Source organism: Ixodes scapularis, unplaced genomic scaffold (assembly GCF_016920785.2).
Source record: "Ixodes scapularis isolate PalLabHiFi unplaced genomic scaffold, ASM1692078v2 PGA_scaffold13__105_contigs__length_92229423, whole genome shotgun sequence".
NCBI classification, from domain to species: Eukaryota; Metazoa; Arthropoda; class Arachnida; order Ixodida; family Ixodidae; genus Ixodes; species Ixodes scapularis.
This window is the reverse complement of record NW_024609839.1, coordinates 29876358-29948446: the sequence shown is the minus strand read 5'-3', so window position 1 is coordinate 29948446 and position 72089 is coordinate 29876358. Positions and strand designations below refer to the sequence as shown.

General features: G+C 47.7%; 2 protein-coding genes across 2 annotated transcripts; one reads left to right on the top strand and one right to left on the bottom strand.

Moving 5' to 3' along the window:
* Positions 1-9197: 9197 nt before the first annotated feature.
* On the bottom strand, positions 9198-10150 carry LOC120837731 (uncharacterized protein K02A2.6-like). The gene has a single exon (XM_040207295.3). The coding sequence runs from the start codon at positions 10053-10055 to the stop codon at positions 9198-9200; it is 858 nt and encodes a 285-aa protein (XP_040063229.1). The 5' UTR covers positions 10056-10150.
* Positions 10151-24323: 14173 nt separating this feature from the next.
* Positions 24324-41041, top strand: LOC115314014. The gene is made up of 5 exons (XM_040207300.1): positions 24324-24398; positions 25228-25243; positions 36048-36189; positions 37742-38123; positions 40757-41041. The coding sequence occupies exons 1-5, from the start codon at positions 24324-24326 to the stop codon at positions 41039-41041; spliced, it is 900 nt and encodes a 299-aa protein (XP_040063234.1).
* The last annotated feature ends 31048 nt before the right edge of the window (positions 41042-72089 follow it).

Genomic DNA, 72089 nt, shown 5'->3' with positions numbered 1-72089 from the left:
GTCTATAGGTATGTAGTTTATAGGGAACGATTTATTTCCAGCTTTAAAAACAGGCGCGACCTTAGCGCAGCGCCAATTGAAAGGAACCTCGCTTTGTGATAAGGAGGCCCGAAATATTAACGTTAAACATTTCGTGACCCCCTCGGCGTACCGTTTTAGAAATGAGTTGGGTATTTTATCGGGCCCTCCAGACCTCTTAACTTTGACATCTAATAAAGGAGAAAAAAGCACTTGCTTCAGAAATTGAAATGTCTGCCGTGATACATTCGTGTTGTCTAGCACCAATGCTTGCCTTGTCATCAACAAAATCACTGATCGCACTATCAGAAAACACAGACTGGAAAAATTGTTAAACACGTTAGCTACACTCTCTGGGTTATCAACAGCTTGACCATCAACCTCAAGTCTAGGAAAGGTTGTTATCACAGGGGACCGATAGTGTCAAAACCGTTTCTAGTCTGATTTCATAAAATGTTCGTAGTTACAGAAAATAAATGGCTTTTCGAAGCGCCTAAGCGGTCCTTCAACAGTCCAGAAAGACCAGAAACTTCTTTATATACTGGTTTCTTCTTGTGCTTCCGCTTAACCTGCCGTTCTAAATGCAGGATGTCCTTTGTAATTTATGGGTTGCGTTTCCTTCTCACTCGTTTCAGGGGAACGTATTGCTGAATACAATGGTTTACTATTCGTTTAATATCCTCCCACATTTCCTTCACCGGCCTAGGACTCGGACAAAGCTACCTCAAAGCGGGCTAAAATATCAACGTCAGTTGGACGCTTAAGGCCACGGTCCCACTGATTGTGGCAGTTTAGGTACTTTTCGGCAGGCCATTACTCATCTCCTCTTAAATACTGTTTTTTGGGATTAATGTCATTTGAAAGGCAATGCAATCCTCTTTCATTTGATATTATGTATGTGTTGGTTTTTACTGTTCATGCGCATTTGTAGCGTTGCGAATATGATGGCGCGGACCCTCACTTGCTCCGCTAGTTCATGTTTTATGAACGATCCATTAAAGATAGCACGGTTCCAATATAGCAGGTTTGTTAAGATGATGTCGGAGCAGAATCTAACGATCCACTTTTTTTATATTTGCACTACTTTGTTTTTTTCATCCCTCCAAATATTGCCCTAAAATTGACATTTTTCCGCACAAATATGTTTTTAATGACAAGAGCTAGGGCAATGAAATTAGCTACAGATGTAGTGCTTATAATTGGTAATATGCACAAAAAAATTTAATGTTGTGTAAATTTTTTTTGTTTAGGTATTTTTTATCAAACGTAGCACTTTTTTGTGCTTCGTGTCATGGTAGTTCAAATGCCGCTGAAGAAATAATTAAACTATGATAAAATCTTTTATAACATTTAGAGCTACAATGGTTGCCCAAGAGGTGGACGATGGCTTTTTTTCATTTTCAAAGTCATAACGCTCCAGGAGCCCTTCAAACTTACCTGTTTTTGACGCATATCTGTTTTGGACATCAAACAGATTTATTGGCATTTAATAACATTTATAGTTTGGAATAGATATACATTGCGATGTATTAAATTTTCACAATGATATTGCTTTGGTTTCTTAATAGGTGTAGAGCTTAGCTAATTTTAAAAACAATTAAAAACTGTTTGGGTGTTTTGTTGCGCTACCTGGCGGATGGCAGACAAACTGCTGATTTCTAATGTTCAAAAAATTTCCGAGGGCGGCGTTGGCGTCTGTATCATCATCAATCTCCGTGTCTTTTTACCCTCACATTTAAAAAATATATTGGAAGATTTACTATCGATAACTGAATGGTTTAAGTACTGGGTTAGGCTAATAAATCTAAGACCTATATATACACAAGCGTAGCGTGATGTAATGTGTTCATTATTCGATATGATTGAAATCAATAAACAATGAAGACGAAGAGGAAAAGAATACACCCGAGTTCACTTTATGCCTAGAGTCACTAAATGAGCTTTAAAGTATCGGCACTCCTAGAGTCACTAAATGAGCTACGCTTGCTCGGCATTCGGTTCGGTGTTAGAAAGGTTACGTAACATTGCTTTGCTCTGCCGCGAACTGTTTGAACATTTGTGGAGGGCGGAAAAGCGCTTCCTGCGATTTCAGATAAAGCTTCAGATAACTGGCAACCATGATTTTAAGACACAATATGGCCAAGTGACGTTACTCTGAAGCGTAGCTTATTTAGTGGCACTAGGCACTCCGTTCCCCAAAATTGTGTTGGGCGCCGCCATTTTGGGTCTTGCTCAGAGCAAACGCAACTGCCGATCATCGTGATCTAAAAGTACGACTTCCTCAGCATTAGATGCGGTGCTAGGAAGCTGATGCAATATCGCAATGCTCTGTCGCGGGTTGTTTAAACATTTGTGAGGGAGGGAAAAGCGTTTCCTGTGATTTTAGATAAAGCTTCATATAACTGGCAACCATGATTTTAAGCCACAATATGACCAAGTGTCGTTACTCTGAACCGTAGCTAATTTACTGGCACAAGCGGGAACAATGAAGAAGAGGCAGGTGTCAAAAGGTAGTGGCTTGTGGAATCCACGGGGCTTACGATATGGCCCCTCCAGGTATTACTGGGTGGAGCACTTCATGTGCCCTTTGCTTAGGGTGGAGCACGACATCTGGCCATTTTGTCCCCCTCTTTTATTTTTATTTTTTGTTCAGATGCGCGTGAAAGAGCGTGTCCCTGCACGCGCTCGTGGCGCTGATTGTGCTATGGCGACATTTTGTTTTCGTCGATTTCTTTGTATTTTCCCCGTGAGCGCGTGCTGTCGGCATCGGGTACTACAGAGGGTGGCATCACCCTAAACAGAAGGACATTGAGGCACCCTAGGTATTACAAGCCTCTTGAACAAGAGCATGAATAGTGTTATTAAATAAGCTACGCCTCAGAGTAGCCACGCTTGGCCTTAGTATGGCTTAAAATTATGGTTGCCAGTTATTTGAAGCTTTATCTGAAATCACAAGAAACGCTTTTCCGTCCCCCACTTTAAACAGTTTGCGACAAAGCAAAGCAACATTACATGAGCTTCCTAACACCAAATCTAATGCTGACGATGTCGCACTTTTGAATCATGACGATCGGCAGTTGCGCCTGCTCTGCACAAGCACCAAAATGGCGGCGTTCACAATACTGTCGGGGAAGAGAGTGCCGATACTCTAAGCGCAGCTCATTTATTGGCTCTAGTTGTCGCGAAACTCCTTTTCCCTAACTGAAACTGAAAGTAAATATAAATAATACACCATTATTATAGCTTATTTAGTTATAACCAAATACACATAATGAGAGGAGGAAGCGGGCGGGTAGGAGAAACGCGGGTTTTATACGCGACCGTTCTAACCGTCTCAAAAGAGAGAACGCACGAGCTTGCGCTGGTTTAGAAAAAAAGGCATCCAAAGAAAAGAGGCGGCATACTGTGTTCTTTGTTATTATGCGTCTAATTGCAAATTGTTGTGCGTATGTTTATTCAGCCGGAAGTTAGTCTGCCTTAGTGGGCGTCTGGTGTCTCAGCTGTAGATGAGCAATTTAGCCAGTGTGGTAAAACCGAAAACCTGGGGTCTTCAACGTGCGCCACGCAGTAGTGATGCACGACCGCACGCCGGTACGATGCTCTTCCAGATCGAAACGGGCAGGGGCGGGGTGGGTTCTGCAGCGCGAGCTTTCGCTCCCAGTGCTCCGAGCTAAAGCCCCTCGATGTGTTTGCGCTTGTCTTGCAAGTAGCGTCAAATGCGCGAGTGCACGAGGCCCATGTCTCGAGCGACCCTTGGAAGCAAATGGCGGCGCAGCACTGAAATGAGCGGGCCTTGGAAGCGAATGGCGGCGGAGCACCCGCTCATGGCACGTGTCTCGAGCGCTTCCACAACAATGGTTGGCGGTACTTGTGAAAAACGCTTTTATCAAGGGACTTTACTCCGAGCTGGTGTGCGCTAGACCGTGCACTCGGCAACCAACCCCCCCTTGTGCGTCTAATTTATATACAGGTATAAGTATTTGAAGATCCACAATGGACGTCGATCGTCTCGAGGTAATGTAACGTAGTAACATTATATAAATTATAAACTGGTTGAAGGACTGAACGACTTAATTTTTCAATTCTTGGATTGTAATGTGGCGGTAACCTATTGTACTTACTGTTGATGAAGAGCAATATGAGGTGACGAGGTAATGATTAGATGATGAGGCTCTATAAGGACGACGACATTAATGGGTGTTGAACCACAACGTACAGTGCCGGACTTGTTTCAAGTATCGTGTACCCAAAGACTTTCTTCACCCGTAACAGTATATGGTAGAATCAATGAGGATGTTGCTTTACAACTGTACGTGGAACAGGAAAACTGCACTGTGCAGAAGCGCGGCTTATTCGTTAATATGAGGGACAGATTTCTAGCAGCATTCCCTGATTGACTACTTGGAACAAATGGCCTCGTTGACGTAAAGTGTCCCCGTTCCAAAAGATTCTTGAAGCATACTTAAACCGCAAAGGAGTATGAGGCGAAAAATAAGAAAAAGGAGTCTGGTGTGAAAGGTCCAGATCACCACCGTAGATTCTAATATCAAATACAAGAGCAGTTACACAATACACAAAGAAAGGTTTGTGATTTAGTTATATATACACTTAAGGGCATTGATATCCAACCTATTCAGAGAGATGACACCTCCTGGTCAACCAACATAGAGCATTTTCTACTCAAGTTTTACATGGAAGGCCAGACTTCCGCTGAAATTCCTCACGTAGGCGAGTTGTCCGACCGAATAAACTGCCATTACTCCCGATGTTGGTATCTCTCGATCTTTGTTCGTAAGCGATAGTATCATGAGATCGAGGGGTGTGGCTATTCTTCCGCCGAATATTGCTTCGGCGGGTTTTTTTTCCGTGTAACGGTACGTTTACACCTGAAGAGAAATCCGCTGCCGCGGGAGCGGATCCGCTCCCGGCGGCGGCGGCGACGAGCGGGTTGTGTTTACATTTATTTCCTTCGGGCGGTGGCGGCAGCGCCGGCTGCGGTAGCGGTTTCCGTAACGTCTCGTCAGATATGACGAGAAGGCGCGAGAGTTCCCACCTCGGCTGTCTCTACCGGGCCTACCGGTCGTTGCAGCTCCCGGAAGAACGCCTACTCATGACGTAGGCAGCGTCGCGCTGCGCAAGAATGTCACATCCGGTCAGCGAAACGCCTTGTTCGGCGGCAGAAATAGATCCCGGACCTACACGCCTCGCCGCCGCGTTTTCCGCCCAACGTTTCGCCCCAGCGGCAAAAGCTGGGCGGATTCGCTGGCGGATCCGCAAGTGTGAACGTACCATAAGATGAGACCGACGCGTGCTGCCGGAACAAGAACCTGGCGATTCTTCACTGAACTGCTTCTTCCGTAAGCTTCAAAAGGGATTTTTTTTTTCGTTTCGCACACCATCTGTTTTGCTTGCCCGTTAGTTGCAGGATGGTATGGTGCACTAATGTGATGCCTGATGCCGTTTTTTTTTCTTCTAAAACTTGTTTATTAGAGCGCAGCTCTTAGGGGCCCGTTTCCAGCCTGAGCGGCGTCGGCGTCGCCGTCGCCGTTGGCGTCGCCGTCGGCGTCGCCGTCGGCGTAACCGCGCCCCTCCCTCTCCTCCTCCTCCCCTCCTCCTCCTCCCCTCCTCCTCCTCCCCTCCGCCTCCTCCCCCTCCTCCTCCTCCCCCTCCTTCTCCTCCTCCTCCCCTCATTGTGTAGTATGGTCCGGGCGGGTCACGTGACCTCGGAGGGAGGGGGTCACATGACCCGTTTCCAGCCTGTGCGGCGTCGGCGTCGGCGTCGGCGTCGCCCCTCCCCCTCCTCCTCCTCCCCCTCCGCTCCTCCTCCTCCCCCTCCTCCCCCGCCAAGGTCACGTGACCCCGGGGGGTGACTCCCCTCCCCCCACTGAAGTCACGTGACGGCCCGCCCTAGTTCATGTGATCCCATCCCCTCGAGGTCACGTGACCCCCCGGACCTCTGCCCTCCCCCTCCTCCCCTCATTGCCTAGTATGGTCCGGGGGGTCACGTGACCTCGGGGGGAGGGGTAAAGGAGAGGGAGGGGGAGCAGGAGGGGAGGAGGACTAGCAGGCATGATCACGAGGGAGGAGGAGGAATATACCCTCCAATCCTCCTCAAGAGCTGCGCTCCAATTCGGCGTTACAGGAAGTTGTAAACGGCTTTCACTTTTTTTATTGGAAGCAAGATTTGGCGCGTTATCAGAGAAAAGTATTTTCGGTAGGGCAAAAGTAGGTAAAAGAGACCGTAGAACGTCAATGACGTGTTTGGACGTCGTGGCAGACATCGTGTAAACTTCCAGCCACTTACAGTACGCATCGTACATGACTCCGCAGATGTGGATACGTTTCGCCATTCACCGACTGAATAGTGGATCGTTTTCAGTTACTGTTCGAGTCTTTCCACAAAGTTAGCCCAGGTGCCAGGACTTTTGTCGAAAGCGGTAAGTGTTCGAAACGTCGACAACGTCGGTAGCCACGTGTTGTGCTTGAAACTGGACACTTACCAATCGCTGAGAAGAAACTTGCTTGTTCGTCTGCCATGAGTCGTCCAATATCCGGTCATCACCACAACACCATCTCTCGACAAAACTGGTCTTCATTGTCCGCATGTTCATGGTTAGCAATCACGTCAACTTATAAATTCCCGAACGCTCATAACTTGCCGTCGCTAAACGCCGTTCATTCATAGCGTCTTCATTGCAAATAAACGTCTTCCTATTTCTTCTGATGGTTTCCCTAAGCTGTACTTACAACATAATGTGTGTCGGTACTTCCGAAAATATTGCAACGGCGTTTGTTTTCCGGGAACTATAATGTAACAACCTTTACAACATCTTCTGGACCCCGTGAAACACAATATTTCGTGACGTTATTTTAGTCGTCATTAAAATGGTGAGGTAAGTACCGTAAATCGCGAAGCAGTTTACTCGACGTCCCCTTCCACTGGTTTAGTCTACTGAGCGTGCATTCGTGCAGAGGAAATTTTCATTGATACAATATTGACACGTCAATCAACATTTGATTCCTTCTTGGTAAGATTTATTGCGAAAGCACGTTACAACCGCCAAACGCATCTCCCTATATCAGACAACAATTTATACCCAGCCTGACATTCTCGCATACATCCGTTTGCTGGGCCACGCTACTTGAGCTATACTTCGTTTCAGCTTCGGTCCAGACGCAGCCAAAGCTACAAGCGCGAGCTCCGGGCTTTCAGCATCAATGCCAAGCACGCGCGCTCGTGCAGTGCAAGCACTGTTCTGGGCCACATGCTCGCGCTTGTAGCATCGGCTGCGTCTGGCCCGAAGCTGAAACGAAGTATAGCTGAGCACAGCTGGCAGCGGCGCGAGCAAGGCCACGAGGGGAACGTGATGGTGCTCGAGCCATCCCACTGTGAACCAATGTTTCGGCCACCCCACGGGTGCGTGTCGCCATCTATTGGTTGAACTAACGCCTTGTTCAAGATGGCTGCCGTGGGACCGCAGCCTTAAAGATCCTTACTAACTTCTCCGGGTGTTCCTTCGATGGCTCATCAACGTTTAGATAGCATATCAAAGAGACTAAGTCACGATCTGATAGCCCGTTGCATACAGAAACATAATAGTTCGAAAGCTCTTTAATTACAAATACTAGGTTCACGGTAGTGTCAACTGTTTTGCCATTTCTAGTACTTTGACCGACAACTTGAGTAAAATCAAAATTGAAAGCAAAGTCCACAAGGATTCCAGAGTGTCACACGTCGCTAGTTCCCGGTGATAATAAATCCCAGCGAATCCTTGACAGGTTAAAATCGCCTGCTATTATTACATTTGGTCTGTGTTTTATATTAGTTTCAACGTAATCATAGAGCTTTTTTATGAACGATATGTGTTCACCAAGTAGACGACAAACGGCACCAATAGTAATAGATGCTCAGGTATTTCATACAACAAAGGGTTACATTCAATGTGATGTTTAACGAGAATCGCCAAGCCCCCGCCACGTGATCTTCAGTCTTCCCGAAACATTTTATAATCAGGTGGGCGATCCCGCTCTCCTCTATACTGGTATGTAACAAAGTCTCAGTGACAACCACAACGTACATACATGCATACACATTATGATATTGTTTATGGATATTAGAGAAGTAATTTTGACTTTAATATTTAATGCCCCTCTGACAAGCCTCAAACCATAGCTCAAACACTGCACCATGCACGCGATGGTCTTAGGCTTGCAGTCTCGCTGCTCGTGAAGTAAGCAGGGTGGATTGCATGCCTGCCAAATATGCGTTCGCGTGCGTGATGGATGGACTTGAAGCTTGTCGGTGTCTGCATGTTGCATCTGTTTGTCGCTCTAGTGCGACTCGGGCATAGCGGCGGTACCAAATCGTCGTTTTAAGCCTATGGCCGGAACACTCAACATGCACTCTGTTCACCTTTAGGAGCGCACTGAACCAAAGATTTTAGTGCCCATTCTAAGTGGCGCACGATCTTTACACGAGCCAGCAGCTGCCAGTGTGCGCGAGCACACACAACGAAATTGACATTATAGTAGCATTCCATTCACGCTTAAGATGACAGTAGAGAGTTTTAGTAGATCGTTCCGATACCTCCGATAGCCCCGATAACGATACTATGCATGCGCAAGGGAGGCGGTGGCGGAGTATCGGGATATCGTTATCGGAGTCATGGGAACGATCTACTAAAACTCTCCAGTGAAATGTATGGGCTATGGGCAAAGGGGGAATAAAGACAGGCTTTTCACCTCCACAAGTGAAAGCCAAGTGCTTGTTAGACCAATTATTCGCCCACCTTCTTGACCAGATCCCACCGGGGACATAAAATGCCTGTCTTTATTCTCTCTTCCCCGAAGCTCACGCAGTTTACTTGCATCTTAAAGGGGCGAGAAAAACGACGACTACGACGCTTGCGGAAGGACGATCGTTCTCATTGCTCCCGAGAGATCGTAGTTGTTGTATGTCGGCCAGAAGCGAGGAACAAGCAGGTTTCCAAAGGCGAAAGGACAGGTTTATTCCACCATGCTCATGGATGTGGTGTAACTGAGCAAAAGAAGGCGGTAGCCAGCGGAGCACCGCTTTTTATCTTTAGTGGCGCATGCGCCGTACTACGATATTCTGTTATCGGCGGCGCGCGCCCAGACATGACATTTCCTCCCTCTTTATTTGAACACGCTCAAAAAGGTTAAGATCCGGCTTGAAATCTTTCGGGAGGTTTCCGGGTTCTTGCCGGATACCGTCGGGCAGCAGGCGTTTGTGCTGCTTCGGCTGGGACAGTTCCGCCAGTAGGTGACGAGGACGATGGTTGGGGTGCGTTGTCGCTCGGTTGAACCAACAAGAACTCTGTGCCTTCCTGGTCAGCGTCCTCGTCGGCAAGGCTTGGAGTTCTTAGCAGCTGGTCCTTGTGCCGACGCCAGGTGAAGCTGCCTCTGGAGGTGGTGGCGCGTACTTGGTAGGAAACAGGGCCGTGCTGCGCAAGAATCACTCCAGGCACCCACTTGGGTTTGCCACAGTAGTTACGGATGAGCACATGATCACCAACGGCAAAGTCACGATCGTGCCCACGCCGGCTTGCAGTCTGCATGAACTGTTTGCGGGCAACCCTTTCTCCCACAGAAGGCTTTACAACGTCTAGGCGACTGCGCAAACGTCGCCCCAAAAACAAATTGGCGGGTGACTCGTTCGTTGTGGCGTGAGCCGTGTTGCGGTAGCTCTGCAGAAACGTCTGCAACTTCACATGCAAAGGCGCACTCTCCTTGTTTTTACGGAGGGCGTTCTTGAGGGTCTGTACAAAGCGTTCGGCTAAACCATTTGAACTTGGATGGTAGGGAGCTGTCAGGACGTGACGAGAGCCAATTTCCTGTGTGAACTGTTTAAACTCCCGTGACGTGAACTGAGGACCATTGTCTGACACGATAGTTTCAGGGTTGCCAAAACGAGAAAAAAGTTCTCTCAAAGTGTTAATCGTGCTCTCCGTCGTGGTTGAGCGCATCATGAATACTTCTGGCCACTTGGAGTGGGCATCTACCACAACAAGGAACATAGACTGAAGAAAAGGTCCAGCAAAGTCTATGTGAACACGTTGCCACGGCGTTGTGGGCCATGACCACGGATGGAGGGGTGCCTTGGCAGGCGCACTACGTTGCTCTTGACAACTTACGCAGTTTTTTACGCTGCGCTTCAGGTCCGCCTCGATGCCCGGTCACCAAACGTAACTGCGCGCGAGCTGCTTGCTGCGCACAATACCCGGATGGCCCTCGTGAAGTTCATCCAGCAGCAGGGATTGCAGTTTCCCTGGGACGACAACTCGCATTCCGAGCATGATGCAGCCCTGATGAATGGTCAACTCGTTGCGTCTGTCGAAGAAAGGCTTTAGTTTCTTGTCAGAGACAGACGCGGGCCAGCCTGCGCTTGTGAATTCTTTCACTTGGCACAAAACTGGATCTCGCGCTGTTGCACGTGCTATATCACTACTAGATACCGGCAGTGATGGCAGTCGCAAGGAGTAGAATGATTCCTCATTTTCTTTAGTCTCGTTTCCAACGGTCGGTAGTGGAAGACGCGAGCAAAAATCTGCTTCGGCATTCTCGCTTGATCTCTTGAAGATAAGATCGTAGGTGTAGGCCGACAATGCGACTGCCCAACGCTGCAATCGCGCAGCGGCAATGGTTGGAATTCCAGTTTTCGAACCTAAAATGGTCTGGAGTGGTTTGTGGTCCGTGACCAAAGTGAAGAGCCGACCATAAAGATACGAGTGGAATTTCTTAACTCCAAAAATAATGGCTAGTGCCTCTTTTTCGAGCTGACTGTACCCTTTTTCAGCGTTCGATAGCGTACGCGAAGCGTAAGCGATGGGTTTAGCGCTGCCATCTGCGTAAACGTGAAAAATTACAGCACCTACCCCGTACTGAGAGGCGTCACACGCTAGCTTTAGCTGTTTGTCGGGGTCGTAGTGGGCCAAGGTGGGAGGCGACGCCAGCTCGGCCTTGATGGTGTTGAAGGCTTCCTGGCAAAGCTGGTCCCAACACCATGGCTCGTCCTTGCGCAGCAATCTGTAAAACAGTTGGGCTGTTGTTGCAAGATGGGGCACGAACTTGCCGTAGTGATTGACGACACCCAAAAAAGGCTGGAGCTGCTGCTTTGTCTTGGGCTCGGGAGCCTGGAGCACCGCCTCCACCTTGTCAGACGACGTCGAGATGCCGTCAGCGCTGATCCTGTGACCTAGATAGCGAAGTTCAGGCTGAAAAAACGAACATTTTTCTTTCTTGACTCGAACTCCTCGTTCAAGCAGACGCTTCAACACTGCTTCAAGGTTGGCCATGTGTTCTTCCCTAGTCTTGCCCGTGACTAAAATGTCATCTAGATAACAACAAACGCCGCTCAAACCTTTCAGCATGGTGTCCATTATTCTTTGAAAAATTCCGGGTGCTGACGAGATTCCAAAAGGAAGTCTGTTTACAATGAACAGCCCCTTGTGCGTGTTCAGCGTGAGGTAGCGTTTTGACGATTCTGACATCACCACCTGCTGATAAGCTCGGTTAAGATCTATCTTCGAAAAGAGTTCGCCTCCTGATAGGGCCGCGAATAGATCATCAACTTTTGGAAGTGGATAACGGTCAATATCAAGACAAGGGTTGACAGTGGTCTTATAATCGCCGCAAAGACGAATGCCCCCGTCCTTTTTGATAACCGGCACGACAGGCGTGGCGTATTCTGCTGTAGTCACCGGAGTGATAATGCCCATCTTTTCCATTTTCGACAACTCCGCCTCAACAGCCGTTTGCAACGCGAACGGAACGTTTCTCGCTTTTAGAAATTTCGGTTTCTCGTTCGGTTTGAAGAAAAGTTCTGCTCGTTCTTCAGTTATAGTTCCGAGCTCATCGTTGAACAGTGGCTCGTACTTTGACAGCAAAGAGTCAAGCTTCTGTTTTATACGTTTAGAAGCAAAAACGTCTGACCTTGAGATGTGATTCAGCTCCCAGATCTTGTTCCAGTCGAGTCGTATCGTTCGAAGCCACTCCCGGCCCAGTAGTGGCGGCCCGGCTCCATCGACGACGTACAGTGGCAGCTGTACTGACGCCTCACCATGTTGCACATTGACTGTCGCAACGCCTTGAAGTCGAACCAGGGCTCCCGTGTAGGTGCGAAGCCTGACTACAGTTGGCGTCAGTTTCACAGACGGAAAAGACTGGTGAAACTGTTTAGCAGACATTACAGTTACCGCTGCTCCTGTGTCTAGTTCCATTTCAACCGCAGATCCGTTGATCACCATCTGCACCGTCACTGGGGTAAGGCTGGGCGAAGACACGCCGTGTACGACGGCTAGTCTTCCTTCAACTTCCAGCGTTTTTACCCTTTTTCCTGGTTGACGTTTCTTGCCCCCTACGTCAGTCCCGCTTCGGCAAACCCTTTGGATGTGACCTTTCTTGCCGCACTTGTGGCATACACTCTGCCGATGAGGGCACTCTTGACTGCGGTGCCGTGACGACCCGCAGCGATAGCAGCTGTCCCTCTGCTTCTCATTCCCTGCTTGCACCTTGTGCACGTCAGTGACGCTTGAGTTGCCGACGCGAGCCTCAGCCGCGCTTTGCTTCGCAGCTTCCATGGCTTGGGCGCGTTCCACCGCTTTCTGGAACGTTAGCTTGCTGTCTTCCGTGAACAGCACGCGCTGTATGTCTTCCCTTAATAATCCGCACACGAAGCGGTAGCGGAGTGACTCGTCCAAAACGCTTCCATAGTCGCACGTTTGCGACAGTTTTCGAAGTTCGGCGACGTACTCGGAAATAGACTCGCCTTCATGTTGCGCTCTCCGGTGAAACTTGGCTCGCTCACCGATGATGGACGGCTTGGGTGACAGGTGGTCGCCGAGGGCGTTCTTGAGGTACTCGAAGCTCTTCGTTGAAGGCAGCTCCGGAGCAGTCAGGGACTTCAGTAGCGCGTAGGTCTTCGGACCGATGATGCTGAGGAAGGCGTGAACTTTGTCGCTCTCTGGAACTCCGTTGACGATCAGGAACGACGTTAACCTTTCGTCGTAAGAAGCCCAGTCGCTGGAAGACTCGTCGAATGGTTCCAGATAACCCATTCGACCGGCGAAGTGCGTCCCGGCTTCTTCGCTCATGATGGCTGTCGATGCTATGTCCGCCCCTACGGAAACACCTGCTTTTCTCGGCCGACGGTCCTTATCCCATCCTCGTCGCCAGTTGTTGTATGTCGGCCAGAAGCGAGGAACAAGCAGGTTTCCAAAGGCGAAAGGACAGGTTTATTCCACCATGCTCATGGATGTGGTGTAACTGAGCAAAAGAAGGCGGTAGCCAGTGGAGCACCGCTTTTTATCTTTAGTGGCGCATGCGCCGTACTACGATATTCTGTTATCGGCGGCGCGCGCCCAGACATGACAGTAGTATTTTAGATAATCAACAGCCAACGTACCGGCCGGAACTCCTCGGAGCATCTTCCTTCGGTACTCCAAAGATCCGTCTCCACCCTTCGGGGTTCAACGGATATGAGCATCCATGAAGCACCGAAGCCAGCATCCGCCGACGTCGAATCTGGTGAGCCCGCCATTACTGACGACGATGCTTCTATGACGGATGAGCCTGACGATGGAGACAAATGGACGACTCAAATGACAAAGAAGAGACGCCATGGCTCTAATTCGAGTCAATCAACCATCATAAGTCAACCACTTTCAAATCTCACCGTCATTGTCAAGCCTACTGACCCACCAAAACTCGTAACCAACCTCGACCCCTTGGTTCTGAAAAAGAAACTGGAGGACGTCGCTCCTGACGGCATCATTCAGATCAGACCGAACTATCGTCTCAATCTGCTGGCCCTCGACACACGTAATGTGGAATCCACAAAAGCCCTACTCCGACTCAAGAGCCTAGGTGCGGTTCAAATTATGACGTATGAACCGCCTCCACCATCTGCTTACGTTGGAGTCATTCGCGGCGTATCCACTGAAATCACAGACGCTGAACTTTGCGCATCTTTACGAGAAAAAGCGCCTGTAATTCAAGTAAGAAGACTTGGAACTTCGGAGGCAGTAGAGCTCACCTTCTCCTCGGGAGTGACATGCGAGCACGTCTTATAGGCCACACTCGATATGAAGTCTTCCCATACTTGGAAAAGCCACGACAATGCCCGAAGTGTAACCGCTTCGGGCATATTGCAAGTACCTGCTCTAAAGCGCAGCGCTGTGGCCGATGCGGAGGCGAACACGACATCAGCACGTGCGGAGCAGAACAACCTAAGTGCACGAACTGCAGCAAGCGCCATGACGCCACGTCACCAAGGTGTCCAATCTACAAGGTGGAAAAACAAATTGCAAATTACAAAAGCACAAACAATATGGACTACACTTCAGCAAAGTCAGCCATCATCAGCAACCAAGAAACCCGCGGCGCAGGAAGGTACTGGACGCCTCGGAGGCGTCCTCAACGCACAAATGAAGACAAAGGGATCACAATTCCATTGAACAGTGAGAATGAATTCCCATCTTTGAAGAAACAGCCAGCCACAACGACGCCAAAGACACCAGTTACTACTGTAGAGCCTTCAGCATCTTCAAGCGCTGAGGAAACTACTATGACCGGTCCTCTGAAAGATAAGCAAAACCCAACTAGGAAGTCCAGCGTACAACCTACCTACAAGAATTCAAGATCTGACGCAGCACCTAAGGCACAAAGCCTCGGGAATGCGCTTTGCACACTTACCACAATGCTGCGCACCTTCCTGGCTTCCCTACATTCTGAATTTGCACAATCATTAATCACAATAATTGACATTGTTGTACCACTCATCAGCTCCTGGTGTCATTAGACTGCATCGGTGAGAAATCAGCCCAAAACAACGGAAAACTACATGTAACAAGAAATAGACTTCCGTGCCCCTCCAAAACGAACCTCATCCCATCAATTATCCAGTGGAATGTTAACGGTCTCCGGAGACGAATAAACGACTTAAGGCAGCACTTACAAAGACACCAGGTCGAAGTGTTAGCGCTACAAGAAACTAACATTAAGCTGGGAGAGATCCGACTATCACCATACGTCATATACAACAGCACGCCCCGAACAACTTCAACATCAGCAGATGCACCCAAGGCGTCCTTGTACATTCACCGGAACTTACCTCAAGTACAAGTGGATCTTTCTGATCTCTGCGACCACAGAGCTGAATACGTGGCTGTGACAATCAACAAAGGTAACTCAAACCTAACCATCGTCACAGCCTACGTACGGCCTAACGTTTCCTGGGACCCTACGATATTAGGTACAATACTCTCTAGGTGTGCACCAGCCACGCTGCTGCTGGGGGATTTTAACGCCCCTAACGAGACCTGGGGAGACAAACAACGTCAGCATGCGGCAGATTACTGGAAGAATATACCACAGCCATTGGTCTCCGCTGCTTGAACGACGGAACCGCTACGTTTGTACGCCCAGGAGTAGAGCGTAGTGTACTTGACCTGAGTTTTGCTACCAACTCGATACGCGCAATATGGTCAGCGGAACCCGATAGCTGGGGCAGTGATCATATTCCTATAAAGATCATTTCCCTATCGAGCGCACCCGTCACACACAAGGCTTGCACGGTGACGAATTGGGACAACTACCGGATGTACTTTGAGCAACTAATGTCTCTTGACAATGCCGATTACATGACAGCAATAGCTCAGGCCTTCTCCAAATCAACCCGAACTGTAACCATTCCATTATATCGACCAAACCCAGACCTGATATACATCAAGCTCCGTGCTTTGCGCCGACAGCTACAGCGACGCGCACTCAAAACATCGCGACAGGAGGACATTCAACACTACCGGCGGGTCGACGCTGCATTCCGTAGACACACCAATCGCTTGCAACGAAGACAGTGGCGACAGCGGTGTGGAACGCTTCATACTCCTGGTGGTGGACGACGAGCGTGGCGGATGGCTCGTGTCCTAGCTGGGCATGCCATTCCCCGCTCACCTGCCCTCGGCATTGCCATCGCCAAGAACATCACCGTGGTTCAAGCGGCAGAGCTGCTCGCCGATGAATTCACTTCTGCTCCTATAACTCTTCCTGGATTTGTCACAGGCAGCACGACCTCCCCCCAGCTCCGGTCACCACCTTCGTCCTCCAGCGACCCCGATTTCACGCTGCGGGAGCTTAAAAATGTTCTTCGCTGCACCTCTCGCAAACGAAGCGCACCAGGCCCTGATGGAATTACTTTTCAAGCACTGCGGAACCTCGACTCTATGGCCCTCCCAGGACTCCTTGCGTACCTAAACAACATCTGGAGAACGTCGGTACTCCCTCCCGCCTGGCTGACATCTGTGGTCGTTCCAATTCACAAATCAGGAAAACCCACATGTGAAACGAGCTCATACAGACCAATCTCCCTCACTTGCTGCCTCGAAAAGATTCTGGAGCGAATGATTCTGAGACGCCTTGACTGGCAACTTGAGACCTCTGGTGCCCTACCTCACCAGCTCTGTGGTTTCCGAAGACATCGATCTACAACAGATGCGATTGGCGACCTCGTGTCAGATATGGAGCAAGCTAAGGCGATGCGCCAAGCCACCTCGGCCATCTTTCTTGACATCAAGAAAGCGTTCGACGCTGTTCCTCATACAACCATCATTGCTCAACTTCTTAAGCTTGGAGTATCTGGCCGGGCGCTGGCATTCATACGTGCATTCCTAAGTGGGCGCACAATGCGCGTTCGCCTAAACGGAACGCTCAGTTCTCTACGTAACGTTGCTCAAGGCGTTCCCCAGGGCAGCGTCATAAGCCCATTTCTGTTCAATATAGTCATGGCAGCTCTCCCAGACGTCTTACGACGCATAAAAAGCCATTCGCAGATTATCAACATGGCAATTTACGCTGACGATGTAGCCCTTTGGGCTACAGCTCCTACTAACACATACAGCATTATGCAGAGAACGCTCCAGCAAGGCTTAACAGCAGTAGCAAACGAAATATCAAGACTAGGGCTTACGCTTTCCGCCTCCAAAACCGCAGTCCTTCAATATCATCCGACGGCCAGATCATCTATCAACAGGGTCTATACCACCAACGGGTCTGATGTGGCACGAGTCCGAACATACACCTATCTGGGGTTCCTCTTAGACGACCGCGTCTCCTGGCGCCCCGCGGTGAAGACAACCATCATAAGGTGTCGCCGGCATCTCAACGCCATCAGAATGATTATGGGCAGTCGGAGGGAACACCCCAGGCCATGATGATGCAGCTCTATAGAGGGCTCATCCTCTCACGTCTACAATACGCCTTGCCGCTGGTCCGCACCAGCAGCACCCAATCCTCGGCTATAGAGACACTTCAACGAGTCGCAATTCGTTTATGCTTGGGCCTACCAAGATACTCCCCAAATACCCCAACGTTAGTGGAAGCCAGGGTCAATCTCGTTGAAAATCACGGCAGGGAGCTGACACTTCGGCACATTGCAAGACAGTCATCTTGTCAATCAACAGGTCCACTCCTAAAGCGTTTTCATCAGCGTCCACTCTCGCACCTCGGACAACTGGCAGCGCAATTCAGAGCACTCGTTGGTGACCCAGACATCATCTACATGACTCCACCACCATACGCTCCACCACTAAACATCAATGAGTCTGTTCCCGCTCTCAAAAGTAAACGGAGCACAGCCCAACCTGTAGTCCGGAGCCTTGTTGAAGACCACATGAAAACGTCCTTCGCTGGTTGGCTGCGGGTATACACCGATGGCTCTGTGCTTCATAGCCGATAGTCGTCTACTGCTGCCTAGTGTATCCCAACGCTCAACATGAGGAAGCTACGTTTTTATACTACGTCGACAACTGCCGAACTTGTGGCACTTTGGCTTGCCCTTGACTCACTTAACAACCTCCCTCAATGTGGCAAAGCGTTAATCCTTACAGACTCTAGGGTGGCGCTGCAACAGCTGGATCGTCTTGAAGACGCACCGCAATACGCTCGATTTGTCGCGCACGTAGCGAGAAGCTTACAAGCAAAGGGCTGGCAATTAACCTTTCAGTGGTTGCCTTCGCACACTGGCATTTCGGGCAATGAGGCCGCTGACCAACTCGCTGCAGCGGCTCATCACCTTGATGTCCCAGTGGTAACAATACCTAAAATACACGAAGCTAAACTACTTATACATCAAGATATAATCGTTCATCACCCGGACCCACGGGTTTCTTGCGGAAAACCTCCTGTACGTGTCCCACCGAAGCTACAACGATCCAGCGCCTCCTTGCTGCATAGCAGTGTTGCGGAGTTGCCACTCCGGAGTTGGAATGATTCCGGAATCATTCCACATTTTCGCGACGCCGGAATGGAATGGGAATGGAATTGGAATGGAATTAGATGCCTTTTGCCCGGAATGGAATGGGAATGGATCGGGCCAAGTTCTTTATATATATATATATATATATATATATATTCTCTCTTCTTTTTACGTTTAGCTCTACCGAGCCAGTCAGGGAGTCGGTTCTTCAGAAATAAAATGAGCTAGGAGCTGCAAACCCGCGTAAGGCCCTAACAGACTTATATGCAAAAGGATGGAATACAAAAAACAAGCGTCAAAACAAAAAACAAAGGGGGGGGGGGGGGCGGCGGTGGCGCCTTTCACCAGTGAAGTTCAACACATCCGAATGCGTCTGCACCTGTAATATTGTACCGCTCAAGGGTACGTCATCAGCCGACGTGAACGTGACCCGCTGCTCTGGTGATCCGATAACCAGGAAGGAAGCCAGACATGGCCTCGCTCTGCGGACCCAGACTTCGTATACCTGCGACTCGTCTTGAGCGCGCTCTTTCTTGAAGAGCTCGCACCTGTGCCGGTCATCTCAGGTCGCCATCCACGAGGTCTCTGTTTGAATGATGCTAGGCCAAACTTGAAGACTGCCATTCATGCGTTGGAGGTGGAGAGTCGGCAGGAAGGACCGTCACAACAGGGATGCCACCGTATCGATTTTACAACCGTAACAGAAGATAAGACATGTGCTTCAGGTAGTCCACTTTTCTCGAAAATTCCAAATGCAACTGCCTGCATGGTCTTCAGCGAGGTCGCCTACAACAAAAGTACGTATTGTCCTTTCATACAGAAGCGTGGATAAAGTTTCATGTTCAAGGCAACACCTACAGATTCAAGAATATTAGTTCATCCCACCATGACGTCATGTGATCAGTGCTGACAGGGGCACCGTTATTGGACAGGGAAGTGTTGATGTTTTGATGGAATTTATTTAGGGGTCAAAGTCTTTTCGCATCACTGGTCAGCCAGACAGGATGCCAGGGAAGGGACCGCGGTCAATCCTTGATGGAACGTTTTTTAAACCCATTGACTTGAGGACTCTTCGTCTGGAACCACTACCTTCAAGACGAAGTGCCAAGCCCGCGAGAAAGTAATTTTGGGATCAAAAAAAACAAAAAACTTCCACTTCAAACTTCAAGCTTCATCTCACTTGGCGTCTCAAAGAAATTTGAAAAATGTATTGCATTATCAGTATTTATATTTCTGCCCCCCCCCCCCCTAAAATGTATTCTTGTATTTGTATTTCCAAAGACTTTTTGCCTCTTTTTAAGATGCATTTCCGATACGTATCGCGATACATTTTACAGATATATTTGAGACTTGAGTATCAGTATCTTAGCAACTATTTTCATCTATCCCAGTATTTGTATTTCCAAATACATTTTTGAATATATCTGCCCAACCCTGCAACGTAATGCAGCTGTGAAGTGTCACTTTTTACGACGAATTAGAGGAATGAAATGGAACGATTCAGCCATTCCAGGAGTGGGAATGGGCCCAGTGTCTCCATTCCTAGGAGTTGAAAGGAATGAAATTATCGAAAGCTCTAATTCCCCGGAATGAATCGGAATGGAATGGGGGTGCCCATTCCGCAACACTGCTGCATAGGCTACGCACCGGATGTGCCTTCACGGCGAAAGCCCTCCACCGCATGAACTCTGCCGTCGACCCCCTCTGCCCAACCTGCAATGTTCCTGAGGACTTCGACCACCTCCTCTGGGACTGCGCGGCGTTAACGAAAGAGAGAAGATCCCTCATCGACGGCCTGCAGTGCGCCGGCGTCGCACATGCCACTACAGAGGAAATTCTTTTTCCTCCGGGTCCGGCCGGGACCGCTTCTAAAACATTCGCACGTCTCCTCACATTTTTAGAAGACACTGAATTATTCGATCGCCTATAAACCACAAGTATCCGACCTTAAGTGCAAAGTGCCAACAAGTGACAGTCATCCACCCCTTCCCTTTGTTTTTATCTCTCTCTCTCTCTTTTCTTTTAATCCGTCTCTCCTCTAACCCATTCCTCAACCCTGAACTGACTCGCCCCCATTTTTAGGAGTGGCCAACTGTTCAGGTTTTCCTTTCAATAAAACGCTTACTACTACTACTAAAGGGGTGATGCAACGATTTTTGTAGTTTGCGCAAATACCGCTTAGAACGGATCCCTAACGTTATTGACCTGTGAAATGCCCGCTAGTTTTTCACCACACGCAATCGAAGTCGCAGAAAAAAATAAAGAAAAACGAGCAGAGTTCACCCTCTCAACTCGCAGCCAGAACAAGCGGCCACGTGATCTGGAGCCGATTATATGCCGCCAATGTTGATCATAGCCATATGCTGGGGTTGGCAAGGCACAGGACACGCGCTGAATTCCAGACATTGTCATGGTTCGGCTGTTGTCGTCATTGCAGCGATAGGACACAGGACACTACCCGAATGCTTCTCGAGCTATCAATAATCACGAGCCCAAATCGAGTGTCCACGCCATGCTCGGGTTAATCTATGATCAGTATTCAAATATCGTCACTGGGCGGTACTGCTACCGCCAAGCTACGTCATCAGGTTTTGCGAAGGAGAGATTGAATGAAACCACTCGGTTTTGTCCTCAAAATTACAGCGCAACAAAGCAGTTTCTTGGTCAGTGGCGTTGCGTGCGAGTATCCTTGACTCCCACTAGTGCCAGTAAGCTCGTGCAGAGTGAAAAACATTCCAATTGAATATCGTTACACCGCCCCTTTAAGCGTGAATGCAGGATATGATGATGTCAATTTCGTTGCGTCTGCTCCCGCACACCGGCGGCTGGTGGCTCGTGGACAGATCGTGCGCCACTTATTGTGGACACTGAAATGTTTGGTTCAGCATCCCTTTGAGCTGCGGGTATGAGTCCGCAGCTTTGAAAAGTTCTTCTGGAGAACGAGCGCACGCGCTCCAAGCCAGTAGCGCGGGATACCTCGCGCTTGCAATTTGGGCTGTAGCCCGCAATCCGCGAGGAGCCGATGCGCTCGCGATTCCAGCAGCTCCTTCGGGAGCGGCGGGTTGGTTGGGTGACCAATTTTCTGCGGGCAATAAGACAAAACAAATTGTTTTCATTCTATAATGCGCGGCCAGTACGTTTGGGTGTTTTTTTTTTCTTTTTAATAATAATTTACTCAGGTCGCTATTTAATAGAAATCAATCATGATGTTCTAGAGGAGGTACGAGCTTAAAGCATTAACCGTTTGTTTAGATTAAACTTAAAAGCAAATAGCGTCTATCCCGTCTCTTGTATTCTTCTATAGTTTCCTCAAGTTGTTCGCTGGCTTTAACTATGCAAAATGCTTACAAACTACCTCAGCTTACCGTCCTTCTGCAACCAACCAATGCTAATTCTTGAAAAATAGTCAGATGAATTTAAGAGTATGTGCAAGGCAAGACGACTTTTGATAACCGCAATGTCAATACAAACGTCGTCAGTCGAAATTGTCTTTTTTTACTGAAAGCACGAAAATTATTATCGCTGAACATCGCCAAAAACCACAGAAATGTTAAAAAAAAACGAAGCGACCATATAGCATTTGCATAGAGAGAAAATAGACGAAGTAGTTGATAATTATAATCCCAATCAAAGCAAAGGCCTGACCCATCGGTCGTAATTTTTAAGCAATCTCAGCTTCGCACTTGTACCACGCAAAACGAAATATATTTGATTCCATTTGGCGCAAATAATTTCGACAGGCTTTGACTTGTGAAAGGCAACAAATTCAGTATAAGAGTATAAGGTACACCTCCAGCACGCGCCCTCAGCCACCCTCGGGGATTTGACTGTCTTTACGAGGAATCTTATCAAAGGCAGAGAGCTCGCAGTGGAGGTGCAGCTTCTACTGATTTCTTATCTTGTCACCGACTAACGAGGGGTGGTGTAAAGACACAGAAGCGCTTTAGACGCCGGTGAAAACCTTACCGTTGAGCGTCACCTCGCGTTGAAATAAAAACCTGCGAAACTTCCAATGGAAATCACAACCGAAAACTCCTGGAAGTTTATTTGCCGTCGAATGGCTCCTTTCACTCTAACTAGAAATTCAACAACCACCATTTCTCCAACCTTATTTTCACTGCAGTGCCAACCTTCTGCAAGGCCTAGTCTTTCAAAGTCACCATTTCTCGCACAGAGCCCACCTACTACCAAGATCTTCACCCCTACTACCATGATCTTCACCCCTGGCGTTCAAGACCGAAAGACGATACAGACATACTTCTCAGCGGTATGGTATTTTACGGGCATGGTACTCTCCTCTAACTTGGGTTTGACATTAGTCGGTGTTCTAGTTTTTGGGCACGAAGCATCTGCGTTTTTCCAAAAATTGAGCTATGAGCATGCCACTGAGAGCTATGAGAGGGTGCGTCAAGTAGCTTCCTCCAGCAGCGTCTCGAAAAAGATTACATTACAGAAGAAGGATTTCAAAGAGAAGTATCTTTTAAATAAATGGAGTTACCTCTCAACTCCCGTCCCATCCCCTTGTAATTCGCGTTTGTCCGAAAATTTAGCTTGGAGAACCTGATTTCGCAATTTTAACGATTTGGCTCCTCTTTAATGACGTGACACATGAGTAATTAGGCAATGTAGACGTATGCTCTCTCAGTGGCATGCTATTTAACGTGGGCGGTACTATCTACTAAATCGGGCTTGACAATAGTCGGGGTTTTAGTTTTTGTGCAGGAAGCATGCGAACGGACTTTCGCAATTTTAACTATTTGGCTTCTTTTTATTAACGTCACACGTCAGTAATTAAGCAATATAGACGATTGCTCTCAGCGGCATGCTCTTTTACAGGTACGGTAGTATCCTTCAAATTGAGTTTGACTAGTCGGGGTTTTCGCTTTCGGGCAGGAAGCATTCTTGTTTGTCCGAAATTGAGCTTGGAGAACGTAATTTTGCATTTTTAACGATTTGGCTCCTCTTTAATGACGTGACGTATGAGAAATTGCGCGATATAGACAGTTGCTTTCATCAGTATGACATCGTACAGGGGAGGTACAAACTTCTTACTCGGGTTCGACACTAGTCAGGGTTTTAGCATTTGGGCAGGAAGAATGCTCGTACGTCCAAACAATGAGGTAATACCGGTGAAGGTCTCGAGGTACAAACAATATTACTGGCAATAGTAAATTTTCAATTTGAGTAATACGCCATTCAATCCTCGTGAATATTATGCTTCTTTTTGTTGTGGAAAGATATTCAAGATTTTTCAAAATAACTTCTTGATTCAATGAAAAACAATTGGTCTAGGAAGAAAAAGTGCAATTTCCTATGATTTTATTTTGTATTGATTATTTTGTTGTATTGCTGTTGTCTACTGGTTTACCGGGTAATCTTAAGATTTAGACAGCTTTTCGACTGAAATTAATCTTTTACAGCGTTTTACGGAGAGCAGGCGAGAGAGGTTGCAAGGTCCTCAAGGACAAGAAAGCTGGGGATTTTAGTATAATGTCTATGATAATTTCCAGTAACAAGAAAAAAAAGAAAGATATCAATGAAGTTATATGGTTTCAGTGCACTTGACACGAAAACATCCGTGTTTGATCATTATTGAAAACCTCCGCGTTTCTTCAGTATTGAAGACATCGGCGTATAAGTTTAGTATTTCTGTTTCTCCCAAACCTTTGGCGTCTTGAAAACGCCAGTGTGAAATACCAATATCTCGGTGATTCACGAGGTATTAAACTGAGGCCAGGCGTGTAGTGAGTTGAACGGAAGTCTACGACTCTGCACGAAGCATTTGGTGAAAGGGCGGGTCATGGGGTGGCTTTAAATGTTAAAGACCAACAAGCGCTGCGGTAGCGCTGTGGATCTGGTTTCTACGCATGAGCAATGGTCACACCTGGTCATTTACCGCGAGCTTGTTCCTACAAAGCGCATCGACCTATGGGTTCACAGCTGCAGAGTGCGCAATGATATGAGGCTCTATAAAAGCGGTGGGTACACCAACTGACTTCCATTAGCTCTTCAGGATTTCTGCCGTGAGAGTCGAATGCTGAACGATCGCAGTAGATCCATGACTGTCCAGGCACTGCTGCACGGCCTCGTTGTCCTTTCTGTGGCTCTCGTAAGTTGAATCGACTACTTTTAACGAAGTTCATAACTAATCTAGGTACTTCAGTTTATGGTGACATGCCTAACAAGTGAAACGAGCTACGAAAGTTTTGTTCGGTTCGAGATGAGTACATTGGTACATATTGCAATCACTATGTTCGGACCAGGTGTCCAGGGTGGTTCAGGCAGTACTCGGGGGATAGCGTGGTTTCGTCCCAACGGGAAAAAAACGTTCAGCCTTCCCACTCTGGTGAAGAAGGAAGAGCAGCGGAGCTGTACTATGTGCCGCCGTCACTCATCGATGGCGGTAGCTGTCCAGAAGGTTGTGTCCAGATTTATTTGTTTACGGACACGAAACTGGGAAAACTAGCTTTTTAAAGCTCCGCTGTAAAAAAGCCGTAAGGAAATCTGCTGCCTAGCCTTGCCGTCGTATGGCATATCGTCTGTGATATCCTTTACGAAAACGTTACAAAACACTTAAGCACAGCAGATCAATTGTTTTCACAATGAAGCCCAAGATCTTGGCTCAGGACCCTTTCAGCCTGCTTTAAAAATTGTATCCCAGCGCATCTGCCACAATATGACAAATGCTTTCACATCAAAAGGAATTACATCGCAAGATATATTAAGGCATGCAAAATATACTCAAAATGAAGCATTTCAGATACGTTTGATGAGTTTCTTATTACAAAAGAAGAACTTACTTCCTTGATATACGACGTATATCCATGCGTCATTCGTCGCAGAAATATCTAAGTACGACCATGTCCTTAACACGTTTAACATGTAATTATGTATTACTGAAATGCCTGAACAACACGTGTTTTTTTTTCTAATTTCAGGCTTCTAACGTTAAAGGTGAGTGAGGGTTTTTCTGAAACCTAACAAAACGCTAATAAAAAAACGGACACTTTGGTTTTCTTTCTTTTTTTATGGAAGGATGGCAGAAGTAGTCGTGTCGATCCATCCTCGACGTAAATCAGGTTTAAAAAAATTAAAAAAACAAAAACAAAAAAAAAGGTCGACCTTATTACAGCTTTGAGAGCCTATACAAAAAGGCATAAAAACATGGTAGCGAAATAATTTATTACCCGCACAGAAAATGTTAAAAAATGGTTGTGTCTGCTGCAAAACCTTTTTCTCAAGCTTTAAAAAAATTGGGATCTTATAATACAAAGAGCACTAGTACACTGTAGTGTAACCTAAGTGGCTGGCGTAAAGCTCACGGTGTAGACGGCAATAGGCGTCATATTAGGGAGCTTTAGAATAGCGCACGCTAAAGCTTTGCGTACGCAAAGAATAGCGCCGTCGCCACTGCGCATGCTCCGAATGCAAACCAGGTTTTGCGCTTTGAGTGCGCAATTTTAGCGTGCGCTATTTCTCGGAAATAGCGTGCGTACGCAAAGAGTCTTTGCGCTTCTCCAAGGAGGATTCGTGATGAAAAGTTGGCTAAAGCCAAGACGAGCAGAGTTTAAAAAAATGGCGGCTTCCAGGGATTATGACGGCGGCTGCTTTGGCGGCGTCGTGAGCGCGACGTCGGCGGCATCCTCGTAACTGCGATTTTCAATACGGGACGAAGTTGTTCTCGGTTTGGCAACGCTCACCGGCAAATTGATACTTGCGACGCGCGAACATTTCTCGGCGGAGGTACGATGTGCGAAGGTTAGTACACGAGACCTCTCTTGCAGAGGCGACGCAAGCGGCCACGACTGGTCAACCGCTCGCGTCGCATTCTCATGTTTAAACAAATCTAGAATAGCACTATGAACCAAAAAACTTGTTTTCTTTCTAAAGTTACAGCATTTCGCGTGTGAAAAGAAAATTGTGACTGTATCCTGGTGCCGTCGCAGGCGCGAGATGCTTGGGCTTTTGCGTCGCGGCGGAGAAACGCTATTCTAAAACTCTCTTGCGTCGCGTGCGCTAATACAAGCGCTAAATTTAGCGCTAGCGTGCGCTAAAATTGCGTACGTTATTCTGAAACTCCCGATTGTTTCTTTACCGATAACGTTTGCGCATGCGCGGAGAGTCGGCGACAATGCTTGCTTCTTTCATCAAAGCATTTTTCTTTTTTACGCGTCTCTGGCTGCAAGTATCTCTTGGAACGCCGAAGTGAGACCCGGCCTTCTCAGCACTCATGCGTGTAGCCTGGCCGCATGACGTCATCGTTGGTGGATGCCCACCCCGCCCCTAGCGGCAAACACGCGGAAGCTGGACGAGAGCAGCCGGCAGTCGCGTCCGTCTTCGCGTCGGCGCCTGCTAACGTCGGGCTCGTTGTGAAGCGCTGCGAGAGGCGATGGCGGTGACGCTGACGCAAGGCAGACGGTGCTATGTGGATCATGGAGCCAGAGTTATTCTAATGTATTCTAGAGGGCTCAACTGGCGCCAGTGTGCTGCGGCAAACTGAGGCAGACAGCAACCGGTCGGAAATTGACTTCCGGTGATGCATTTCTAGTGGAAAAAGCGAGTGTATTTTCTCCCTGCGCTCGATTATAAGAGCAAATATCACGAACAATTCGTGCATACTAGAGAGATTGGAACATTTCGCGGTCACGCAGACGAAATATTTCGTTACTTATGGCGTTTTTGTGCTAAATTCGTGACATAAAAAACGGCGCTAAACGCACTTTGTACTTGTATTTATGGGCACCGTCGGGCATTGTTAGCGCCAACATGACGTGGGCGCTGTTCAGCATGGGGGGATTACGAGCCAAACCAGCGAAGGACATGTGGAAAACCAAGAGAGACGGAAATAGCTACGCAGTAACACTGGATCAGTAACTCCTTGTTCGTGCACACGATCAAAGTAAATTGAATGCCCCGTAATATAGTCCAATTTGAAATAAATAACTAATGCTTTATTTTTGCTGCTCATGGATATGCACAAAGATGCTTGTTCTGCATTCAAAATCGTCACCCGCATGCTCGAAAGTTTTGAAAAGAGGGAGATGCCGAAGAACAGGTGCTCAATAAAAACTGCCCGAATAAGCAAACAATAAAAACACGAGCTTTTATAACCCACACATCTTATTTACGTTTTGAATGTCTTTTTAGCCGATCGTAAAGATGCACGAAGGACTCATTTGCATTTAATGACAGGACGGGCATATAAGCACTATATAAGCACCACCAAAATGCTGGCGAGCACTGAACACACTCTAAACTTTTTTTTATCGTTATTTTACTTAGAATTGTCGCTCATTTTTCTATACCTGCTATGGAACACAGGTTTGGGTCTGAAATATAGCGAAGTTTAACGTCCTTCAGTGGTAAATAAAAATGCTCTAAAACAATTACACTTTTAGACTATTAATAAAGGTACATAATATTCGCTAAGACTCAGATAACAAAAATTATCTATGTTATTTTCCGTCGAAGAGACAAAATGCACGCGAGTTTTAAAGACTGATTCCTATCTGCTTCAATTTGAAACCCGGAAGTCGAATAGACAGGATCGCCGGTTGAACCTCTAGCCTAAATTCTATTAACTCTATGCATGTAGCTTGGTAGGAACATAGGAAGACGACATACCGGCTCAAGCCAGTTAAACGAGAAACTCCCAAATGAAGCCGGAACTAGAGGCCGCGCTCGGTGGATTTTTTTCTTGTCACCCCAGGGGGTGATCAGAAAAAAAATGAAAGACGTTTACAACTTCCTGTAACGCCGAATTAGAGCGCAGCTCTTGAGGACGAGGAGGGAAGGGACCTGAGGGGAGGGTATGCCTGACACCTCCTAGAGAAGAAGGCCGCAGCGCTCCTCTCGCGACGTTGCAAAGGAAGGCCAACGGGGGCGCGCGTCGTAGCGAAGGCAACGCGCGTGGATCAACTGTCATAACGCGCTTTTAGTCACATGCGTTTGTCTTATTAGCTAAAGTGAAAGCTGCACATAGCAACGGGTCTAGAAAACATTTTATTACACGGGGAAAATATTACATAACTAAATAATCGGTACGAGATGGCACGAGGTATGCGCAAAAGAATACCCAAGCCTAAGCATATATGTGATTGTTTTAAGTCAAAACGTTGAGTCACGCAAGTATCGATGTAGGGATGCACATTTTATACAGAAATATTTCGACAAAATGGGCAGACACGCAGTGATTGGACACATCAATACAGATCATAGTTAAAATCAGGTATACGTAGTTAAGGCGGACACCGCTAGACAAGTGTCACTTACGATTATGTAAGCGATGTTATCGCGCGCAGTCACTGAATTCTTGCATTATACCTCGGCCACACGGCAAAATTAATGTAATTTTGATCGAGTGACATTATGGGGTCGACAAATCAGTTTCTGACGCTCGTATCATTACTCAAGAGTGCGATCTGGTTAAATCCTATGTCATTTATTGAAAATGTATCAACTTTTACGTGTGGCAGGGGTACTAAACTTACTATTTACAGTTAGCTAATTTACATCTCCCTATGGGTTCGAACTCCTTTAGAACAAAATATAACTTATTTTTTATACAATATTACTATTACCTTAATACAGTTAATATTCCAGTATAGACTCAGTAAAGGCAATAAAATAACATTAGCATACATGAACACATAGTCACAAACAACGCACTTTCAATAATCGCACAAACTTCCATTGAAAACTACAATATTACCACGCATATTTACAAATATCGACGCAACTGCACACGGATAGCGAAAAAAAAAAAAAATTCATCTCTAGCACGAAAAAAAAAAAAAAAAAACGATTGCAGCATTTGCATCTCACATGACCAAGAAAGCCCGTAAATAAGTTGTTTCTCATCTTTCGATCGTATCCATACGTCCCACAATATCTGTCACGAAAACATTTCAACATAAGCTCCAAGAAGTCTCTCTCTATCGAGAGAGTGGTCTCTCGATGATCGACCAGTGTCATCGTTGGCTAGTTGCCACTCATGTCACTCAAGCCGTAGCAGGACTTGTTCTCCGAGTCCACGTAAATGCCGTAATATCAAGCGAACACAAAAACAAAAACAAAAAAAACTACTCGAGACTGTGGTGACGACAGCAAAACGACGGGAAAAAGAAAACCAGTCTCAAAAGAACCACACACGAGAGCAGCGGCGACAAAAGGCTTGACGTTGTCGACCCGTCTCTTCCTCGAGGCTCCCTGCGGCGATGGCTAGATTTTTTTTGGTTCCCTTCCCTCCTGAAATGTCTCAGCGTTCTTTTTCAGACAGTCCTCAGCTCACACACAACGTAAATTCACCAAAATCGGAACCGGGATGAGGGAAGATGTCGCATCGGTGCCGGTTCATTCGAAAAGTGAGGGGAGCTGCGGGACTGCACGTAGTCCCAAGGTTACGGCGATACTCATAAGTATGCATTTGGTACATTCAACCTTTGTAGCGCGTTACGTTTATATTACATATGCAGGTGTGTTTTTTTTAACAGATTTTTTTTTTTTTAACCATGAAAGCTAGATTAATTTGGTCTCCGCAGGTGAGTTATAGAACCATGGGGAACATAATATAGGAGACACATCGTAACGATCAGTCGGCTAATCAGATTAAAATCGTTAATTAACTTTTTAATTAATAAAAATAGTCGTATGGTTCCAATTATAAACTTGCATAGCCTCAGCGAAAACCACTTAGTCACTTCAGAAACACTTTGAGCGCGTGAGAAGCGTAGTAGTGCACTAAAGTTGCCACTCGTGGTGCAGGCACAAAGCTAGCGGTTGCGGTAAAGCGCCCGCGCAATTTTTTCGTCTCTTATCTAGCCCCAGCCTTGTACGTGCTCCACGAGTGGTAACTTTAGTACACCACTACGCTTCTCACGCGTTCAAAGTCTCTCTGAAAATTACTGATTAAGTGGTTTTCGATGACGCTGAGCAAGTTTCCAATTGAAACTATATGTCGATTTTTGTTAATTAAAAAGTTAATTAACGATTTTTACCTAATTAGCCAACTGATCGTTACGATTAACCCCCTATACTATGTCCCCCTGGCCGTATAACTCACCTGCGCAGACCGCATTAACCTAGCTTTCATGGTTTGTTTTTAAAAATTCCGTTAAGCTTAAAAAAAAACACCCTGTATATAAATTTACAAGGCTGCGCTCTTAAAACGTATATTAATGTTGGATTGTGGCGGCATGTGCCCTTGGCCAAAACAACATTCGCCGAAGCTCCTGCAGGCCTGGGGGTCGACAGGTTGAAGACTAGAAGAAGGAGGGACCCAAGCTCGGTGGATGCGCGAGGATCGAAAGAACAGGCAGAAGGCGCGAGACATCACCTTCGATCCCTGCTGACCGACGGACGTCCACGTTCTTTGTCTAGTTAGATTGGCTTGGTTTTAAGTAAATGTTTTAGTAACGCTCCTGCTTGTCTGGGTTATTACCCGTCGCGCACGCGAGTCCAATAGGAACGCAACAGGATAAACTCTTACGAACACCATCGCGCCGCTCGACAAGAAACATTGTTTTCACGTATACAGCAGACATTTTCTCACGTAGTTGCGCCGTGGCCTTCCTTCTCCGACATTGTGACGGAACCACTCGGAGCGATACGGCCTTCTTTCTAGGATGTGTTGGTATGCCCCTCCTCCTCCTCCAACTACTGCCTCCTCCTCCTCCTCCCCGCGCGTTACATTATAAGACATTTCCCATATTGCACCGCGCGGTTACGCCGACGCCGACGCCGCTGAAGCCGGAAACGGGCGCCTAAGAGCTGCGCTCTAAAAAGCTGCTGGCGCCAAATCAGCTGCCCTTTCCGCCCAATAGTGTCTTCTGGTTTTGGTCATCATTCGGGAGTGTCCCCCTAAACCGGAAGTCACCCCCAGCATCACCTCGTGTCGCCTCCAGAAGCTACGTACCTCCAGTGCGTAGATCTACTGGTGTTTACGTTCGGAGGAAGGAAAGGGGAGGGGTGACAGGGGGGATGAGAGGACGCGAAGGTTTTTTTAAGGTGGCATTAGCGTAGCCCGTTGGGTAGCCAGGCACATCGCAACGGGTTTGTGGCCCTCTCGACGACGCCATTTCGATGATATTACACCTGCGCGTTGATTAGCCGCAGAGCCAAGTACACACAATATTCGAAACATAAAATGAGGGAAAGCACAACATTACAAAATTGAACTCTTCCGTAGTAAGGGGTTACAAAGAATGGGTTACTCTAAGTGCGTTATTTTTGGGTAACCCTAAATAATAACGCCTTGATTTTTTCGTCCTTAGATCATAACTGCAGTTCAGTTAGATTTTTTTTAGGTAAGGATAAAAGTAGCGGCGATATGTTTTTCGCTACTTTCAGCAGTTTCTCGATTATTAATACATCGTTAGACGAGTAGAATCTAGTAACTTCTCAGACTTTACAAATGATGTGTTTCAGCATTTTTAGTTCGTCTAGTGCCAACTTGGGATTACGCGGTTTCTCATGAGTTACAAGGCGCCTACGGTCACGCATAAATGTAGTGCGAAAACTTGGTTATCCCTACGCATGCGATGGTTCTTTGTGAGTGAACACTTACATGTTCATCGCTTAAAACACTATCTTTGCTGCCGCGTTTTTAATTTTCTTTTATGGGCGACTTTTTTTTAAACACATCAGCCATGGAACGAAAGAAACGCAGTGACCAGTTTTTTTGTTTTTTTTCATTGATTTTCATTTTATTTCATATCATCTATTGTTGTTGCTCAAAGACATCCTTTGGGACGTATTGCATGACGCGCATTAAAAAAATATCACCGTTACGTTTTAAGAAGTACGGTAATTATAATTACCATTTCGTTCAAATAACTGTACCCTTAACTTTGCTATATTTTAAAGGAACTGTAACGAATCCTTTTTTCAAAGTGACTTGCCGCGAGTCTTCTGAAAACTGCAAGGGGTCGCACTGTCAGGATTCCGTATGGACTGCATCGGATGATCTAAGAGCGCGCTGGATACATTTTGTTTTCCTCTTGTTTCTTCTTCCACCAGCCCACTGTGACAACAGCGTTGCGAACGCTTCATACTCCCTCTGTCAAACTTGGCAGGCTCGGTGTATCGACCTCAGCGCCACTCGCGTTGTCTGTACCCACCCGGCCGCGCAAAATCCCATTGTCGCGTCGCGCCGGCCTAAACATTCCACGGTGTCCCAGTGCAGAGTAGCACTAGCGAATTCGCGCCACTCCACTAGTGTAGTTGACGCCGCCCAGTTGGACAACGCGACAAATTATATTTTAGTTGGAAAGCATTAACTGTCCCATGGAGCGAAGCCAGCTTTGTCTGTTACCATCTGTAGCATCGAAATAGCAGTTGAATTCCCATTGGACAAAACCAAAGAAAGGCGGATGCTTCGTCACAGAAGCCGGCTGGGCTCTCAAGGTCAAACGGACGCTCCTCAGAAATAGAACACACAGAAAAGCACAGGGACGCAGATGCATCGTCACGGAAGCCATGGAGCCGACGGGGTTCGCCGTGCATGCGCAGGGGGGGGGGGGGGGGGGGGGGAGCGTGATGTCCCCGTCAGAGCGCCGTATGCGATAGGAAGACGTGGCGCGCTGCTTGTAGGAATGCCCTGCGTCTAGGAATGCTTTTGCATTCGTGCAGGTGAGCGGTCTTAAGTATCTTCTTTAATTTTCTGCTTAGGTTTAGGATAAGTTCACTCCTAGCATAACATACACAGACAGACGGCGGGTATGCACTGTGCTCGATTGGTTTAGCGGGGGCCAGATAATACGGGCACAAACAAAAACACGACCGCAATGGAGCGTTTGTTTTGGCGCTGTTTGATAAGCCTCTTTAGCTGTCACATAAAACGCTGTCGCTCTGCTCGCACACGATACAAAGTGTTATGTATGTTGCAGCTGCTTGTGCCATGACGTGCAACGTGCGCGCGAGACTGTCGCGTGAAGTGCTTGTGGACGAGATCCAACAGTCACGCCTCTGGCGGCATGCTTCAGCTGTGTGGGCAACAAACCGAATTTTCTTGTTTGTTGTTGATTAGAGAAGTCGAAGATGACGATTCGAAAACCGCTCCTCGTGTGTCCGAAGCACTGATCACAGCGAAGCGCTCGTGCCCAGACCGTGCTCGGCGAGGTTCAAATCCTTTGTTATGCTGTGTTAGTAAACACCGGGCTTTGTGGACACCAAGCTCGATAAGCGCCCCTTATAGTTCGATCTCCTTCCCAATTGGCGACGTGCGCGACCGAAAGCGTGGCTGTGGTCGGCCTTCCACGATTGGTCCAAAAGTTGTCTATGACGTCGGAAAGGGTATACCATCAACGTATATAAGAGGAATGAAAGAACTTTAATTTCGGCGGTGTTGGCAGTGTTGCTTTGAGAGCGCTATGATTTCAGGCTTCCGCCATGCTATTTACCAACACCATCGAACTTGTTGTTGGCAAGGTAATGACGTCACAAGGGGGAACCATGGGAGGGCGCCACCAAAACATCTCGCCGCAAATACCGAGATGTTTCGGTGGCGCCCTCTTATGGTTTCCCCCAGTGACGTCACGACTGGGATTTGCCTCGCCGTGACGTCACCAGTTATTATTCTGGCTACTTACCATCAGGTGCGGCGACGAGTTCGATGGTGTGTTTAAAAAGCACAGTAGAAGCTAGGAGCCATCGGAATTCGAAACTAACACCGTCAAAGTTGAAAATCTGACAGTGCTCATATGCCCATGGTTTGGCCAATCATGGAAAGCTGACCACAGCGACGCTTTTGGTCGCGCACATCGCTAATAGAAGGTTGACTTATGCATATGCCAATCTTTGGCATTTTTCTTTTTTTTTTTAGAGCGCAGCGTTTAGGCACATGTTTCCTCATATAGCGGCGTCGGCGTCGGCGTAACCGCTATATACGGGAACGGGCGCTTAATAGTCCCATAATTCAACACTGTACGCGTTGCATTATGGGACGTCACAGACCTACGCCCCAATTAAACTTCCCCGCTAATACCGGTGCCACACGGGCAACTCGAATGCCATTTACAACGAATGGCATTCGTGTGAGCAACGAATCGGCTTGCGATCTGTCGCGCGTGGAACGCCCCACGCTCGGAGTGTCGCGCGCTAATTGGCCGATCGTTCAAATGTCATTCGTTGTAAATGGCATTCGAGTTGCCCGTGCGGCACGGGTATAAGTTTAGTGAATGAACTGAATTCGCGTGTAGGTTTGAGACGTCCCAAATTGCAACACTCCGCGTGTTGCGTTATGGGACGTCACAGGCATTTAGACACATTAAAGCTCCCCGCTCAATTTAGCGAAGAAACTGGATTGGTGTGTAGCTCTGTCTCGTCCCATAATGCGCCACTGCGCTCTTTGCATTATAGGACCTCACATGGCACGGCTTCATGGAATGCGGCTTGACGCGTGTCGCCGCCCCCAAACAGGGCCCCCACCGTACCCCCTCCTCCTCTATTACCTGCCCTCTCGGCGTAAGCAGCGCCACCAATCAGGGCTCTCTCAAATTTTTTACCATGGTACATCGCAAAATCAAAATGCCCCAAGAGCCGCACTCTCATTTCGCATTACAGAGAAGTGTAAACTTCTTTTACTTTTAATAAATAGCATTGTTTAGCTACCCCTCCTCCCTCCCGATTTTGTGGATCTTTCTGGCCTCCTAATACACAGAAGGTCTGCGCAGTAGATCATTTCAGCTAACTGTGCTTGCACAGTCAGCTGATCCTGACGACCTCAACATCGTCCTAGAGGTCGTCCTAGAAGTTGCCCTAGGCCTCGTCTTGGACGTCGCCCAAGGGACATCGTCCTGAACGACGTTTTTCAGAACGTCGTCTTCGACGTCGTCTTTGAGGTCTTCCTGGAGGTCGCCCTAGAGGCTGTCCTTGAGGTCATCCTAGAGGTCGTCTTAAAGGTTGTCCTTGATGCCACCCTAGAGGTTGTTCTAGGAGTCGTCATAGACGTCGCCCTCTAGGACGTCGCCCTTGAGGTCGTACTAGACGTCGTTCTTAACGTCGTGCTTAACGTCGTCCTTGGTCTCGTAACAAAATAGGGAGGAAGACATGACGAATGCTATCGCAATTCATAGACAACTAACACTAGTGGTTTCTGCAGTCATTTTTTTTTTAAATGTTTGCTCAACTATCTATCTTGAAGGTTGGGCCTTGTTTACAAAGAAACGCATTTTCCCACACTGCGCACACTGCCTGCACTGCGCACGCGCAGGAACCAGATTCGCGGGAGGTGCGTGCGCATTCGCCCCGCCGACAGCAGCGCCACCGCAGCGCCGTGACGTCAGAACCTCTCTTTTGCTTACGCTCTTCCCAGCCACCTGCTAGGCGCATTCGGTAAGGGCGAAAGAAATAATATTAAAACACTCAACTTTTAATTAGTAAAAGAAAAATATAAGTGAGGCAAAACGAGAGTCGGTGACGGATGCGCTTATATCCTGAATGTGATCTATTGGCGTTGCGACGGCAAAACAATGTTTTTGCCCATACTAGAAGTGACAATATTCAAGATGGCGGCGCCCTTGTGGAAGCGGTCCTGCCACCAATTTTATTCTTTTGTCCTCGTATCTGTTCGCGTTGTTTTTATCATGGGCGTTCCCCAACCTACCGAATTTAGCATTGTTTTTTAATGTTCGTTTTCTTTTTTTCCTTGTTCTGTTCTGCGATACTAGCCTTGTATATTAAAATATGTGTTATTTAGATAAACCTGGACACATTAACTTCTTGTTGCTTCATTTCCTTCGCTCTCTTTCTACATTTGCAGAAACCGAACCGAAGTTCTTCAGTCTAAAGACTGCAATGGAAAAGTTCGTTGGAGTTTTTGAAAAACAGTACAACACTAAAGTGAATTGGACTGATATGTGGTCAAACAGCCAAGAAATGAAAGACCTGTTCGGGGAAAAAAAGTAACTAAACCTCAACCTAAAGTCTCACACAATTGAACAAAAAAATATTGCGACATTTTTATCCTAAGTACGTGTTTTGTTGGAAGCCGCCCCACCTTGGTGTTATCAATGAAGGGTTTCAACAAGCCGTGTTTTGCAACAGTGATATTGACACGAGGAGCTTGGGCTGCAGCTTCAAAGCACGCCATTTTTATACCTCACTTACCCCCCACCCCCCCCCCCCCCAAAAAAAAAAGAATTAAGAAAACTTCCTAATTTTAAGCTTGATAACTTTCTACGTGAGCGAATTAATCGACAGAAATAAACAAATGAGGAAGGCAGCGCTGAAAGGAAAGCTCCGGCGTAATTGTGATGGTCATTGTTTTTTTATAAAGTGTTTACAATTTACTTAATATCCACCGGTGAGTATGTCTCCAAAAAATTTAATCAAAACATCAATTTAATTGGATAAAATGAATTTGAAAATTTACGCCTACACCACCGAATCTATTGCTGCCGCTTTACTGGCAACAACGAGCAGGGGCACTCGTGACGTCAGACGTATCCGAGAGCAGACGACGCTCCCTACTTTAGGGCGTTAAGCGTTCTGGTGATGGTGAGCGTCTGTGGCTTCGCGAATTGCGTCTGGATTAAGCTGTTTGCGGCATGTGATGGAGGGTAAGAGAAATTGGGAATTGGCGGCGGGGTGCAATGGCACCACGAAGGAAATCATCACAGTGAAATCTTATTGGTATCCGACAAGTCTCTACGACGGAAGTGGATTAGCAGTCCGACGCGAACGCTGGCTCTTGGCGTTCGCGTCTTGCTAGGGAACAGTTCGCACCTTGTTAGCAGATTAAACCCTCCACGCCATTTTGTTCGAAGCGGCATCCGAGTCCACACGTCGGCGGATCGTGAATACAGCCCCCAACGAAGCTGACCTCGAAGGAGACGCCGGCGGATCGAATACCGAGTGCGAATCGCCTGATATCTGGAGCTAAAAATCTTTGGAAATTCGCTAATTGCTTGCTTGATGAATCGTAGTTCATCATTTCCCCCGGACGATCGCGACGCCTTCTGACGCTGGGCGAAACAGGCCCAAGCTGCCCATGTGCTGATGATTATACACCTGACGTCAAAAGGCGGTAGACCAGGAAAGTTGGAGGTTAGTTTCGGTTTCGCTTCTAACGCATTTCTACGATTAAAAATTATGTATAAACTTTTGGGAGAAATTTCTTTGCTGCTCTAGGCTCAGTATCTCGCACTCTTTAAGAAAATATGTCTAGTTGAAAATGTTCAAATATACGGCAGAGCTCTCATTTAAAGATTGACATCTGCAGCCCAGATTGCATAGCGCTATAGACTGCTGAAAATATGCATTTAACCATTATAAAAAAATTATACATGTCGCTATTTGTGCGGTGGTGAGCACACTATAGTTACGTTGTCCACGCCCTTCTGGTCAGCGAAAATACGAAATATGAACGTTCGTCAATAAACGGTTTATTGATTGCTTCGTTACTTTTCAAATGTATGTTAGATCACTCTGACGATTTTTTTTTTCATGTCTTAGGTTTTATATACAAGTCGAAGGGGGCACGGTAAAAATGGGTGATCCAAAAACAGGTTCCGGTGCCCGCAGCCTTTTGTACGCTAACCTCTATAACAACGAATCGAATGCTACCCAAACATACACTGTCACGCATACTACCATTCGCAAAGAAAGAACATCTGTAAAAGTAAGCGACGGATTCAGTCTGGGCATTGAAACTTCGGGAGGTGTGTCATTAAAAACAGTGTTTGGATTGAGTGGCAGCGGCGGCGTTAAATACAACTCGGACAACACCACGACCGACACTCAGACGAAACTCAAGACGTTTGCGGTGGCCACAGGAGTCAACGTTCCTTCCAACAGGACTGTTCGAGTGGAGTGGTTCGCCACCACCGCTGAAAGCGTACGTAATTCCTTAACCAGGGTGCTGCAGTCAGCTTTGTGTTCACTTCAGCGATTTGCACATTAGAGTGACCATGGGGGCGCTGTTGTTCAACCAATCCTTTGCATCGATATCTATCCATGCACTAAAATAGTTTACACCCTTAAGGGTGTAAATCAACATGTCCCAGGGCTAGCACACTAAAGCCGTGGTCACACCCCTTATGCATCACACAGACGACAGTCTGTATGCAGAATGGAACGCGAATAGCCGCGAGTTTCGTGCTTCGAATGCTGCATGGCACCGAGTTAAAGGGGAAACAAGCAGATACAAAAGCAAACGAAACCTTTCGCGCCGCGCGTCTGCGGTCGATGCACTTAGCACTCGGCATCCGACCCACGGATATTGCGGTGACTCGTGTTTGCAGTTTGTCTTTTTCTTTTGTGTGATGTGTGATGCCCGAGTCCCACTAGAGCAACAAACAAAAACAACCGACGTGGACAAGCCTCTAACCACAGCCTCCTCTATACTGGCAAAGCCTGGCAGATCGCCACGAGACGCGGCAGCCCAAAGTGAGACGGCAGACAAGAGTCATGTAACGGGCGCCCCGCTGAGGCGAGACGCCGAAACACTTGCACCGAGTGATAGAATGTTCGCTCGTGCTTACGTGGGGCAGAAGCTGTAGACACTAGAACACAATTAAAGTTCTGTAGCGGATAGAGTAAAACTGGACAAATTTACTGTATTCAGCGAATGGACGCTCGTTCCTGCGGTACATGAGCGTTCAGTAAGTGCAACTTGTGTACACCCGTGAGCGATATGAAGGTGAACAGCCCTCTTCTTGTTTTTGACGCTCCTGCAAGTTTTGGAACAAGCTCTGTTCCAGAAGAGGGCTAGAATGCAAAGTTTAGACCCCAAGCCACGTACCATTTGAGACATTCAGAGTTAATATAGCTTTAGGGAGCCGTAAAACAGGCAAGAAACCAGGTAAGGTGTTCACCTTCATATTGCCGGCGGGTGTACTTCGTTCATTGTGGTTGGTTCGAGGTAATGAATTGTGGACGGGGTTGAATGATAGAACGGACATTTCAGATGTGAATCATGTCATTACAGAGAGTGACAATGTTAGAGAGAGCAGCCGATGAGCCTAACACATCATCGCGTGACAACTTTCTATTTTTCGCTACGTTAATTTCCTTCGGTCTTTTTCGCTCGTATTCTTCAATCGTGTTTTTTTCGGTGTGAGATAATAACTCGGTGACTTGTAACTAAACTCTGTGACGGCAAGGTCACCGGTGCGTCGTTCCATAGCCTCCTCTATAGTGAGAAAGTCTGGCAAATCTTCACGTGACGCGGCCGCTGAATGTGAAAAGGTAGAGTGGGCGACAAAACTCATGTAACGGGCCCCCCGCTACGGCGAGAAACCGAAACACACTTATCCCGGACGATGGAATGTCCGCTCGCGTTCCTCGCCGCTTCTTTTCTCGTCGGGTTTGAAAGCAATGTTGTGTGTCCTCGCTGCTGCATAAACTGTGCGCTGGACGCCCAGGCTCCCCGAGAAATGCTCTGTGCTACCAGATCCTCGTGCTCCAAATCTGCAACCGGGCACTTTATGGCTCCGTTGTCAAACTGCAAGGCTCTGTGAGTATAGGGGAGGCTATGACCGTATTGACCCTACTGCCGATGCTCCGGTAACGAAACCTATCGCAATCTACACAATACGCCTCACACGGGCCGCTCTGGTTCCAACACTACCTTGTATACCAGTACACTGTATCGTTACTGCATGACATACGTTAAAGACAACAGGCTAGCTGTCTCACTGGACTGGCTCTACAGCCTGAACCACTACAGCCTAAACCACTGTTGCAGTACCTCAAAGTCACACCTACCTTACGCTCTGCAAACTCGAACGTCAAATCTGATTTTGCCACTCGGTTGCTTCATTTCATCTTCGCTGCAGTTCCAATGGTTTTTAATTTTTGCTGACTGAAAAAGCGACGAATATGATATCGCAATCAAGGAGTTGTTTAAAGCTTAAATGAACGCGGAGGCTTGCCCTTGTAGTCTATCGGGCGAACGCATCCGCGTAGCCCGACTAACGTTCGAGTATATGCTGGAATTCGGCATCATTCGACCATCGAAGAGTTCCTGCGGCGTACGCATAGCCATCTGCATGCTAAACGACTGTGCAATTTTATTTGTATGCCATAGCATAACATAAAAACTTGCATTGTTATTCCACTGCATATTTTCTACTATAATTCGAATACCTTCAGTGAAGCAATTAATCGAAACCCAAAAAATAAACTCGAACTTTTATGCACGAAACCTACGTCTATTGCATAGAAAAAATGCTTGCGTACGACTGGCGCACTGTAGATAATGCTTGCACGCGACGCCATCGCTCCGGGCTGGTAGACATTTGTACATGTTATTTCCAAGAAAACATACTTCCTGTCGTTCTAAATGTAGGCCATAAAATGTGCGCACTTAGGAGCGAGACCACCACAATGGCGGTTGATGTGACGTCAGCGCAAGCCCTAGAAAAAAAAAAACAGGCTTGTCGAGAAATGCAGACATTTTAAAAGGATGCATTTAATTGCTTACGGAAGCTTTTACCGACTCTCATAACTCCTTCTTGACCTTTTTAGGATATTGATTGGACCTGCGATTTTACCATCAGCGGATACTTTGCCATAGGGCTCAAGGAAAAATTTCAAGACACCTACGTGCTCATCCTTCCAGCGTATTACCTCGCCCTTGCCAACAACGAAATGGAAATAGTAGGCCCTCGGCACGCGCGCTTCGTGGCTAAAGGTGTGTTTAGAAAGGTCTTTGTACCGGGATCTGACATCTACACGAATGATGTGACGGAAACGCTGAAGAAAAGAGAGGTGATTGTTTCTGGAAGGTCACGGATTGCTGGTGAATTTTAAGGAAAAGTCTGGCGATAACGAACGTTCCTCCTTAGAGACATTAAAGGGGAAAAAAATTATGTCGCCTTTTTTTATTGTGTAAACGTCAACGGTGTTATGGTTACCGCACAGAGATACCAGTGTTTGATCGAAAAGACATTTAAACATTGATTAAAACAAATAAAACGATTTCTAAATTGCACTTGGTTGACGTTCCTCAAGCTACTTACAATGTCGTTATGCCAATTGTGGTAGCCACTGGCTTCCGAGCAGTGCTAAACCGCGGACGTGACGGCCGGAGTTTGGCGCCTGGGCGTTTCCTTTGTGGTAGGGAGGGTTCGCCACCCTTCTGGCCTATTCTGTCGCACTCCTCCACGTGGCTCTCGTTTCAGGCCCGGGAGCAGTCGGGCGTTCCCTTCACTAAGTTGACGGTCGTCTGCGGAGATCTATGGATTGAGCTCCTGCGATGGGTCAAGTCGTGGCGTGAGCTCGTCCGACCGCCGATGTCTCTGCTTACGGTTCCCCTGCCTCAGGTCGGAGAGCGCGGCGAGCGCTTATCCGTGGATTGCTCCGCTGCAGTTTCATTTTGGAGTCCCTTGCTTACTAATAAGCTATGCTGGACACCGAGATCATTGTTGTTGGCACGGAGTTGATGAACCTGGCGTGGCGTCCAATGTGTCTTTCCCAACGGCCGAGGGCTACCCCTGCTGGTAGCCCTCGGCCGCGGTGATGAACCCGGCGTGGCGTCCAATGTGTCCTTCCCAACGGCCGAGGGCTACTTTTGCTGGTAGCCCTCGGCCGCGGTGATGAACCGGGCGTGGCGTCCAATGTGCCTTTCCCAACGGCCGGGGGCTACCCTTGCTGGTAGCCCTCGGCCGCGGTGATGAACCCGGCGTGGCGTCCAATGTGTCGTTCCCGACGGCCGAAAGCTACCCTTGCTGGTAGCCCTCGGCCGCGGTGATGAACCGGGCGTGGCGTCCAATGTGCCTTTCCCAACGGCCGGGGGCTACCCTTGCTGGTAGCCCTCGGCCGCGGTGATCAACCCGGCGTGGCGTCCAATGTGTCGTTCCCGACGGCCGAAAGCTACCCTTGCTGGTAGCCCTCGGCCGCGGTGATGAACCCGGCGTGGCGTCCAATGTGTCCTTCCCAACGGCCGAGGGCTACTTTTGCTGGTAGCCCTCGGCCGCGGTGATGAACCCGGCGTGGCGTCCAATGTGTCTTTCCCGACGGCCGAAAGCTACCCTTGCTGGTAGCCCTCGGCCGCGGTGATGAACCCGGCGTGGCGTCCAATGTGTCCTTCCCGACGGCCGAAAGCTACCCTTGCTGGTAGCCCTCGGCCGCGGTGATGAACCCGGCGTGGCGTCCAATGTGTCCTTCCCAACGGCCGAGGGCTACTTTTGCTGGTAGCCCTCGGCCGCGGTGATGAACCCGGCGTGGCGTCCAATGTGTCTTTCCCGACGGCCGAAAGCTACCCTTGCTGGTAGCCCTCGGCCGCGGTGATGAACCCGGCGAGGCGTCCAATGTGTCGTTCCCGACGGCCGAAAGCTACCCTTGCTGGTAGCCCTCGGCCGCGGTGATGAACCGGGCGTGGCGTCCAATGTGCCTTTCCCAACGGCCGGGGGCTACCCTTACTGGTAGCCCTCGGCCGCGGTGATGAACCCGGCGTGGCGTCCAATGTGTCTTTCCCGACGGCCGAAAGCTACCCTTGCTGGTAGCCCTCGGCCGCGGTGATGAACCGGGCGTGGCGTCCAATGTGCCTTTCCCAACGGCCGGGGGCTACCCTTGCTGGTAGCCCTCGGCCGCGGTGATCAACCCGGCGTGGCGTCCAATGTGTCCTTCCCAACGGCCGAGGGCTACTTTTGCTGGTAGCCCTCGGCCGCGGTGATGAACCGGGCGTGGCGTCCAATGTGCCTTTCCCAACGGCCGAGGGCTACCCCTGCTGGTAGCCCTCGGCCGCGGTGATGAACCCGGCGTGGCGTCCAATGTGTCCTTCCCAACGGCCGAGGGCTACTTTTGCTGGTAGCCCTCGGCCGCGGTGATGAACCGGGCGTGGCGTCCAATGTGCCTTTCCCAACGGCCGGGGGCTACCCTTGCTGGTAGCCCTCGGCCGCGGTGATGAACCCGGCGTGGCGTCCAATGTGTCGTTCCCGACGGCCGAAAGCTACCCTTGCTGGTAGCCCTCGGCCGCGGTGATGAACCGGGCGTGGCGTCCAATGTGCCTTTCCCAACGGCCGGGGGCTACCCTTGCTGGTAGCCCTCGGCCGCGGTGATCAACCCGGCGTGGCGTCCAATGTGTCCTTCCCAACGGCCGAGGGCTACTTTTGCTGGTAGCCCTCGGCCGCGGTGATGAACCGGGCGTGGCGTCCAATGTGCCTTTCCCAACGGCCGGGGGCTACCCTTGCTGGTAGCCCTCGGCCGCGGTGATGAACCCGGCGTGGCGTCCAATGTGTCTTTCCCGACAGCCGAAAGCTACCCTTGCTGGTAGCCCTCGGCCGCGGTGATGAACCGGGCGTGGCGTCCAATGTGCCTTTCCCAACGGCCGGGGGCTACCCTTGCTGGTAGCCCTCGGCCGCGGTGATCAACCCGGCGTGGCGTCCAATGTGTCCTTCCCAACGGCCGAGGGCTACTTTTGCTGGTAGCCCTCGGCCGCGGTGATGAACCGGGCGTGGCGTCCAATGTGTCTTTCCCAACGGCCGAGGGCTACCCCTGCTGGTAGCCCTCGGCCGCGGTGATGAACCCGGCGTGGCGTCCAATGTGTCCTTCCCAACGGCCGAGGGCTACTTTTGCTGGTAGCCCTCGGCCGCGGTGATGAACCGGGCGTGGCGTCCAATGTGCCTTTCCCAACGGCCGGGGGCTACCCTTGCTGGTAGCCCTCGGCCGCGGTGATGAACCCGGCGTGGCGTCCAATGTGTCGTTCCCGACGGCCGAAAGCTACCCTTGCTGGTAGCCCTCGGCCGCGGTGATGAACCGGGCGTGGCGTCCAATGTGCCTTTCCCAACGGCCGGGAGCTACCCTTGCTGGTAGCCCTCGGCCGCGGTGATCAACCCGGCGTGGCGTCCAATGTGTCGTTCCCGACGGCCGAAAGCTACCCTTGCTGGTAGCCCTCGGCCGCGGTGATGAACCCGGCGTGGCGTCCAATGTGTCCTTCCCAACGGCCGAGGGCTACTTTTGCTGGTAGCCCTCGGCCGCGGTGATGAACCCGGCGTGGCGTCCAATGTGTCTTTCCCGACGGCCGAAAGCTACCCTTGCTGGTAGCCCTCGGCCGCGGTGATGAACCGGGCGTGGCGTCCAATGTGCCTTTCCCAACGGCCGGGGGCTACCCTTGCTGGTAGCCCTCGGCCGCGGTGATGAACCCGGCGTGGCGTCCAATGTGTCTTTCCCGACGGCCGAAAGCTACCCTTGCTGGTAGCCCTCGGCCGCGGTGATGAACCGGGCGTGGCGTCCAATGTGCCTTTCCCAACGGCCGGGGGCTACCCTTGCTGGTAGCCCTCGGCCGCGGTGATCAACCCGGCGTGGCGTCCAATGTGTCGTTCCCGACGGCCGAAAGCTACCCTTGCTGGTAGCCCTCGGCCGCGGTGATGAACCCGGCGTGGCGTCCAATGTGTCCTTCCCAACGGCCGAGGGCTACCCTTGCTGGTAGTCCTCGGCCGCCGTGATGAACCCGGCGTGGCGTACAATGTGTCTTTCCCGACGGCCGAAAGCTACCCTTGCTGGTAGCCCTCGGCCGCGGTGTTGAACCCGGCGTGGCGTCCAATGTGTCTTTCCCAACGGCCGAGGGCTACCCCTGCTGGTAGCCCTCGGCCGCGGTGATGAACCCGGCGTGGCGTCCAATGTGTCCTTCCCAACGGCCGAGGGCTACTTTTGCTGGTAGCCCTCGGCCGCGGTGATGAACCCGGCGTGGCGTCCAATGTGTCTTTCCCGACGGCCGAAAGCTACCCTTGCTGGTAGCCCTCGGCCGCGGGGATGAACCGGGCGTGGCGTCCAATGTGTCTTTCCCAACGGCCGAGGGCTACCCTTGCTGGTAGCCCTCGGCCGCGGTGATCAACCCGGCGTGGCGTCCAATGTGTCTTTCCCGACGGCCGAAAGCTACCCTTGCTGGTAGCCCTCGGCCGCGGTGATGAACCCGGCGTGGCGTCCAATGTGTCTTTCCCAGCGGCCGAGGGCTACCCCTGCTGGTAGCCCTCGGCCGCGGTGATGAACCCGGCGTGGCGTCCAATGTGTCCTTCCCAACGGCCGAGGGCTACCCTTGCTGGTAGCCCTCGGCCACGGTGATGAACCCGGCGTGGCGTCCAATGTGTCCTTCCCAAGGGCCGAGGGCTGCCCTTGCTGGTAGCCCTCGGTCGCGGTGGTGAACCCGGCGTGGCGTCCAATGTGTCCTTCCCAAAGGCCGAGGGCTACCCTTGCTGGTAGCCCTCGGCCGCGCGGTGGGACGGGCATGGGGTTCCCTTTGACCACCGGCCCCCGAACGTAAAGGTAGGTGATCCACACCCGAAAGAAAGACTTCTTCCAAAAATACCTGCCCGCAACACTTCGCACGTAGAATTATGGGACGTCTGTGGTCACGTAGAGGAGTTGCATGGTTTCAGGTTCTACTGCCCCATTGACGGAGTAATGCATCTCAGCACTGCATACAAATAAAGTCCGCCCTCGCTGGTATTTTAATCTAATGCCCCTGAATAAGAAAGGTACCGACATCTCCTGCCTCCTACACTGACGCGCTCACCTTTTAGTTTTATGTTTTGCTCATTTACACCCGCCCGTAGAGTGCCTTCATACACACGCGAGCTTTTGCTTGAGTGGTGACATCTCAGCCATTTTTCCACCCCATCGTTTTTTTTTTTTTGCATTTTGAAGCGCGCGCAATCCGGTGTCACTCAGCTCGAGCGCGTAGCTTTGGCTACTGCATAGACGCCATTTTACCGCCCAAGTCACGCACCGAGTGCGCGAGAGCGTCACGCGCTGGCACATTCAAGGCAACAATGGATGTCTTCACCCTCAGACAGACAGACATGTAGGCACCCTACCCGCGCGTCGACTATGGCGCCGCCTGAATCGCTCCAAGATAGCAGACGGCCTTCCTATTAGCGATGTGGGCGGCCAAAAGCGTCGCTGTGGTCAGCTTTCCACAATTGGCCAAACCATGGGCATATGAGCACTGTCAGATTGTCAATTTTGGCGGTGTTACTTTCGGATTGCGATGGCTCCTAGCTTATACTGTGCTTTTTAAACACACCATCGAACTCGTCGTCGCCCCCGATGGTAAGTAGCCAGAATAACAACTGGTGACATCACGGCGAGGCAAATCCAAATCGTGACGTCACGGAGGGAAACCACAAGAGGGCGCCACCGAAACATCTCGGCGCTAATACTTGCTTTATACTTGAGTCAGAGTGCAGTCAAAGTATGAAAGACACGCAAATACATACGCACAGGCTAAAAGCGCACTGTCACGGTCTACCAGCCGCGAAGGATGTTTTCAAAGAAAGACAATGTAAGCCTTCACGTTGCACAGTCGGCGTTATTTGATTGGCGACATGACCTCACAGCATGCACTGCACTTCGACAGCATAGGCATTTCTTCTCCCTCCTCGTCCCTCATGCACACACTTATTGTTATATTTTGCTTTTTCGCTCTCGCGCGACGACGGTAGCGCCACCTAGATCGCTCCAAGATAGCAGGCGGCATTCTTCAAAGGATGTCGCTACTTTTGCGTATAAAAGGGCTTTGTGTCTATCAATCGGCTTCGTGAGAGCCCCCTGTTAAAACACGGACCTCCATCGGCAGTAAGAACTTTCTTTGGCTTAGGGGGAGCAGGATTACGGCCGGCCGCCTCTCACACCTTCTGGCGGCTTGGCTATCCTTCCAGAGTTCAGCATAACTGTCCCGGCTCAAGGGTCGTTTAAGAAGCCTAGGACATTGAGGATACAGTGGAACATGGTGACCCGCGGAGTATACTTCATCTTCCATTTTTTATAGTAGTCCGTAGCTACATGGGGATAAACTCTGGCGCGTCGAGAGCCCCCAATAGCGTGCCACAGTATTCTATCCGTTTTGGTTGGCAACACTTACGGTATTATAAATTTGATAAAATACGACGAAGCTAAGCAAGCTTCGTGTTCTCTTATCCTGTCGTTCCTAATTTTTAATATATTGACACGCTAGTAATGACTTCTACTAGCTAGACAGACGCAACCGCCTATTTGATAGGAAGCGATGCATAAGGCCTGGCGGCTTTCGCCTTGGTCAAGCTCCGCTCACCCCTGAGAGACCATACCGACCAACATGTCTTTCCCGAAGGACACACCAAGCGTCGGCGAAGAAATACTCTACCAAGCAGAAAATCTTCTGAACAAAACTAGAAACGATGAAAGTGTTGAAAATGGCTCCCTTGTCATTACCGACGAAAATTCTTACTTTGATCCATCGAACTCATTGAGATTAATCATATACGCTCATTCCAAAAGGACACCAAATGAAGACAACTGGACGGGGCAAAAAGATCGGAAACGGCACAAGAGCTCGAGCACCGCTTCCAGCGGTCCTGCATCGATTGAAAGAACACACCATCAACGGTCTCACCATCGCCGTAAAGCCACTGAATTTAAACGTTCTCGTCGCAAAATATACTTCAAAAGCAGCACGAGAAACTTTACGGCGTCGCTCCAGATGGTGCGACGTAAGTAACACAAAATCATCGCCTTAAACTATTCGCCATCAACACTCGTAACATGGAGTCAACATAGGCCCTTCTGGCCGTTATCTGCATCGGTGCGATTCGTGTGCAGGTATACCCGACTCATTAAAGGGAGTGCGCAGTGGGTGTCATACGCGGGGTATGAAAAGATATCCCAAATGCCGCCTGCTGAAGGCTATCTGCAGCACAGCGCCACTGAAAAGCACTCGCCGACTGGGACAGACTAAGGCCGTAAAACTTGTTTTTTATATATGAACATCTTCGTAATACGTTTCCCATGGAGACACTCGATTCAAGGTGGAAACCTTTATTGAAAATCCTTTGCAATGCCACAAACGCTTTTAGTTGGAACATATTAGAGGAGCCTGTACCAAGCCACAGCGGTGTCCGCGCGGCAGCGCACAGTCTATACAAATGCAATGCGGACAGCCCAGAAAGTGTGAACTACGGAAGCCACCAACAATCGATATCTCCGAACTACCCGATACGCTAGGCGGCGTAAGCTGCCGCCCGTTACAAAGGGTATAGCCATTACCGTCCATCCAACCATCCATCCATCCAAAATACAAGAAAGAAGAATCGATCTACAAGCTCAAGAATGAGCCCAAGATTATGTCTCAGCAAGAAAGATGACCGCAACAGAGCCTGCCTTTAGTGAAATCGGTCACAAGTAGGAAATATCGGTAAAAACGCTCCTCGGTGAGCTCCAGCTGAAGCCGCACGCCATAGCTCAGTCGTAGTAAACAGTGATGTGGATTCTCGATGTGACACTGCAAAAACAATAGATACCTATGCAGGAACAATGGACAGCCTAAACTAATTTCCGGTTCTGATAAATCAAGCCCCGACGGACTCGGACGTCTTTCAGACTAAAAAAACCCTCAAGCGAGGCCTCTCATTCAAAAAAGGCATTAAGGAAAGCCTATCATGCCATTCAAAAATAACACAGCGCAGTTCAAGACACCAGTTAAACAGTCACCGACTTACTCTTTTACTACAGTGGGATCGATCATCTCTTCTCTTGATGAAAAACTTCTGAGCTTCATTTCGGCATTGCCTGACCCATGGTGCCAGACAGTTACCACGCTTATTATTACCGTGCTCTCGATCGTCTTGTTTTGGTGTTAATGAACCCTACGGGAGGCCTTTAATTCATCACACAGGCATGTAAGTGCTTGATAACAATTGATGAATTGATGAATTGCGTTCCAATGCAGCAATGTTGCAATGAAACGCACGCGGCTTGCGTAGTCGGCTTTCTTATTTTTGCCATTTTGTTTTTAAGTATGATTTTTCGCTTTTAACTGTTTTTGAATCAAGTGTTAGTCAGCAGAGAGGTTTATCCGGTTACAAAGTAATTTTATACTCGCCAAGAGGAGTAGATATTGGCAGAGTTCTCGCTATTCGCACCGATATTAGGTTTCTTCCGCACATAATCACCTCCTCGAGCTGAAAAATATGCGGTGGCTACAGTAAACAAATATACTTTCAACTTCACAGTTACTGCTGCCCATATTTCTCTTGGCGTAGCATTCGACCCTCAGCGCCTCGATAAGATGATTCAGAGCACTCCACCACCACATGTTTTAACGGGTGATAAACTCCCGCCATCCATGTTGGGGTTGACTAAAAGTTAATGCGCACGGTAGTATACCTTTTGCGTACCACCGAAGAACATGAACTAATCAATCTTAACCATTGAGTCCCTGCGTATTTTGTGGGCGCTAGGACATCACGCCATTTTTATATCACTCGTGTATAATAACCCCAGCACTCGCGTATATATCGAATTGGTCTCTGACATTGAATCCTACGGAGGCGACCATGTTCTCACGTACACAACAATAGCTGGCTTTGATAGTGTAAAAGTACATCAATATCTGAATCGAATCTGTCGGATAGAATTTTAAAGTGACATTCAACTACAATGCAAAGCGAGCAGTACCCCAGGGGAACCATAATAGACATAAAACAACGTGGCCACCAAGAGAATTTCTATGTGGCTAAAGCATACAGTGGTTGATGAAGAATACGAACTCCTTTGAGCTATCAGACTTCGAGCGGAACGTCGAGCACGAAAAACCGGAAATTCGGATGACATTTGATAATCGAAAAGAACATAGCAGCATGTTAAGAGACATCTTTATAAGCTATCAAAGAAACGCTGGTGGAAGTTTTGCGGTAGACTTAGAGACCTAAAGAACCAGCAACTCGAATATATAACATATATCAAAGTTGGCGCTCAAGTACACAAGAATCGCGTCCATTTAACTCAATAGCTTTAGTCCAACAGAAGATCCCGATATCGATCGCTGAAGAGTTTTGTTTCCAAATTACGCAATCTTCAACTGGATGTACGCGACTGTCATCAGTGAGCTCTAATAGCGCTTCTGATACATCTAACAAAGTTAGTATTTGCTTCAATCTCAAAAGCTGCTGTGCCCAAAAGTGGGCACAGCAGCCGCGCAAGGAACGCATCAAATATGCCACTCCTGTTTTTCATTCAGATGCTGCTGCACGCGCCAAGCCCGCCAGCGGAAGGGAGCCTCGTCACCACGTGCGTCGGTAACGACTGCATCATCCCCACCATCGGCAACGGCACCTCGTCATGGGCGGATCTCAAGCACAGCCAAGGGAAGCCACGAGAACTCGGAACCATGGGACACCAGCCCTACGATATAAGCCCAGCTACTGCCACTTCGTCCTTCAGTGGGCACAGCAGCCGCGCATGGAACGCATCAAATATGCCACTCCTGTTTTTCATTCAGGTTAGTGACCGAAACTATGGTAGATGTTACAAAAGTGATAATAGATGCTTATTCATGCTGCTGTGCCCCGAAGTGTTCTTTTCTTGTATGTCAGTATGCCCCAAAGTGTTTTGTTCTTATATGTCATTTTGTCATGCAAAGATACTGCTGATGCTCTGTGGAGACGTAGAAGTAAACCCCGGCCCCACAAAACTTGAAATAATGGTAGAACAAATTCTAGAAGGTCAAAAATGCATAACCAACGATGTAAAACAGATCAAAGATAAGCAAAATCAGTTCCAAACTTCCGTAGATGAAACGAGCGGAAGGATTGCTCGTCTTGAAAACTCACTAGTAACAATAAAAAAGAACGAAGAAGCTATCACGGTACTGCATAGCTCAGGAAACAAATTACGAAGAACGGTTACAAACCAACAAGCTGCGTTAACCAACCTTGAGGACAGAAGCCGTAAAAACAACATGATCATATTCGGAGTTCCCGAGCCTGACAACGAAACAAATGACGACGTTAGATCAAAAGTACTTGAGGAACTCTTTCGTGGTCGTCTCGGTGTGACAGTACAGACGGCTGAACGAATAAATCGACTTGGAAAGAAGCGCGAGCAACGATCACGTCCGATTATAATAAAGTTCCGAGATTATACCGAAAAAATTGAGGTCTTTAAGAACTGCCATAAGTTAAAAGCTTCCAGCATCTCCCTTCAAAACGACTTTTTGCCAGGAAACATTACGTAAACGAAAACAGCTTTGGGACAGTGCGGAGACGAAGAGAGCTACTGGGCGTCGGGTCAAACTTTTTGAAGATAAACTCCAGATTGGCAGTGATTTGTATTTCTGGGATAACGAGGCCAGCTGCCGAACTAAAATAACAAAAGATAGACACGCGCCAGTTGTAAACCAGTGACGTAAGGGCACAGGAGCGGCAAAGCAGCTAAGAATAATGACCGTGAACGCGCGAAGTTTGGTTAACAAGGTCGAAGCACTAGAGTATATTCTGACGCTTCACTGTCCACATCTAGTTATCGTGACCGAAACATGGTTAAACTCAAACATACAGGATGATGAAGTAGTTCCCCCTGCGTACAAAATTATACGCAAGGACAGACCAACACGAGGGGGAGGTGTCGCGATTATTATGAAGAAGTCAATTACTTGTCATATTATGAATGACTTACCACTCACAGAAAGTATTTGGTGCAAAATTGACTTTTGTGGCACGCAATACGTAATTGGAGCAGTTTATAGGCCGCCTGATTCCCTCTTGTCAATCATGGAATCAGTTTATGACTATGTTGCTACTAATGTCGCTAATAAATCAAATTTCATTATTGGTGGTGATTTTAACCTGCCTAATATTGACTGGGATACTCTTGAGGCTGGTGCCACCGAGGTTAAACATGCTCAATTACTGCTTGACATGGTGTTTAATTTCAATATGGCTCAGGTTGTAAAAGAGTACACAAGAAGGGGGAACGCAGGCAGTTCGGTATTAGACCTGATTTTTGTTAGTAACAAGTTACGTGATTTTTCTGTGGATATTCATGATGGAATTTCAGGACACAATCTTGTTTTACTGAATTTTTATACCACTTCTTCATTAGATCCCATCAAACGTCAGGATGCACGCGTGTATGATTTTTATAATGCAGATGACGTAGGCGTACTGGATTATTTGGAAATGTTTCTGTCTGGTCCCGATGGAACGGGTGATGTAAACACAACGTGGAATTACTTTAAAAAGACTGTAAATCATTGCTTGCAGATGTACATTCCCCAGAAAATAAAGCGCATAAATAGACATATTCCATGGATAACACGTGGCATTATTCATTTAAAACGCAAAATAAAGCGGCGACGCAAGACAAAACCTGTCAGCAAAAGTGACGTTGCCGGCCTCTCAAATGAATTAAAAGAAAAAATTAAGGAATCTCGGGAAAAATATTTCGGCGTCACCTTGCCGGAGTTTATGAAGACAGCGCCACAGAAATTTTTGAAATATCTTGCGCCATCAGAACAGAACATAGATTGCATTGTAGAGAACGGCGTTGTCATCTCGGATCATATCGGAATTACCCAGAGGTACAATGAATACTTCAGTTCTGTTTTTATCGATTCATGCAATTGTCCTGTGGATCTGGAGGACGACGAAGGCGTACTTGCGTCTATGCCAGACATTGATATTTCAGAGGCCGGTGTCCTTTCACTTTTGTTAAATGTTAACACAAAGAAAACCGCTGGACCAGACAAGATTCCTAATGAATTTTTGAAGCGATATGCGGAATGGGTCGCCAAATACTTAACAATTATATTCAAAGCGTCACTCAGTCAACACAGCGTTCCTTCGGATTGGCTTTGTGCAAAGGTTGTTCCAGTCCACAAATCCGGTGACAAACAAAATGTAGCCAATTATCGTCCCATTTCATTGACATGCACGAGCTGCAAACTTTTTGAACACATAATTTCTAAAAGTCTTTATGCTTTTTTCGAATCAAATAACATTTTTCACAAGAGCCAACATGGATTCCGGCGCGGTCTGTCAACAGTAACACAATTACTAGCTGCATTTGGTGACTTTTACTGCTCTTCGAACGAGAGAGGCCAAATCGACGCGGTTTGCTTGGATTTATCGAAGGCTTTCGACCGAGTTTCACATAATGGACTGATACAAAAACTATTAAAATACGGCGTTAATAAGTCGGTAATTGCGTGGATACAGGCTTACTTGTCTAACAGAACACAGTTTGTGACTGTCAGCGCAGCAGTGTCGACCACCCGCAGGGTTACATCGGGGGTCCCACAGGGATAGATGCTGGGTCCAGTCTTGTTTTTATGTTACATAAACGACATCGTGAATGATCTCAGCCCCAAGGTTACAGCTAGAATGTTTGCGGACGACCTCTTGCTCTATGCTAGAATACGCAACCCCATGGATCAAAAAAACTTAAACACGACTATCAACTCTGTTAAGAAATGGTGTGAAGAATGGGGTATGAAAATTAATCCAGATAAAACTGTATCCGCCAGAATCACTAGCAAAAAAGCGAACATCCTACCCTACACATATCGGGTTGGAAACGATCCCATAGCTCTAGTTGATCACTTTAAGTACTTAGGAGTTACGATATCAACCGACCTCACATGGAATCGCCACATCGACAATGTGTGCAGTACGGCTCGCAAAAAGTTGGGATTTTTGAAGCGAAACCTAGGCAAGAACCACAAGTCAGGTGAAATTGACTGCGTACACAACATTTATAAAGCCCACCTTAGAATATGCCTGCGCGGTGTGGGATCCGTACCGACACAATCGAATCGAAAAATTGGAAAAAATACAAAGAAAGGCTGCTCGCTTCATCCTCTCGAGATACCGCCGAATGGACTCCGTTACTAACATGCTCGATCAGCTCAGTCTCCAACCTCTTCACACCCGCCGAGAGATAGCAAGGCTAAAGGTTCTTTATATGTTTTCAAAGGACTTACTAAGTATGGACACATCTGATTTTTTACAACCACGTATTACTAGACCAGTAAGGAGGGTACACAATAGGGCTATGCAGGTTCCGCGAATTAATAATGACACATACAAGTATTCATTTTTTGTTAGAACAGTTGAAAGGTGGAACAAGCTTCCCGAAAGTGTTGTGAATTGTGACTCATTAGCATTATTCGAGAAATGTTTACTTGAATTATATTGGACTTTCCATTTCTGTTTATGAATGTGTAAAAGAAGTGTTCCTTTCTTGGTTAGATTCATTGATAGCTTGTGTAGCGTGATCTGTACCAGTGCGGTTTTGCAAATCATATGAAATATAAGATGTGTTAAGAAATGTACATAACATTGCATGAATTAAAACTGACGTTCCACTCCTGTAAAGCGCCCAGAAGGGCGCACAGTATTTACAAATAAATAAATAAATAAAAAAAAATAAATCTAAGAGGCCTGAAGCAAGAACTATCGTCATACAATATGTCTGCAGCACCCGATAGATAGCATGCGATACAGAGAACTAGCTCATCTTGGAGAAGGATCACTTGCTTGCTTGCTTATTGTATATAATACGTCATGAAACCAAGTGCCCTTCCAAATGACTGGAAGACTTCTCAGGTGGTATCAATTTTAAAACGAGGAAAATCATTATTAGATCTTCACTCGTACCGCCCAATCGCTCTCTTTATTTGCGTGTAAAAGATAATGAAAAAAATGGTTATTTCCCGCCTAGAGTGGTACCTTGATAGAAAAAACATTAATCATTAGACAATGGTAGGATTTAAACGAGGCAAAAGCAGCATTGAAAATGCAATTGATTTGATTACAACCATTGAACAAGTACAAAAAAAAAAAACCTTTCAGTCACTGCACTCATGGACGTAAAAGGTGCCATCGATGACCTTGAGCATTCTGCAATAGTGTGCGGATTATCAAAAATCTGCCTTCGAGGACGCTTGAGTGCATGGGTACCAAATTATCTACATAGAAGTCTAGTCCATATCTCCACTTAGGAGGACAACTCCCCACTTCACTCTACCAACCGCGGTCCTCCCAAAGGAGTAGCCCTTACTATGACACTGTTCAATATTTCGTTCCTTTGGAATAATGGAGAAGCTTCCTGGACACTTTGCCCATTTTCCTCTATGCAGATTATTTTTGTATGTGGGAAGTGGAAAATATTTATGCCGAATAAGAGTCAAACCGCAAAAAGCCGTCGATGTAATCATGAACTTCATTCAAAACCGCGGCCTCTAACTGTCACCTGACAGATCTGCGGCTCTTGGTTTCACAAAAAAAAAAAAAAAAAAAAAAAAGATACAGGTAAATACTTAATATTGATTGCAGAAAACCCCAATCCGTATGTAAAAAACGCACCTTTCTGGGCGCTACTCTGGAACATTCGCGTACGTGGGCACCAAATATTTGTTGACTGAAGAAAAAGCCTCGCTTCGTTAATATCACAAGGATGACAAATTGAACCAGGCTGGGATCCTCTGTCTGGGCCATTCTAAAATTAGAAACATATCTCTTCATAGGACCTCTTCGATATAGCCTTCAAGTAATGAACAATATACCAGTCTCGAACACGAAAGATTTACGGAGTCTACAAGCACAAGCTTTACCAGCATGCCTGCAGGATTGCCAAGATGCGCCTCCAACATTGTAACAGTACCTAAAGCCCGAGTTTTAACGCTTGACATCCTCAGGGCACAAGGGACGATCGATGTACATCTATATGCGACACACGGCATGACCTCAAAATTCTAGCTTGAAGAGCTTCGTTCAAACTCGCAAATATATGGGATTTTTTTAGTCAGTAATGTTCACAAAGGATTACCTACCGTCGACATTTGACGCTGCAATGGCCTTACCCACTCCGCCATGGCTCGGTCTCACAAAGTCGCTTATGACTGCTGTTCCAGAAATATGTAAAAATTTACGATTCCCACGCCTGTGCTTTGCACAAACGACCTTGTAACATATTCACAATACTTATGTGTCCCACATCCACATTTACACGAATGAATTCTCAATGCCGTCATTATCATCCTAGGAAGTCTACATTGCATTAACCCATGTTACAGTTCTTTCAAAGTGGAGTCATGCAACGTCCTCCACAGCAGGGAAACTCACAGAAATTCGGAAAGTGGTTGAGTTTGTACTTGACGAGCGTCCAAGCATTTTGTCTATATTCTTTGTTTCCAAAGTTACATTACAAGCTTTATCGTCGCTAAATAAATGCTGCCAAGATCCACCATTGATTCAATAAGGAACAACATCTTGATATTTTCAATAGTCTTAGGGATTTTACCTTGCTTGTTCGTGAATGGATGCCCATCGCCTAAATATAGCAAGATTTGTGTTGTGTTGTGTTTCAGCAATCTATGGCTGTTCTCACTATATTACGTGCACGACTTTCAAGACTGAAAAGTTGTTTGTGGGCGCAGAAACTAAAGAAATGTAATTCTTATAATTACTTATAATATTACTATTATTATAACACATACATACAATAAAAAAAATGTACGCAAAAAGGTCACGCCATCGTCCTGCAGGGGATTCTAGGTCATTTTAAAATAACAAAAAAACTTTCATCGCAGACATGGCTGCCCGAGATCTCGTCGTCGCTGCGGAACACTCCGACAATTGTTACAGACGCCTCAATAACATCGACCCCCACCTTCAATTTAAAGTCCCTCGAGAACTTCTGTGGAAAACAGTGTCCAATCCACCAAATTCGTCTCGACGTTGCCCATACAAACAAGTATTTGCATCTAATAGCCAAACCGGAATCTTCTATGCGCCAAAATTGTTCATCGGTTCATTCCCTTGAGCACATTCCGCACACTGTGCAGCTTTAACTCCAAAAGAAAATCTATGCGAACGTTCTTAGCCATTCCTAGCCGACAAGTGTTGTACGCGTTACCGAAAGAAAGTAAGAAAATACGTTACTCGCTACTTGCAAAATAAATGAACGCGTTACCAACCTATGTTACCTCAAAATAAAAGGAACGCGCTACCGTTACGTTACCGATAAAAAGTAGCTAATGTTACTTTTGCGTCACTTTTTATTTAAAAAATTGACGGTAACACCGTGTTTTTTTTATTGATTTTTTGTTATTTTGGCGACAGCGTTTTTGTTTTTATTTTGCGACAAACGGCATGGGCGTTGGAGATTTTCTAAAGTGGGACTTTTTGCGCGTGGAATAGACAGACGCAATTTTAAAGGTATGTGGATTGAGTACAATAATTCATCAGTTGTCGCCTATACTTCCTTCCAGCTCAGACGCAGTCGACGCTATCAGCTAATGGGACCAAACAAGTAGCGTCGAAAACGCAAGTCACTAGGTCTTGTATGTTTATGATTGGTTCAGTGATGATGAGTCGCACATTTGTCCGACTGCTACGGTCTGCGTAACGTGCGGCAACACGCATAGCGAAAACCAGGTGGGATGCCCAACTCCGAATGCCCTGTTCTGCCGAGGGTGTAAGAAGGCTCAGCCCATAGGCACAAATCGTGCCTGCCACACATGGCAAGAAACCAACAAACGAATGAGAGAACAAGTCAAGAGCTATAAGGAACAGCACAAGCTGCAGCAAAGGCAGGAGGTTGCTTCCAGGGAGATCAGAAACCCGGTCCCACCGAGTGCCTCACAACTGGGGGCTGACAGGCTCCGAAAGGAACTCGACCCGGCAGCACCTCCAGCAGAGCAGAACACCTACGCCTCCCTGAAGGCAGAATTGAGTAGGCTGAAAGCCACGGTTCAAACGCTGCAAGAAGAAAACAGACAACAGCAGTCGAGTGGCGGAGCTCAGAGCAAGATTCGAAGTCAAACCCGACGAGAAGCCCGACGTCCTGCTTGTGCAGGAAGCCAACGCACACGACATTAACCTACGAGGTTTATTTCTCAACTCAGGCCCATCGATCTCAAATAATCGTCCGGGACAGAGCGCCGACCCTCCGGGGAAAGCATTGGTCTACATCAAAGATGACTGGAATCAGCACCAGGTTGACCTGACAAAGTACTGCGATGACAACCAGGAAATAGTAGCTGTTCGCACCACGGTCCAGCGGCAAGTGAACGTCATCTTCATATCAGTCTACTACCGACCTATAAGAGGCAAGAAAGAAAACTACGATCACGGATGGATAGGGAGCGCATTTACACAGGAGCAAGGAGCAAAAGCTTTACGGAGGTTACTTTAATCTACAGCACCATCTATGGGGTTACGACGCAAACACAAAAGGAGCGCAGCAGCTGCTCGGTGAGATGCAGGCATACCGGATCCAACTAGTGAACAAATCAAGAGTCAAAACGCGAATGGGGGACGTCAGGCAGAGAGACACCACCCCTGGTCTCACGTGGACTTCGAACCCTTACACTCAACATCAAAAGTGGAAGCGAGCCAGGGACCTCTGGGGCAGCGACCACAGGCCAATCTACTTTGAGTTTTCACCAACTCGGAAGATTAAAGACAGCAGCAAGAAAAAGGTCCTGAAAACGGTTCACTGGGACAAGTTTCGACAGGTGCTAAAAGCGGAGACAACTTTGCCCGGTCCAGCATTGAGAGTCTGCTCAACAACGCCTTGAAAGAAGCAACAATCGAGACAAAAGTTTAAGAAAATGCACCAACTGCCGACCTGCCAAGCGACTCCAAGTGGTAAAGCGGTACCGCAATGGACGAAAGACCCCGCAAGCCCAGTGTACAATCACGCGCCCCACGGTAGAGGCCAAGCAATACGCTAAGAAACTCGGCACCAATAGGTGGATAGACTTTAGCTCCTCGCTAACCGAGAAGACTTCGGTGAAGCGGCTTTGGGCGGTAAGTCGAGCCATGCTCGGGAAGACAAAGAGCAAGAAGGGCACCAGCATACTGGCACTAAAGATGAATAAGACAGAGGAGCAGCTCGCTGACATGGCGGGAGATCTTTTCTTTCCTCGACCGCCATGCAAGAATGATTAGGGGCTAAAAATCCATACTACATAGAGGTCCTAGCACCCGACGAAGGCATGGACCGGCCTTTCGCTCTGGGGGAGCTCGAGTGTTTCTTTTTTTTTTTTTATTGTTTGCACGCAGGTAACAGCGCAATAGACCGATGTCACCGAGCGAACTGCGCAGGCGCGCGCATTCCGGAAGTGGTGCCGCCGCCATGCTACTTGTAGTCATCCCTTCCCGGCTACATACGGCTGGGGGTATGTACATCATCATAGATTATCATTTGGCACGCCCCGGTATCACCTAGATTCTCTTGCATGTTTTTACTTCATAAGATTGTGTTGTTTGTGATGCCTTACTTTCCTCAGCAAGCGCAGAAAAGCAGTTTTAGTCGTCTTATCGCTTTAGAATCGCTTTGTCGTCTGCTATCGTCGTCTGCTTCTTCGTCTTCGTGAACGCGTGAGCCCACTGGCGTTCACGGGTTAATCCCACTGCGGCCGCAAAAAAAACAAGACAAAAAAACAACGGCGCCACTACTCGAGCATTCCGACTCCTCGGACGTCTCAATTACCTTGCAAACATGTGAACATCTAGTGCAATAGCAAAGAACACGAAACTTCGAGGGACCATCGGCTCGGTGTAGCACCACGGAACAGCATCAAATGTGATGAAAAACTGAGCTTGGTGGTGCTCAGTGTTGTGCATAACGTTTAATCAGCCATCAAGAGGAGCTAAATAGACTTTCTCGGTCAGCGATAGTTTTCTAAAAGTTGTTTCATTCTGGTTGACAGCCTGTGCGACAGAGTACAGATGAACGGCGGGAGAAGCCTGCACACAAAGAACTGATCTGCAGAAAGGCCATGCCTGACGCGCCGTAATAATTAGCATCTATCAAAAAGAAGCAACCATGCCAGATACCTGAAAGCTTGGGGTGGAAATGATTTTTCGTGCACAGTTTCTATTCAGTTTTATTTTGTTTGCGCAAGATCCGAACGCTAACAGTCGCCCGACGGGGGAAGCTTTTTTCTGCGGTCTCGACTGGTGCTAATGCAGAATGGATCAGTAACACCAGCCTAATAGACCACCACAAAATGGATGACGTCCGTTTGTTACATTTTTGGCGGTAAGTACGTGTTGCACTTCTAGATTACATTATGTAATCTTTTCGCGTTGGTATGAAAAAAAAAAATGAAGGCTGCTTCCGAAAAAAAGTTGTTTTATATCAAGTGGTGCATATCGGGAATCGCTACTCTTTTTTAGTGATTGTGATGATCTTTTGAAGCACAGTTGTGCTTGAAACATGTCGTCGCAATAACAGTTATAACCACCAAAATACACCGAGTAAGAAGTGTATTAAAAACGGCCTCCACAAAGCAGTGCGGAGGTCCTATTTGAGATAGACCAACGAATAGGCCGCTACGGAGTAAATGGTCAGAGAGATTCCAGCTTACGGAACACTTCGGCCCGCTCTATGTCTCGTGCCCTGTAACTTACATATTTTAGCTGACGTGCAATAATTGTATATAAATTATGAAGCAAATCGCGGAACAAATCGTAAAACGCTATTTTTCCTGCCGCTCTGTCCGCCTCTGTCGACCTTTCTTTGCCATGCTTCTTTCTTGCGGGAAGACATAATATCTGAGTCCTTTTTGCCGGGTGCTGTTATTATAGCTACGTGGCATACAACATGTAAAGCCACCGATCGAAAACCATGAGTCAGCACCTGGCTAAATGTCTCGTGCTAACCCGACGCCGGGCGTACAATACGCACCGACGCTGCCGGAAAAAATGGGGAGAACTACAGGTACCAGAATGCACCGCGGCAGCGGTGGCGTCACGCAACTCCTCGTGAGATCGGTCTATTGGACCCTCTTAGGGCCGGTTGCACCAACGCCGCTTACCTTAACCCAAAGCGGCGCTTTCCTAAGCCTGCTTAGCGCCCTAAACCGAGCTTAGGTAAGCACGGGTTTAAATTCCGGTTGCACCAACGTTAAGCCGGCTTTACAGACGCGCCCCTAGCTAAACGCTGGATTTGCGTAGGGAATCTAGGGACAAACAGAGCAAACTAGGGAACGCTCAGAGCGACGAATACGATTGGCGGAGAGGAATCACGTGATGTAAAGAAAAAAAAAAAAAAAAAACTGCCGTAGTAGTCGTCGTCGGCGTCTGCTTTTCGCTGTATTTCTTCGGTGAGTAACAAATTAAAGGCCTCCAAATTCAATCATTTTTTCGTTTAACTTTCAATAACAGAAGTCAAAGCTTCAAATAAACACGAATGCTCTTTACATCTTTGATTGTGTGTTTAATATGGGTTGATAACAGGATATTTTGACAGTGGTAGTAGTGTTCGTGCTCACATTTTGAGGCGAAGGAGCCATCGGGGGCCCCAAATCTCACCGAACGCGAGAAGGACACTCTACTCGCTACATCGCTGAAGACAAAACATCATGGATATAAGTAGGCAGGTAAGATGACTACTAAAACCAAGTCAAGCCTGAGACCGATGAAGTTCAAAACAGTGACGAACTCGCCACGGCAGCTGCGAAAATGCCCGGAAATCTTCGAATAGAAGTCGTCGAGAGGTCAGGTCAAGAGTCCTTGCATCGACGGTACTCGTTGCTATCAGCAAGGTGACAGAACTGCACTGTACCGTCGTTGAACATCCGCTGCAGCCTCAAACGGACTTCAGTTTCACACTGTCGAGTTCAGAAAAAAAACAAAAAAACTCCCACTAGTACATCACACCGTGCCGATAAGAACGGTCGTCTCTTCGCATCACCTGCCCCAGCCTGCCCCGATACAGCAATGAACGAATCTAACATAGTAGTCGTTACGATTTGTCGTCACCACGAATGAAAGATATAAAGCAAAATATTCCTAAAAAATCGTGATCACCAAAAAAGTTACGGAGGACACAACAAGGCGCAACTTTCAACTGAATTTTATTGAAGACGTGTTCCGGTATATAGTCTCAACCATCGTCACAATGACAACAAACGACAAAAGTAAAGGGAAAACACCATCACAGAGCACAACTCGGAAACAACAGTATTTCGTTCTCGGGAAATGAATGAAAGATATAAAGCAAAGTATATAAAAAAAATGCAATCACCAAAAAAGTTACAGCTATGGAACGATACAGTTTTCTGAAGCCAAGATTCTACTCGCGAGATAAGGAAAATTCACTGAAGATTGTCTCAAAACTCAGAAAACGAAAGAAATTGAATTTTCGCTGTTTTATTACTTAAAAGCGCCGCAATCTAATGCAAACGGCAGAGGTGTCGACAATCAGCTGATCGCCGAGATCATGTACTGCCACTATTCAACGCGCTGATCAGATTGAAAGATACGCGCTACAAGTGTAGATAAACAAGGTGGTAAATAAAAATACGCTACAGCTATGCGAAAATTAGTAAGTACATACGAATAAGCTCGTTGACAGAAGAACCAACGGGAATACAGACGTGAGCCCCACAGCTCCGTACGTTTCTCGGTTAGGGCTAACACGCCCTGAAAGTGGAGAGCCAACTTGAAAACAGGGGTCGATAAACACTTCACGCGACAATATTTTACATCCTTGTCACAATCGAAAGTCATTTTGTCGAAACTTTCACGCTGATGTAGCCTAAAACACTTTGCACAACCAATTTCGTCCACCGCGTCGACCGTGACAAACCAGCCGCCATGTTTTTAATCCAGGATTAAGAAACAACCAGAAGCAAAGCGCCCAATGTTGGGCGCTTAAGTTAAGCGTAGTTTAGTGCTAGGTTTAGCGATAAGCGAGTTTGGTGCAACAGAACGAAACCGAAACTAAGCTTAAGTTCCCGGCTAAGCTCCGCTTTGCGGTAAGCGACGTTGGTGCAACCGGCCCTTAGTCTTTTTATCTAGCACAGTATTACGCAATAACTGGCATTCCAAAGTCTGCTTATCTGCGCTTGAAATTTCCGAAATGATGCGATTTTAAACTGAGTTTGTACGCCAACCGAACGCTAGGTACAGCCCACTCGGCGGAGCAGACGGCATTTCAGCGAGAGGGGGAGGGCATTTTTTTTTCTCTTTTTACCTTCTCTGCTATGACCCTAATGGAATAATATTGTTTTGGTTTGTGATTCCTTGTGACCCATTTCTGTACTGTAACGAGAAAGTAACGGCGTTACTGTTGTTGCAGTAACTGTAACTGTAACACGTTACTTTTTGAAACCAGTACCTGTAACTGTAACACGTTACTTTTTGAAACCAGTACCTGTAACTGTAACAGAGTTACTTTTTCACCTAGGTAACTGTAACAATGTTACTTTTTACTGGTAACGTGCCCATGAGTGGCAGCGAGAACTCATCCGCTCGCTACCACGTGACCACATGCTGGCGGGCGCCGCGCGAACAATATGGTGAAAGGAGGAAAGTCTCATCCGGGTCCGGCCATACCCGCAAATACTTTACTCGGAGGAATACATTCCACTCTGCTCATTTGCGTTAGACAGAACGCCTAAGCGCCGAATCCAGCCCTGACGGAGTGGAGGTCCCCGTCATTCCACGCGCAAGGGCACCTGGATGCTCGCGGCGGCCGCGGCGGTGTCGTCTCCGATTCCACCTAAAGCCCCTTCATGTTTCAAAAGTAGCGCAAGGCGCGTCGATGCACGAGGCTCGTGAAACGTACGACCCTTGGGAAGGTCATGGCGGCACAGCGCAGAAAAGCATTTAGCGCACCACTGAGGCTGAGCTAGAGTTTAGACGCCATGTTATTCTTAGAGGTGGCGCGCGGCACGTGTCTCGCGCATTTCCTCAACAACGAATTTGTTATGTATAACCATCATCAATAGAGAGTTTTAGGGAACCGTTTTTGCACATCCGATACGGTACGATGGGCCCTCCGGTACAAACTGCGCATGCGCCTGTCTTCTGCGATCTTACCGTAATCCGCTGGTGGAACCGTAAGGCACGACCGGCACGACCAATGGCCGACATGGACAGTATCGCTTCGTTAGCAAAACGGCTAGTTTGCTGACGGAGAGAGCGTGCCGTGGCTCCAAACATAAATAAAATAACTCGTGGCAGTGCCTGGCAGGAGCGCCATGTGTGACAGCAAGTCCATAAAGTTTGAGTCAGCAAAAAAGAAAAAATAAAGAACAAAACGCAATAGGACTTTTTCGATAGAAATAAATTGGTGTTTAGCGCAGCCGAAACTCGTCCGCTCGGTAGCGCAGTGTATTGGAGCGCCGATTTCTTGAGCTCGTAGAGGACCGGTAGTGGAGAGTTCGAATCCCGCTGGCCCAAAACAACTTTTTTTTTTTACATATTATACGTTTTTTTTTTTGTTTTTTTTTTATACAAACATTGGATGTGCATTTTGAGCACTTATCACCCGTTTTTTACAGCTGCTGTTATGACAGGATTATCTGTAGTGGCACCAGAGTATGCAACTGCCTTCTGCATCAATGCTCTGGATACATTTTAGTTTAAAAATGTTGCATGAATTAAACATTTCTGTACAAATGCTAATCACAAATATCCTATAAAACGAGCCCTTTGAATATTTGGTGATAGTTTTAATAGGTTCACAGCAGTAAAGTTGCAGGTTTTCCTTTATATTTTCTTCGTGGTCGTACCGTACACGGCGCAACGATCGGTACGCGGGCGTACGACCGTGATCGTCTGCTACCTGTACCGTAAGAGAGCAACATGAGCGCCGAATCTACCTCCGTCCCTCCGCCTCCTCCTCGCAAGTGATTTAAAGTAGTAGACAACATCTTTCTACTTCAGGAGCTGCTAGGCGCTACTCCTTTTTCGCTCCAGCACTTTGGAACGACGCAGCGTTGAAAAAGAACTTATCGTTGCGAGGAGCGAAGGAACGGATTGACCTCCTCGTAAATAAAAATAGAGATTTAAGACGTACTGAAAGATACGTTATTCCAAAAATATACACACTGTATGGAAAGTAACGAATTCCCAGAGTCCCTTATGAATATAGAATCTACTAGGGTACTAAAAAAGGAAATTAAGGAATTGGTGTCAAGCATTTGAGCTGTAGATATCGTAGCCTAACCGTTGGAGATATTTCGTACTTTTATTTCATGGTTGCGTGAGTAGACTTGGCTATAAACACCTATATTTCATGCTCTAAAGTGTTCCTCTTTGTATTTATTTGTGCTGCTAATTTTGTGTTCCTTTCATTTTTTTTTTGTGCTACGGAGTGTTTTTTTTTTTTGTAACAACATGTATTGTAGTTGGTCGCCTGGCCCCACATACAAACAGGATGCTGCTTTTGTGGGCCAGCTCTTTATTTTGTATGACTTGATCTTAAAATAAAAATTGAATTAAATTGAAAATTGAATTGAAAATTGAATTGAATTAGCTTTGTACAAGAAAAATGACCGCATCAACTTGAGAAAGTGAGTATATTTTGGTTATTTTTGTATTTTCTTCGAGATTTAATATTTCTAGTTTTATTTGTCCATAGCTTTCCTAATACTCGATCCTGCATTGGGCCTCGAGGGAAAAAGGCAGGATCGCTAGCAGACGACTTCGAATGTTGATGATAAGCGCGCGCGAGCGTGTTCTTGTGCCAAATCGAGTTTGCTTTCGGCAACGTTTCAGCATATCAGGACGTGGTTGGTGTAAACATCATATTTGTTGATGTAAAACACCGAAGTTTGCCCGCTGAGAACGCATGATTTATTTGAAAACAAGTTACCATGTACGGTCGAGGCATTATTTTATTCCCCAAGTATATAAATCTGGTAAACTGAAAGAAAAAAAAAAAAAAAAAACAAAATACGCTGGCACATCATTCGTGGTTTCCGCCCATCATTCCTGGTATCACAACTTTTTTGTATACTCAAAAGCTACGCCAAGTTGAACGTCCTATGCCTTGCCGCCAACAAGCGCCTTCTCTTAGTGTATCGGTGCTCGGTGGCGCCCGAAAGAAATGCGACTGACTCCGTGTCACGGCAAACCAAAAAGAATGTTTATTCCCTCGTGCCCCTGCACAAGTCACGGGCCCCACGGCACGCGCGTTCGTGCCTCGCTTATAGAAAGCGGGAAGTTCAAAAGAGACTCACGCCACACTTAGTGCGCAGACAGTCGTACAAAATCACTTTTTCTAAATTGCTTTCGCTGAAGAAAGCCAACTCTAAGTCATGGTCAAAAAGATCGAGCGCCATTGTTGTCGGAAAGCTCGTCTGCTTCTTTAGCAGACGAACATTTTAGAACTTCGCTGTGCTAGGGGCGACACGCCGTGGTGCGCCAGTTTTTGTATTACGGAAGCGCATTCATTCCAGTACAAAAACGAGACGAACTATAAGTAGGTATACTATTTTTTTGGTTCTCTATATATTTAGGGTGCGATCTTTATTTACTTAAGTTTCTGCGATTTGTACAAACAAACGCAAATTTGTCTTTTCTCGATGAGGCGGATGCAGGTTTCCGTTGCCAGGGGGCGCGACCTGTACCGATCGTCTGCTATCGTCTGCAAATACGGTTCCCCCAAAGCCGTTTCAGGGCACACGATCGGTCCACACGCCCGATCCAAGGTATCGATCGTTTTTGTTTATCGATCGTATTTTGTTCCGGTTCCCTAAAACTCTCTACTATCAACATTTACCGCCCGATAGCCGAGACCTCCGCGACGATAGATGGCTCTCGTCAAGCCCAGAAAAAATGTCCGCGCCGAGGCTGTTGCATTTGAGAGAAGTGGAATGTATTCCCCCTAGTAAAGTATTTGGTACCCGTCTGGCCCTGTCCCCCTCCGCCTCCGGCTTCTGGCGGCTGTTCGCGGTAGCAGAGCGAGCTGACGGTTTTGTGGACCTATTATAGATGGCGCCACTAAAACTACGTATAATAAAAGTTTTGTCGATGATACCAGGTTTTTGACGCATTTATATATATGTTCGAACGACAAGATTTATAGAAAAGTTACCTTTTATCGAGCAGGTATTCGCGCAACTTGCTATCTTTCTACAAGATTCCCCAGTGACGTCACGCCGCGTGTTTTTCATGGCCGCCGCTCGCGGCTGCAGGTCGGGGAATATTCAAAGTTTTGCCTCGCTATTACGCGGCGGACTCACATTTCTAAGGAAGGAGGTGTGTTTTTTGTCATTTGTGACAAGGTGAACAATATCAAAAGCCGAAGATGCCAATTCTTTCAACGTTAAAATCGGTGCACAGCTCCTTTAACACGGCTTACCTGTAGGAATGCGAAAGTATTCCTACACTTAGCGCATTCCTATATGCAGCGCGTCACGTCTTTCTTTTTCACGTGGCGCTCCGGTGGTGGCATCACGCTTCCCCACTGCGCCGGCGTGGCGAACCCCGACTGCTTCTTGATGGCTTCCGTGACAAAGCATCTGCGTTGCTGTGTATTTCTTCGTATTTTATTTCTGAGGCGCGTGCTTGATGACGTATTTTTATGGCCATTTTCGGGCACAACGCCGACGCCTTTTCGCGTAATGGAACAAGGCTTTGGACCTAAAACGCCCTGGCAGTGAGGCACGGCGGCTGGCTACTGCGTTTCTTCGCGGTCGGTTCGGGGTCTGCTTCCGGTGTGGCGGGGACAGTGACGTTCACATTGAAATCATAACCAGTGGTCCCACTCAAGGCCACTTCCGGTAATCGCGCATACACAGCGCTCCTCAAGCCGGATGGCGACAACTAAAGGTGTAAAAAGAAAAAAAAAAAAAAAAACAGGGTCAAAAAGAATCGCAATTAACTAAATGGAGTGCGTTAATGTTGATATTTTTAGAAAACATAATAAGCTAGGTGATAATGATAAACCAGTATGGGAAGAAAAAATCGAGCAGTTACCGTTAGCTTTAAAAAGTTCATTGCCCTAACCGAAGCCATGTTTTTAAACGTCGCCGGTCGCGTCGTCGGTGTTCCTGTTCTGCGAATTTCTCTTTCCTAGTACATTTCCCTTTCGGTTGGATCCTCGCTTGGCGTTTTAATGTCACGTGAGTTACCGAATCACGCTATGAATCTGTTCTAAATGGGCCTGCTCAGGCAAGAAGCCAAAAAGCCGGGGACTCGCTCCGCCGTTCGAGATTCTGGAATTCCGCTTCAAGTTCGTTGCTGATGAGTGAAAATATTTTGAAGTGCTCGTGCTGTCCTTCGCGTCAGGCCATGGCACGATCGTCTTTTCTGCAACGCAATGTATGTGACTCGGTTAATTTCTGAGGCGTATGTACGTCGGACGTGACTTGTAAACGGTCGAACGTAATGAATTGCTTGTTCACGCGCAACCTCCACGTATCAAAGCTTTCACACCACTTTACTGGAAAGATATAAATATCGTAGCAAATGACGCGGATCAGGACCGAACCTGGAATTCGCTAATCTGTAAAATCATAAAAGATAAGTCGGCATCATAAGATAAGAGATAACAAAAACGCAACATTATAAAAAGTGAATTTACCAGTTGTTATACATTTGCAAACAGGCTAAGCAAGTTGACAGGGTACAATGAACATAATTCTGAATTAACTAGTCAGGTGGATGTTCCTTGAAGGGAATTAACGGGAAAGCATCTCTAAAAAAAGCTGCTCAAACATGCCAATTTCCTGGACTCAGACCTGTCCTCTCTCTCTCCTCGGGATACCCTGTGGGTATGGCAGCTTCTGGCACCTGTCGTTCAGCGTGCATCGAGACTGCCCCTCCCCCCATCAAGCTCCAGAGATAATTTATCTCCGCTTGGCACGTCATGCAGTAAGACCCACAGTACTTATCTAATTTAGAAGTATCAGCAGGGACGGATCCAGGGGAGGCGACGGGGGCGGCCGCCCCCCCAAACAAGGTCGCCCCCCCCCCTCCCCCCTTCTCGGAGGGCAATTTGACATGGCTGGACCCCTCAGTGCACACGAAAGAAGGGGAGAATAGTATCCTTATAGATTTTCTGCGCGTCCCCCCCCCCCCCCCCCCAAACGTAGTTCTGGATCTGCCCCTGAGTATAAGGTGTGTCTCACTTCGTCCATTCACTGTATGCTGTTTCTTTCACGTTCCAGTGCGATGGTTCCTCGGAGAATCACAGCGAATACCACGAGGGCGACAAACGTGTGGAGGCAAGCTGCATGGGCCGGACACCAGAGACAAGGACCATCAGTAACCAGGGGGATGAAGTGAGAAAACTCAAGAGGCACCTCATCGTCTGGGCCACAAGAAGAAAGTCGGAGACCGTACGCTGGGAAATTTGCCAACCCTCATCCTTGGGTGGCATGAGCATTTTCTGATCATAATCGTACGTGAGCTGAACTGTTACTGGAACTAGGTTGACTCATCCTTCTGCAGCTTACAGGGCGTTGCCAAAGCTACGGCACCAACGAGACAGCTGGAGCATTTGGCTGAGGGAGGGGACAACATATTGTGGGAGTATACTCCTCCTACAGACAGCACTCACAAAACTTGCTTCGTTGCTTTCATTAGCTCCAAAGGGCGGCAGTGCTTTTCTTTGTAAAATTACGCTGAAACAGATTATAGCTGTAATAGGGCCACCGAAATTGACATTGCGGCATAACATTCCTCATGAGGGTTCTGGCATCTATTCTATTATCTCTTATGCAATTATGAATGTCGCAGCCACAAGTGGTCACTTGACAATAATCTGCAACTCGTCATATGACAAACTGCGTAAATGGTTGGGTAAGTGCAGTAAAGGTAGTTCTGCATATCTGGGAAAAAACAGTGGCTGGGAGGGCTCTAGCTCTTCCTCTGTCTTAGGGATCAGCACGACAACCACAGCTGGTTGTCGTGCCAGTAGACCTCGTTCTGAAGTCACCGAAGAAAACAACAATAACCAGTTGCTGCCATCACATTGTGTTAGCCAGTGGTCAAGAACAAGATTTTTGCTCTTGAGCTTGGACAAAGTGTTCTTCACTTAGTTTTCTCAAAGCCCCTTTGACACGCAATGGCACACATAACCTAGCTCAGTGGACACCCTACCTGTTAGTAGTGCTTCCAGTTTGTGCTAAATCACGAAAAGAGCCCTTGAAGAATAAGGTAGTGTGAAAAAGTAAATTTTTAATTCCTCATGCCGGAGATTCCCATCTGTTGGAGTTTGGATAGGAACAAGCTGTGATCTGCGCTGTTAAAAGCCGTTCTGAAGTTTAACTGGACGATCTCGCACGGAGTTCGGTTGTCGAGGCTGGTGCTGAGTGCATAAGTGAAAGCTGCAAGGGCCGATTCGCAGCTCCTGCCGGGCAAAAACCATATTGGCGGGGGCTCCATTGTTTGGTTTAGCCATCGCAAGCCTTCGGACGGAGAACGTCGTAGCAGTTGTCTGTGTCGCAAACTCAAGCCGAGTTTAGATAAAGTTATACGTGCCGGAACTAGTCCTGGGTACTGTCTCTCCTCAACGTCAGGCCCCGACATTGAGGAGAGACAGTACCCAGCACTAGTTCCGGCACATATAATCTTATCGAAACTCGGCTTGAGTTCGCGACACAGACAACTGCTACGACGTTCTCCGTCCGAAGGCTTGCGATGGCTAAACCGCCCTTTTTTTGCTGTCCCTTTTCATTGTCCTCTTTTCTTCCCCTGGCCGCGAGGCGAGGATTCTTTGTAATCTGGCGCGAACGCCACGGTGGGACACACACATGCCCGCACGCACAGCACCGAATGAGTCGGTAATACACTCCGTCACAAGTGGATGTTAGACTTGAGGGAGCACCGTGTCCCTTTTTGAGAGGCGTTACTGACTCAACTTTCCAGGATTTAGGAACGGAGCTGTGGGAGAGAAAATCGCTGAAGAGGCGAGTGAGGACGGGAAAGATTCAGCCAGCACAGGATTTAAGCAATGCAGGGTGGAGGCTGTCTGGTCCAGGGCGTTGAGAGGAGTTGACACAGGCAAGGGCTTCGTAGGTTTCACTTTGAAGAATGACTATGGAAGAGAGTGTGATTGCTGGAGTGGTCTTGATTGGCTGAGTTGTGGGTTGGGTGGGACAAAGGTTAGGTGCTGTAGGGTCAAGTAACGCTACAGCCCGAGAAAAGGGGTAAGAGAAGAGCTCTGCTATGTCGTCAAGATTAGAATAGGGCCTGCCGTCATATGTGAAGACCGGCGCGTGGAACATTTTTTTTTATAGTGAAAACATGCCCAAGAGTTTGGGCTGGCAGGTTGCTTTTGCTCTTAGTTGGTAGGTAATCGTTATGGGAGATATGAATGAGATGCTTGACTTCGGTACGTGCCTGGTGGGCTTGCTTGAGATGAGTGGGATTTAGAGGCACTTGAATAGTCAGTGTTTACGTCTGATTAAGACTGTAATCTCGTTTGTCATCCATGGAAGGCTGCCGTGCCTCCTGTTGATCCTTAGGGTGAATACATTTGTGCTGAATTGCTGATATGTTGAGTGAAAGGTCGTCGGCCTCGTCAGCCGATGGGTGATCAAACACGATGAACCAGGGACTGAGGTGGATGAGCTGATTGAGATGAGGGAAATTATTTTTTTAGAACTGCTGGAACTTCTTGGCTTGATGACCTCGCTTAGGGCAATGGATATTGGTGAGGAGAGCACTGCGATCACTGCCTGGTAGGCTGGATTTCACTGTGCAGCGGTAGGATAAGGTGGGATTATTGGTGCAGACGAGGTCGAGGAATGTAGCGTTGCTGTTTTGAGAAATGTAGAATGAGGCGTCATGAAGTTGGGTGAGGCCAGCAGTTTCCAATACGTCTTACAGCATGTCATCAAGTGGATCAGATGAACAGTGCAGAGAACTTGCTGGGGTCGACGCGCTGTAGGCTCTTTTGGAGGAAGGCGTACGATTGTTCCCGGAGGGAGGGTGGGCAGTAGGTAGACACCAGAAGAAGCTTTCCATGTTTATAAAATACCTTGACAAAGATGGCTTCTAGACCCGGAGGGGTGAGGTGGTCGAGACGTTGGCCGGGCAGGTGTTATGGCATGGCGAGGACGGGCTCCTTCGCCCCAAGGAGGGACAGTTTTGCTGGAATAAAGAGAATTGTGCGAGATTGATTAATTCCCCATTAATTGCCCACCAAAGACAGGCGTCCAGCCATGTCTCGCACACAGCGAATATTGTATTCGGGAAAGATTACTTCAGCGCTTTAAAGTCTGGAAGGTTGTTTTTTAAGAAGCAAATGTTGAAAAACCAAACGGGATTTGAGTCTGTAGACTCCGATCGCGCACTTTTCACACGACAACTATGCCAAACGCGGAGTTGTCATGCGAACGGTGAATGCT

What these genes read in the sequence shown, in the direction of transcription:
- LOC120837731 (XM_040207295.3), bottom strand. Translation starts at nt 10,055, where the DNA reads ATGTTCCTTGTTGTGGTAGATGCCCACTCCAAGTGGCCAGAAGTATTC.
- LOC115314014 (XM_040207300.1), top strand. Translation starts at nt 24,324, where the DNA reads ATGCTGAACGATCGCAGTAGATCCATGACTGTCCAGGCACTGCTGCAC. An exon ending in GACCTGTTCGGGGAAAAAAA is followed by an intron (nt 36,190 to 37,741) that starts GTAACTAAACCT and finishes TTCATGTCTTAG; the next exon opens with GTTTTATATACAAGTCGAAG. An exon ending in TCGCCACCACCGCTGAAAGC is followed by an intron (nt 38,124 to 40,756) that starts GTACGTAATTCC and finishes TGACCTTTTTAG; the next exon opens with GATATTGATTGGACCTGCGA.